The sequence below is a fragment of the Anser anser genome (assembly GCF_964211835.1).
Source record: "Anser anser genome assembly, contig: HAP1_SCAFFOLD_120, whole genome shotgun sequence".
Classification (NCBI taxonomy): Eukaryota; Metazoa; Chordata; class Aves; order Anseriformes; family Anatidae; genus Anser; species Anser anser.
Window position 1 is genome coordinate 88,020 of NW_028153976.1, and position 72,089 is coordinate 160,108.

Genomic DNA, 72,089 nt, shown 5'->3' on the forward strand with positions numbered 1-72,089 from the left:
TAAACATAACCCTAACCGGAACAAGAAGCTGAACCCGAGTTAGACCCGGAAAAACACGTACGGTGCCACTTTCTGCCATCAAAAAGTGCTCTCAGCGGAAGCCTTCGGGTACACCTGAATTCCCTGGGGGAGCCTTTACGCAACCCCACACTCAACAGGACTCTGCGTCTTCACTCTTTCCTAACAACCCTAAAAATAACCCTAACCGCAACAAGAAGCTGAACCCGAGTTAGACCCGAAAAAACACGTACGGTGCCACTTTCTGCCATCAAAAAGTGCTCTCAGCGGAAGCCTTTGGGTACACCTGAACTCCCTGGGGGAGCCTTTACGCAACCCCACACTCAACAGGACTCTGCGTCTTCACTCTTTCCTAACAACCCTAAAGATAACCCTAACCGCAACAAGAAGCTGAACCCGAGTTAGACCTGAAAAAACACGCACGGTGCCACTTTATGCCATCAAAAAGTGCTCTCAGCGGAAGCCTTTGGGGACACCTGAGCTCCCTGGGGGAGCCTTTACGCAACCCCACACTCAACAGGACTCTGCGTCTTCACTCTTTCCTAACAACCCTAAACATAACCCTCACCGGAACAGGAAAATGAACCTGAGTTAGACCCGAAAAAACACGTACGGTGCCACTTTCTGCCATCAAAAAGTGCTCTCAGCGGAAGCCTTCGGGTACACCTGAACTCCCTGGGGGAGCCTTTACGCAACCCCACACTCAACAGGACTCTGCGTCTTCACTCTTTCCTAACAACCCTAAACATAACCCTAACCGGAACAAGAAGCTGAACCCGAGTTAGACCCGAAAAAACACGTACGGTGCCACTTTCTGCCATCAAAAAGTGCTCTCAGCGGAAGCCTTTGGGTACACCTGAACTCCCTGGGGGAGCCTTTACGCAACCCCACACTCAACAGGACTCTGCGTCTTCACTCTTTCCTAACAACCCTAAACATAACCCTAACCGGAACAAGAAGCTGAACCCGAGTTAGACCCGAAAAAACATGTACGGTGCCACTTTCTGCCATCAAAAAGTGCTCTCAGCGGAAGCCTTTGGGTACTCCTGAACTCCCTGGGGGAGCCTTTACGCAACCCCACACTCAACAGGACTCTGCGTCTTCACTCTTTCCTAACTACCCTAAACATAACCCTAACCGGAACAAGAAGCTGAACCCGAGTTAGACCCGAAAAATCACGTACGGTGCCACTTTCTGCCATCAAAAAGTGCTCTCAGCGGAAGCCTTTGGGTACACCTGAACTCCCTGGGGGAGCCTGTACGCAACCCAACACTCAACAGGACTCTGCGTCTTCACTCTTTCCTAACAACCCTAAACATAACCCTAACCGGAACAAGAAGCTGAACCCGAGTTAGACCCGAAAAAACACGCACGGTGCCACTTTCTGCCATCAAAAAGTGCTCTCAGCGGAAGCCTTTCGGTACACCTGAACTCCCTGGGGGAGCCTTTACGCAACCCCACACTCAACAGGACTCTGCCTCTTCACTCTTTCCTAACAACCCTAAACATAACCCTAACCGGAACAAGAAGCTGAACCCGAGTTAGACCCGAAAAAACACGTACGGTGCCACTTTCTGCCATCAAAAAGTGCTCTCAGCGGAAGCCTTTGGGTACACCTGAACTCCCTGGGGGAGCCTTTACGCAACCCCACACTCAACAGGACTCTGCGTCTTCACTCTTTCCTAACAACCCTAAACATAACCCTAACCGCAACAAGAAGCTGAACCCGAGTTAGACCCGAAAAATCACGTACGGTGCCACTTTCTGCCATCAAAAAGTGCTCTCAGTGGAAGCCTTTGGGTACACATGAACTCCCTGGGGGAGCCTTTACGCAACCCCACACTCAACAGGACTCTGCGTCTTCACTCTTTCCTAACAACCCTAAACATAACCCTAACCGGAACAAGAAGCTGAACCCGAGTTAGACCCGAAAAAACATGTACGGTGCCACTTTCTGCCATCAAAAAGTGCTCTCAGCGGAAGCCTTTGGGTACACCTGAACTCCCTGGGGGAGCCTTTACGCAACCCCACACTCAACAGGACTCTGTCTCTTCACTCTTTCCTAACAACCCTAAACATAACCCTAACCGGAACAGGAAGCTGAACGCGAGTTAGACCCGAAAAATCATGTACGGTGCCACTTTCTGCCATCAAAAAGTGCTCTCAGCGGAAGCCTTTGGGTACACCTGAACTCCCTGGGGGAGCCTTTACGCAACCCCACACTCAACAGGACTCTGCGTCTTCACTCTTTCCTAACAACCCTAAACATAACCCTAACCGGAACAAGAAGCTGAACCCGAGTTAGACCCGAAAAATCACGTACGGTGCCACTTTCTGCCATCAAAAAGTGCTCTCAGCGGAAGCCTTTGGGTACACCTGAACTCCCTGGGGGAGCCTGTACGCAACCCAACACTCAACAGGACTCTGCGTCTTCACTCTTTCCTAACAACCCTAAACATAACCCTAACCGCAACAAGAAGCTGAACCCGAGTTAGACCCGAAAAAACACGTACGGTGCCACTTTCTGCCATCAAAAAGTGCTCTCAGCGGAAGCCTTTGGGTACACCTGAACTCCCTAGGGGAGCCTTTACGCAACCCCACACTCAACAGGACTCTGCGTCTTCACTCTTTCCTAACAACCCTAAACATAACCCTCATCGGAACAAGAAGCTGAACCCGAGTTAGACCCGGAAAAACACGTACGGTGCCACTTTCTGCCATCAAAAAGTGCTCTCAGTGGAAGCCTTTGGGTACACATGAACTCCCTGGGGGAGCCTTTACGCAACCCCACACTCAACAGGACTCTGCGTCTTCACTCTTTCCTAACAACCCTAAACATAACCCTAACCGGAACAAGAAGCTGAACCCGAGTTAGACCCGAAAAAACATGTACGGTGCCACTTTCTGCCATCAAAAAGTGCAATCAGCGGAAGCCTTTGGGTACACCTGAACTCCCTGGGGGAGCCTTTACGCAACCCCACACTCAACAGGACTCTGCGTCTTCACTCTTTCCTAACAACCCTAAACATAACCCTAACCGGAACAGGAAGCTGAACGCGAGTTAGACCCGAAAAATCATGTACGGTGCCACTTTCTGCCATCAAAAAGTGCTCTCAGCGGAAGCCTTTGGGTACTCCTGAACTCCCTGGGGGAGCCTTTACGCAACCCCACACTCAACAGGACTCTGCGTCTTCACTCTTTCCTAACAACCCTAAACATAACCCTAACCGGAACAAGAAGCTGAACCCGAGTTAGACCCGAAAAAACACGCACGGTGCCACTTTCTGCCATCAAAAAGTGCTCTCAGCGGAAGCCTTTCGGTACACCTGAACTCCCTGGGGGAGCCTTTACGCAACCCCACACTCAACAGGACTCTGCCTCTTCACTCTTTCCTAACAACCCTAAACATAACCCTAACCGGAACAAGAAGCTGAACCCGAGTTAGACCCGAAAAAACACGTACGGTGCCACTTTCTGCCATCAAAAAGTGCTCTCAGCGGAAGCCTTTGGGTACACCTGAACTCCCTGGGGGAGCCTTTACGCAACCCCACACTCAACAGGACTCTGCGTCTTCACTCTTTCCTAACAACCCTAAACATAACCCTAACCGCAACAAGAAGCTGAACCCGAGTTAGACCCGAAAAATCACGTACGGTGCCACTTTCTGCCATCAAAAAGTGCTCTCAGTGGAAGCCTTTGGGTACACATGAACTCCCTGGGGGAGCCTTTACGCAACCCCACACTCAACAGGACTCTGCGTCTTCACTCTTTCCTAACAACCCTAAACATAACCCTAACCGCAACAAGAAGCTGAACCCGAGTTAGACCCGAAAAAACATGTACGGTGCCACTTTCTGCCATCAAAAAGTGCTCTCAGCGGAAGCCTTTGGGTACACCTGAACTCCCTGGGGGAGCCTTTACGCAACCCAACACTCAACAGGACTCTGCGTCTTCACTCTTTCCTAACAACCCTAAACATAACCCTAACCGGAACAGGAAGCTGAACGCGAGTTAGACCCGAAAAATCATGTACGGTGCCACTTTCTGCCATCAAAAAGTGCTCTCAGCGGAAGCCTTTGGGTACTCCTGAACTCCCTGGGGGAGCCTTTACGCAACCCCACACTCAACAGGACTCTGCGTCTTCACTCTTTCCTAACAACCCTAAACATAACCCTAACCGCAACAAGAAGCTGAACCCGAGTTAGACCCGAAAAATCACGTACGGTGCCACTTTCTGCCATCAAAAAGTGCTCTCAGCGGAAGCCTTTGGGTACACCTGAACTCCCTGGGGGAGCCTGTACGCAACCCAACACTCAACAGGACTCTGCGTCTTCACTCTTTCCTAACAACCCTAAACATAACCCTAACCGCAACAAGAAGCTGAACCCGAGTTAGACCCGAAAAAACACGTACGGTGCCACTTTCTGCCATCAAAAAGTGCTCTCAGCGGAAGCCTTTCGGTACACCTGAACTCCCTGGGGGAGCCTTTACGCAACCCCACACTCAACAGGACTCTGCCTCTTCACTCTTTCCTAACAACCCTAAACATAACCCTAACCGGAACAAGAAGCTGAACCCGAGTTAGACCCGAAAAAACACGTACGGTGCCACTTTCTGCCATCAAAAAGTGCTCTCAGCGGAAGCCTTTGGGTACACCTGAACTCCCTGGGGGAGCCTTTACGCAACCCCACACTCAACAGGACTCTGCGTCTTCACTCTTTCCTAACAACCCTAAAGATAACCCTAACCGGAACAAGAAGCTCAACCCGAGTTAGACCCGAAAAAACACGTACGGTGCCACTTTCTGCCATCAAAAAGTGCTCTCAGCGGAAGCCTTTGGGTACACCTGAACTCCCTAGGGGAGCCTTTACGCAACCCCACACTCAACAGGACTCTGCGTCTTCACTCTTTCCTAACAACCCTAAACATAACCCTCACCGGAACAAGAAGCTGAACCCGAGTTAGACCCGGAAAAACACGTACGGTGCCACTTTCTGCCATCAAAAAGTGCTCTCAGCGGAAGCCTTTGGGTACACCTGAACTCCCTGGGGGAGCCTTTACGCAACCCCACACTCAACAGGACTCTGCGTCTTCACTCTTTCCTAACAACCCTAAAGATAACCCTAACCGGAACAAGAAGCTGGACCCGAGTTAGACCCGAAAAAACACGCACGGTGCCACTTTCTGCCATCAAAAAGTGCTCTCAGCGGAAGCCTTTGGGTACACCTGAACTCCCTGGGAGAGCCTTTACGCAACCCCACACTCAACAGGACACTGCCTCTTCACTCTTTCCTAACAACCCTAAACATAACCCTAACCAGAACAAGAAGCTGAACCCGAGTTAGACCCGAAAAAACACGTACGGTGCCACTTTCTGCCATCAAAAAGTGCTCTCAGCGGAAGCCTTTGGGTACACCTGAGCTCCCTGGGGGAGCCTTTACGCAACCCCACACTCAACAGGACTCTGCGTCTTCACTCTTTCCTAACAACCCTAAACATAACCCTAACCGGAACAGGAAAATGAACCTGAGTTAGACCCGAAAAAACACGTACGGTGCCACTTTCTGCCATCAAAAAGTGCTCTCAGCGGAAGCCTTCGGGTACACCTGAACTCCCTGGGGGAGCCTTTACGCAACCCCACACTCAACAGGACTCTGCGTCTTCACTCTTTCCTAACAACCCTAAACATAACCCTAACCGCAACAAGAAGCTCAACCCGAGTTAGACCCGAAAAAACACGTACGGTGCCACTTTCTGCCATCAAAAAGTGCTCTCAGCGGAAGCCTTTGGGTACACCTGAACTCCCTGGGGGAGCCTTTACGCAACCCCACACTCAACAGGACTCTGCGTCTTCACTCTTTCCTAACAACCCTAAACATAACCCTAACCGCAACAAGAAGCTGAACCCGAGGTAGACCCGAAAAAACACGTACGGTGCCACTTTCTGCCATCAAAAAGTGCTCTCAGCGGAAGCCTTTGGGTACACCTGAACTCCCTAGGGGAGCCTTTACGCAACCCCACACTCAACAGGACTCTGCGTCTTCACTCTTTCCTAACAACCCTAAACATAACCCTCACCGGAACAAGAAGCTGAACCCGAGTTAGACCCGGAAAAACACGTACGGTGCCACTTTCTGCCATCAAAAAGTGCTCTCAGCGGAAGCCTTCGGGTACACCTGAATTCCCTGGGGGAGCCTTTACACAACCCCACACTCAACAGGACTCTGCGTCTTCACTCTTTCCTAACAACCCTAAACATAACCCTCACCGCAACAAGAAGCTGAACCCGAGTTAGACCCGAAAAAACACGTACGGTGCCACTTTCTGCCATCAAAAAGTGCTCTCAGCGGAAGCCTTTGGGTACACCTGAACTCCCTGGGGGAGCCTTTACGCAACCCCACACTCAACAGGACTCTGCGTCTTCACTCTTTCCTAACAACCCTAAACATAACCCTAACCGGAACAAGAAGCTGAACCTGAGTTAGACCCGAAAAAACACGTACGGTGCCACTTTCTGCCATCAAAAAGTGCTCTCAGCGGAAGCCTTCGGGTACACCTGAACTCCCTGGGGGAGCCTTTACGCAACCCCACACTCAACAGGACTCTGCGTCTTCACTCTTTCCTAACAACCCTAAACATAACCCTAACCGCAACAAGAAGCTCAACCCGAGTTAGACCCGAAAAAACACGTACGGTGCCACTTTCTGCCATCAAAAAGTGCTCTCAGCAGAAGCCTTTGGGTACACCTGAACTCCCTGGGGGAGCCTTTACGCAACCCCACACTCAACAGGACTCTGTCTCTTCACTCTTTCCTAACAACCCTAAACATAACCCTAACCGGAACAGGAAGCTGAACCCGAGTTAGACCCGAAAAAACACGTACGGTGCCACTTTCTGCCATCAAAAAGTGCTCTCAGCGGAAGCCTTTGGGTACTCCTGAACTCCCTGGGGGAGCCTTTACGCAACCCCACACTCAACAGGACTCTGCGTCTTCACTCTTTCCTAACAACCCTAAAGATAACCCTAACCGCAACAAGAAGCTGAACCCGAGTTAGACCTGAAAAAACACGCACCGTGCCACTTTATGCCATCAAAAAGTGCTCTCAGCGGAAGCCTTTGGGGACACCTGAGCTCCCTGGGGGAGCCTTTACGCAACCCCACACTCAACAGGACTCTGCGTCTTCACTCTTTCCTAACAACCCTAAACATAACCCTCACCGGAACAGGAAAATGAACCTGAGTTAGACCCGAAAAAACACGTACGGTGCCACTTTCTGCCATCAAAAAGTGCTCTCAGCGGAAGCCTTCGGGTACACCTGAACTCCCTGGGGGAGCCTTTACGCAACCCCACACTCAACAGGACTCTGCGTCTTCACTCTTTCCTAACAACCCTAAACATAACCCTAACCGGAACAAGAAGCTGAACCCGAGTTAGACCCGAAAAAACACGTACGGTGCCACTTTCTGCCATCAAAAAGTGCTCTCAGCGGAAGCCTTTGGGTACACCTGAACTCCCTGGGGGAGCCTTTACGCAACCCCACACTCAACAGGACTCTGCGTCTTCACTCTTTCCTAACAACCCTAAACATAACCCTAACCGGAACAAGAAGCTGAACCCGAGTTAGACCCGAAAAAACATGTACGGTGCCACTTTCTGCCATCAAAAAGTGCAATCAGCGGAAGCCTTTGGGTACACCTGAACTCCCTGGGGGAGCCTTTACGCAACCCCACACTCAACAGGACTCTGTCTCTTCACTCTTTCCTAACAACCCTAAACATAACCCTAACCGGAACAGGAAGCTGAACGCGAGTTAGACCCGAAAAAACATGTACGGTGCCACTTTCTGCCATCAAAAAGTGCTCTCAGCGGAAGCCTTTGGGTACTCCTGAACTCCCTGGGGGAGCCTTTACGCAACCCCACACTCAACAGGACTCTGCGTCTTCACTCTTTCCTAACAACCCTAAACATAACCCTAACCGGAACAAGAAGCTGAACCCGAGTTAGACCCGAAAAATCACGTACGGTGCCACTTTCTGCCATCAAAAAGTGCTCTCAGCGGAAGCCTTTGGGTACACCTGAACTCCCTGGGGGAGCCTGTACGCAACCCAACACTCAACAGGACTCTGCGTCTTCACTCTTTCCTAACAACCCTAAACATAACCCTAACCGGAACAAGAAGCTGAACCCGAGTTAGACCCGAAAAAACACGCACGGTGCCACTTTCTGCCATCAAAAAGTGCTCTCAGCGGAAGCCTTTGGGTACACCTGAACTCCCTGGGGGAGCCTTTACGCAACCCCACACTCAACAGGACTCTGCGTCTTCACTCTTTCCTAACAACCCTAAACATAACCCTAACCGGAACAAGAAGCTGAACCCGAGTTAGACCCGAAAAAACACGTACGGTGCCACTTTCTGCCATCAAAAAGTGCTCTCAGCGGAAGCCTTTGGGTACACCTGAACTCCCTGGGGGAGCCTTTACGCAACCCCACACTCAACAGGACTCTGTCTCTTCACTCTTTCCTAACAACCCTAAACATAACCCTAACCGGAACAGGAAGCTGAACGCGAGTTAGACCCGAAAAATCATGTACGGTGCCACTTTCTGCCATCAAAAAGTGCTCTCAGCGGAAGCCTTTGGGTACACCTGAACTCCCTGGGGGAGCCTTTACGCAACCCCACACTCAACAGGACTCTGCGTCTTCACTCTTTCCTAACAACCCTAAACATAACCCTAACCGGAACAAGAAGCTGAACCCGAGTTAGACCCGAAAAATCACGTACGGTGCCACTTTCTGCCATCAAAAAGTGCTCTCAGCGGAAGCCTTTGGGTACACCTGAACTCCCTGGGGGAGCCTGTACGCAACCCAACACTCAACAGGACTCTGCGTCTTCACTCTTTCCTAACAACCCTAAACATAACCCTAACCGCAACAAGAAGCTGAACCCGAGTTAGACCCGAAAAAACACGTACGGTGCCACTTTCTGCCATCAAAAAGTGCTCTCAGCGGAAGCCTTTGGGTACACCTGAACTCCCTAGGGGAGCCTTTACGCAACCCCACACTCAACAGGACTCTGCGTCTTCACTCTTTCCTAACAACCCTAAACATAACCCTCATCGGAACAAGAAGCTGAACCCGAGTTAGACCCGGAAAAACACGTACGGTGCCACTTTCTGCCATCAAAAAGTGCTCTCAGCGGAAGCCTTTGGGTACACCTGAACTCCCTGGGGGAGCCTTTACGCAACCCCACACTCAACAGGACTCTGTCTCTTCACTCTTTCCTAACAACCCTAAACATAACCCTAACCGGAACAAGAAGCTGAACCCGAGTTAGACCCGAAAAAACACGTACGGTGCCACTTTCTGCCATCAAAAAGTGCTCTCAGTGGAAGCCTTTGGGTACACATGAACTCCCTGGGGGAGCCTTTACGCAACCCCACACTCAACAGGACTCTGCGTCTTCACTCTTTCCTAACAACCCTAAACATAACCCTAACCGGAACAAGAAGCTGAACCCGAGTTAGACCCGAAAAAACATGTACGGTGCCACTTTCTGCCATCAAAAAGTGCAATCAGCGGAAGCCTTTGGGTACACCTGAACTCCCTGGGGGAGCCTTTACGCAACCCCACACTCAACAGGACTCTGTCTCTTCACTCTTTCCTAACAACCCTAAACATAACCCTAACCGGAACAGGAAGCTGAACGCGAGTTAGACCCGAAAAATCATGTACGGTGCCACTTTCTGCCATCAAAAAGTGCTCTCAGCGGAAGCCTTTGGGTACTCCTGAACTCCCTGGGGGAGCCTTTACGCAACCCCACACTCAACAGGACTCTGCGTCTTCACTCTTTCCTAACAACCCTAAACATAACCCTAACCGGAACAAGAAGCTGAACCCGAGTTAGACCCGAAAAAACACGCACGGTGCCACTTTCTGCCATCAAAAAGTGCTCTCAGCGGAAGCCTTTCGGTACACCTGAACTCCCTGGGGGAGCCTTTACGCAACCCCACACTCAACAGGACTCTGCCTCTTCACTCTTTCCTAACAACCCTAAACATAACCCTAACCGGAACAAGAAGCTGAACCCGAGTTAGACCCGAAAAAACACGTACGGTGCCACTTTCTGCCATCAAAAAGTGCTCTCAGCGGAAGCCTTTGGGTACACCTGAACTCCCTGGGGGAGCCTTTACGCAACCCCACACTCAACAGGACTCTGCGTCTTCACTCTTTCCTAACAACCCTAAACATAACCCTAACCGCAACAAGAAGCTGAACCCGAGTTAGACCCGAAAAATCACGTACGGTGCCACTTTCTGCCATCAAAAAGTGCTCTCAGTGGAAGCCTTTGGGTACACATGAACTCCCTGGGGGAGCCTTTACGCAACCCCACACTCAACAGGACTCTGCGTCTTCACTCTTTCCTAACAACCCTAAACATAACCCTAACCGCAACAAGAAGCTGAACCCGAGTTAGACCCGAAAAAACATGTACGGTGCCACTTTCTGCCATCAAAAAGTGCTCTCAGCGGAAGCCTTTGGGTACACCTGAACTCCCTGGGGGAGCCTTTACGCAACCCCACACTCAACAGGACTCTGTCTCTTCACTCTTTCCTAACAACCCTAAACATAACCCTAACCGGAACAGGAAGCTGAACGCGAGTTAGACCCGAAAAATCATGTACGGTGCCACTTTCTGCCATCAAAAAGTGCTCTCAGCGGAAGCCTTTGGGTACTCCTGAACTCCCTGGGGGAGCCTTTACGCAACCCCACACTCAACAGGACTCTGCGTCTTCACTCTTTCCTAACAACCCTAAACATAACCCTAACCGCAACAAGAAGCTGAACCCGAGTTAGACCCGAAAAATCACGTACGGTGCCACTTTCTGCCATCAAAAAGTGCTCTCAGCGGAAGCCTTTGGGTACACCTGAACTCCCTGGGGGAGCCTGTACGCAACCCAACACTCAACAGGACTCTGCGTCTTCACTCTTTCCTAACAACCCTAAACATAACCCTAACCGCAACAAGAAGCTGAACCCGAGTTAGACCCGAAAAAACACGTACGGTGCCACTTTCTGCCATCAAAAAGTGCTCTCAGCGGAAGCCTTTCGGTACACCTGAACTCCCTGGGGGAGCCTTTACGCAACCCCACACTCAACAGGACTCTGCCTCTTCACTCTTTCCTAACAACCCTAAACATATCCCTAACCGGAACAAGAAGCTGAACCCGAGTTAGACCCGAAAAAACACGTACGGTGCCACTTTCTGCCATCAAAAAGTGCTCTCAGCGGAAGCCTTTGGGTACACCTGAACTCCCTGGGGGAGCCTTTACGCAACCCCACACTCAACAGGACTCTGCGTCTTCACTCTTTCCTAACAACCCTAAAGATAACCCTAACCGGAACAAGAAGCTGAACCCGAGTTAGACCCGAAAAAACACGTACGGTGCCACTTTCTGCCATCAAAAAGTGCTCTCAGCGGAAGCCTTTGGGTACACCTGAACTCCCTAGGGGAGCCTTTACGCAACCCCACACTCAACAGGACTCTGCGTCTTCACTCTTTCCTAACAACCCTAAACATAACCCTCACCGGAACAAGAAGCTGAACCCGAGTTAGACCCGGAAAAACACGTACGGTGCCACTTTCTGCCATCAAAAAGTGCTCTCAGCGGAAGCCTTCGGGTACACCTGAATTCCCTGGGGGAGCCTTTACACAACCCCACACTCAACAGGACTCTGCGTCTTCACTCTTTCCTAACAACCCTAAACATAACCCTAACCGGAACAAGAAGCTGAACCCGAGTTAGACCCGAAAAATCACGTACGGTGCCACTTTCTGCCATCAAAAAGTGCTCTCAAGTGAAGCCTTTGGGTACACCTCAACTCCCTGGGGGAGCCTTTACACATCCCCACACTCAACAGGACTCTGCGTCTTCACTCTTTCCTAACAACCCTAAAGATAACCCTAACCGGAACAAGAAGCTGAACCCGAGTTAGACCCGAAAAAACACGTACGGTGCCACTTTCTGCCATCAAAAAGTGCTCTCAGCGGAAGCCTTTGGGTACACCTGAACTCCCTGGGGGAGCCTTTACGCAACCCCACACTCAACAGGACTCTGCGTCTTCACTCTTTCCTAACAACCCTAAAGATAACCCTAACCGGAACAAGAAGCTGGACCCGAGTTAGACCCGAAAAAACACGCACGGTGCCACTTTCTGCCATCAAAAAGTGCTCTCAGCGGAAGCCTTTGGGTACACCTGAACTCCCTGGGAGAGCCTTTACGCAACCCCACACTCAACAGGACACTGCCTCTTCACTCTTTCCTAACAACCCTAAACATAACCCTAACCAGAACAAGAAGCTGAACCCGAGTTAGACCCGAAAAAACACGTACGGTGCCACTTTCTGCCATCAAAAAGTGCTCTCAGCGGAAGCCTTTGGGTACACCTGAGCTCCCTGGGGGAGCCTTTACGCAACCCCACACTCAACAGGACTCTGCGTCTTCACTCTTTCCTAACAACCCTAAACATAACCCTAACCGGAACAGGAAAATGAACCCGAGTTAGACCCGAAAAAACACGTACTGTGCCACTTTCTGCCATCAAAAAGTGCTCTCAGCGGAAGCCTTCGGGTACACCTGAACTCCCTGGGGGAGCCTTTACGCAACCCCACACTCAACAGGACTCTGCGTCTTCACTCTTTCCTAACAACCCTAAACATAACCCTAACCGCAACAAGAAGCTCAACCCGAGTTAGACCCGAAAAAACACGTACGGTGCCACTTTCTGCCATCAAAAAGTGCTCTCAGCGGAAGCCTTTGGGTACACCTGAACTCCCTGGGGGAGCCTTTACGCAACCCCACACTCAACAGGACTCTGCGTCTTCACTCTTTCCTAACAACCCTAAAGATAACCCTAACCGGAACAAGAAGCTGAACCCGAGTTAGACCCGAAAAAACACGTACGGTGCCACTTTCTGCCATCAAAAAGTGCTCTCAGCGGAAGCCTTTGGGTACACCTGAACTCCCTAGGGGAGCCTTTACGCAACCCCACACTCAACAGGACTCTGCGTCTTCACTCTTTCCTAACAACCCTAAACATAACCCTCACCGGAACAAGAAGCTGAACCCGAGTTAGACCCGGAAAAACACGTACGGTGCCACTTTCTGCCATCAAAAAGTGCTCTCAGCGGAAGCCTTCGGGTACACCTGAATTCCCTGGGGGAGCCTTTACACAACCCCACACTCAACAGGACTCTGCGTCTTCACTCTTTCCTAACAACCCTAAACATAACCCTCACCGCAACAAGAAGCTGAACCCGAGTTAGACCCGAAAAAACACGTACGGTGCCACTTTCTGCCATCAAAAAGTGCTCTCAGCGGAAGCCTTTGGGTACACCTGAACTCCCTGGGGGAGCCTTTACGCAACCCCACACTCAACAGGACTCTGCGTCTTCACTCTTTCCTAACAACCCTAAACATAACCCTAACCGGAACAAGAAGCTGAACCTGAGTTAGACCCGAAAAAACACGTACGGTGCCACTTTCTGCCATCAAAAAGTGCTCTCAGCGGAAGCCTTCGGGTACACCTGAACTCCCTGGGGGAGCCTTTACGCAACCCCACACTCAACAGGACTCTGCGTCTTCACTCTTTCCTAACAACCCTAAACATAACCCTAACCGCAACAAGAAGCTCAACCCGAGTTAGACCCGAAAAAACACGTACGGTGCCACTTTCTGCCATCAAAAAGTGCTCTCAGCAGAAGCCTTTGGGTACACCTGAACTCCCTGGGGGAGCCTTTACGCAACCCCACACTCAACAGGACTCTGTCTCTTCACTCTTTCCTAACAACCCTAAACATAACCCTAACCGGAACAGGAAGCTGAACCCGAGTTAGACCCGAAAAAACACGTACGGTGCCACTTTCTGCCATCAAAAAGTGCTCTCAGCGGAAGCCTTTGGGTACTCCTGAACTCCCTGGGGGAGCCTTTACGCAACCCCACACTCAACAGGACTCTGCGTCTTCACTCTTTCCTAACAACCCTAAACATAACCCTAACCGCAACAAGAAGCTCAACCCGAGTTAGACCCGAAAAAACACGTACGGTGCCACTTTCTGCCATCAAAAAGTGCTCTCAGCAGAAGCCTTTGGGTACACCTGAACTCCCTGGGGGAGCCTTTACGCAACCCCACACTCAACAGGACTCTGTCTCTTCACTCTTTCCTAACAACCCTAAACATAACCCTAACCGGAACAGGAAGCTGAACCCGAGTTAGACCCGAAAAAACACGCACGGTGCCACTTTCTGCCATCAAAAAGTGCTCTCAGCGGAAGCCTTTGGGTACTCCTGAACTCCCTGGGGGAGCCTTTACGCAACCCCACACTCAACAGGACTCTGCGTCTTCACTCTTTCCTAACAACCCTAAACATAACCCTAACCGCAACAAGAAGCTGAACCCGAGTTAGACCCGAAAAAACACGTACGGTGCCACTTTCTGCCATCAAAAAGTGCTCTCAGCGGAAGCCTTTGGGTACACCTGAACTCCCTGGGGGAGCCTTTACGCAACCCCACACTCAACAGGACTCTGCGTCTTCACTCTTTCCTAACAACCCGAAACATATCCCTAACCGGAACAAGAAGCTGATCCCGAGTTAGACCCGAAAAATCACGTACGGTGCCACTTTCTGCCATCAAAAAGTGCTCTCAGCGGAAGCCTTTGGGTACACCTGAACACCCTGGGGGAGCCTTTACGCATCCCCACACTCAACAGGACTCTGCGTCTTCACTCTTTCCTAACAACCCTAAACATAACCCTAACCGCAACAAGAAGCTGAACCCGAGTTAGACCCGAAAAAACACGTACGGTGCCACTTTCTGCCATCAAAAAGTGCTCTCAGCGGAAGCCTTTGGGTACACCTGAACTCCCTGGGGGAGCCTTTACGCAACCCCACACTCAACAGGACTCTGCGTCTTCACTCTTTCCTAACAACCCTAAACATAACCCTAACCGGAACAAGAAGCTGAACCCGAGTTAGACCCGAAAAAACACGTACGGTGCCACTTTCTGCCATCAAAAAGTGCTCTCAGCGGAAGCCTTTGGGTACACCTGAACTCCCTGGGGGAGCCTTTACGCAACCCCACACTCAACAGGACTCTGCGTCTTCACTCTTTCCTAACAACCCTAAACATAACCCTAACCGGAACAAGAAGCTGAACCCGAGTTAGACCCGAAAAAACACGCACGGTGCCACTTTCTGCCATCAAAAAGTGCTCTCAGCGGAAGCCTTTGGGTACACCTCAGCTCCCTGGGGGAGCCTTTACGCAACCCCACACTCAACAGGACTCTGCGTCTTCACTCTTTCCTAACAACCCTAAACATAACCCTAACCGGAACAGGAAAATGAACCTGAGTTAGACCCGAAAAAACACGTACGGTGCCACTTTCTGCCATCAAAAAGTGCTCTCAGCGGAAGCCTTCGGGTACACCTGAACTCCCTGGGGGAGCCTTTACGCAACCCCACACTCAACAGGACTCTGCGTCTTCACTCTTTCCTAACAACCCTAAACATAACCCTAACCGGAACAAGAAGCTGAACCCGAGTTAGACCCGAAAAAACACGCACGGTGCCACTTTCTGCCATCAAAAAGTGCTCTCAGCGGAAGCCTTTGGGTACACCTGAACTCCCTGGGGGAGCCTTTACGCAACCCCACACTCAACAGGACTCTGCGTCTTCACTCTTTCCTAACAACCCTAAACATAACCCTAACCGGAACAAGAAGCTGAACCCGAGTCAGACCCGGAAAAACACGCACGGTGCCACTTTATGCCATCAAAAAGTGCTCTCAGCGGAAGCCTTTGGGTACACCTGAACTCCCTGGGAGAGCCTTTACGCAACCCCACACTCAACAGGACTCTGCGTCTTCACTCTTTCCTAACAACCCTAAACATAACCCTAACCGGAACAAGAAGCTGAACCCGAGTTAGACCCGAAAAAACACGTACGGTGCCACTTTCTGCCATCAAAAAGTGCTCTCAGCGGAAGCCTTTGGGTACACCTGAGCTCCCTGGGGGAGCCTTTACGCAACCCCACACTCAACAGGACTCTGCGTCTTCACTCTTTCCTAACAACCCTAAACATAACCCTAACCGGAACAGGAAAATGAACCTGAGTTAGACCCGAAAAAACACGTACGGTGCCACTTTCTGCCGTCAAAAAGTGCTCTCAGCGGAAGCCTTTGGATACGCCTGAACTCCCTGGGGGAGCCTTTACGCAACCCCACACTCAACAGGACTCTGCGTCTTCACTCTTTCCTAACAACCCTAAACATAACCCTAACCGCAACAAGAAGCTGAACCCGAGTTAGACCCGAAGAAACACGTACGGTGCCACTTTCTGCCATCAAAAAGTGCTCTCAGCGGAAGCCTTTGGGTACACCTGAACTCCCTGGGGGAGCCTTTACGCAACCCCACACTCAACAGGACTCTGCGTCTTCACTCTTTCCTAACAACCCTAAACATAACCCTAACCGGAACAAGAAGCTGAACCCGAGTTAGACCCGAAAAAACACGTACGGTGCCACTTTCTGCCATCAAAAAGTGCTCTCAGCGGAAGCCTTTGGGTACACCTGAACTCCCTGGGGGAGCCTTTACGCAACCCCACACTCAACAGGACTCTGCGTCTTCACTCTTTCCTAACAACCCTAAACATAACCCTAACCGCAACAAGAAGCTGAACCCGAGTTAGACCCGAAAAAACACGTACGGTGCCACTTTCTGCCATCAAAAAGTGCTCTCAGCGGAAGCCTTTGGGTACACCTGAACTCCCTGGGGGAGCCTTTACGCAACCCCACACTCAACAGGACTCTGCGTCTTCACTCTTTCCTAACAACCCTAAACATAACCCTAACCGGAACAAGAAGCTGAACCCGAGTTAGACCCGAAAAAACACGCACGGTGCCACTTTATGCCATCAAAAAGTGCTCTCAGCGGAAGCCTTTGGGTACACCTGAGCTCCCTGGGGGAGCCTTTACGCAACCCCACACTCAACAGGACTCTGCGTCTTCACTCTTTCCTAACAACCCTAAACATAACCCTAACCGGAACAGGAAAATGAACCCGAGTTAGACCCGAAGAAACACGTACGGTGCCACTTTCTGCCATCAAAAAGTGCTCTCAGCGGAAGCCTTCGGGTACACCTGAACTCCCTGGGGGAGCCTTTACGCAACCCCACACTCAACAGGACTCTGCGTCTTCACTCTTTCCTAACAACCCTAAACATAACCCTAACCGGAACAAGAAGCTGAACCCGAGTTAGACCCGAAAAAACACGTACGGTGCCACTTTCTGCCATCAAAAAGTGCTCTCAGCGGAAGCCTTTGGGTACACCTGAACTCCCTGGGGGAGCCTTTACGCAACCCCACACTCAACAGGACTCTGCGTCTTCACTCTTTCCTAACAACCCTAAACATAACCCTAACCGCAACAAGAAGCTGAACCCGAGTTAGACCCGAAAAAACACGTACGGTGCCACTTTCTGCCATCAAAAAGTGCTCTCAGCGGAAGCCTTTGGGTACACCTGAACTCCCTGGGGGAGCCTTTACGCAACCCCACACTCAACAGGACTCTGCGTCTTCACTCTTTCCTAACAACCCTAAACATAACCCTAACCGGAACAAGAAGCTGAACCCGAGTTAGACCCGAAAAAACACGCACGGTGCCACTTTATGCCATCAAAAAGTGCTCTCAGCGGAAGCCTTTGGGTACACCTGAGCTCCCTGGGGGAGCCTTTACGCAACCCCACACTCAACAGGACTCTGCGTCTTCACTCTTTCCTAACAACCCTAAACATAACCCTAACCGGAACAGGAAAATGAACCTGAGTTAGACCCGAAAAAACACGTACGGTGCCACTTTCTGCCATCAAAAAGTGCTCTCAGCGGAAGCCTTCGGGTACACCTGAACTCCCTGGGGGAGCCTTTACGCAACCCCACACTCAACAGGACTCTGCGTCTTCACTCTTTCCTAACAACCCTAAACATAACCCTAACCGGAACAAGAAGCTGAACCCGAGTTAGACCCGAAAAAACACGTACGGTGCCACTTTCTGCCATCAAAAAGTGCTCTCAGCGGAAGCCTTTGGGTACACCTGAACTCCCTGGGGGAGCCTTTACGCAACCCCACACTCAACAGGACTCTGCGTCTTCACTCTTTCCTAACAACCCTAAACATAACCCTAACCGGAACAAGAAGCTGAACCCGAGTTAGACCCGAAAAAACACGCACGGTGCCACTTTCTGCCATCAAAAAGTGCTCTCAGCGGAAGCCTTCGGGTACACCTGAACTCCCTGGGGGAGCCTTTACGCATCCCCACACTCAACAGGACTCTGCGTCTTCACTCTTTCCTAACAACCCTAAACATAACCCTAACCGGAACAAGAAGCTGAACCCGAGTTAGACCCGAAAAAACACGTACGGTGCCACTTTCTGCCATCAAAAAGTACTCTCAGCGGAAGCCTTCGGGTACACCTGAACTCCCTGGGGGAGCCTTTAGGCAACCCCACACTCAACAGGACTCTGCCTCTTCACTCTTTCCTAACAACCCTAAACATAACCCTAACCTCAACAAGAAGCTGAACCCGAGTCAGACCCGAAAAAACACGCACGGTGCCACTTTATGCCATCAAAAAGTGCTCTCAGCGGAAGCCTTTGGGTACACCTGAACTCCCTGGGGGAGCCTTTACGCAACCCCACACTCAACAGGACTCTGCGTCTTCACTCTTTCCTAACAACCCTAAACATAACCCTAACCGGAACAAGAAGCTGAACCCGAGTTAGACCCGAAAAAACACGTACGGTGCCACTTTCTGCCATCCAAAAGTGCTCTCAGCGGAAGCCTTTGGGTACACCTGAGCTCCCTGGGGGAGCCTTTACGCAACCCCACACTCAACAGGACTCTGCGTCTTCACTCTTTCCTAACAACCCTAAACATAACCCTAACCGGAACAGGAAAATGAACCTGAGTTAGACCCGAAAAAACACGTACGGTGCCACTTTCTGCCGTCAAAAAGTGCTCTCAGCGGAAGCCTTTGGATACGCCTGAACTCCCTGGGGGAGCCTTTACGCAACCCCACACTCAACAGGACTCTGCGTCTTCACTCTTTCCTAACAACCCTAAACATAACCCTAACCGGAACAAGAAGCTGAACCCGAGTTAGACCCGAAAAAACACGTACGGTGCCACTTTCTGCCATCAAAAAGTGCTCTCAGCGGAAGCCTTTGGGTACACCTGAACTCCCTGGGGGAGCCTTTACGCAACCCCACACTCAACAGGACTCTGCGTCTTCACTCTTTCCTAACAACCCTAAACATAACCCTAACCGCAACAAGAAGCTGAACCCGAGTTAGACCCGAAAAAACACGTACGGTGCCACTTTCTGCCATCAAAAAGTGCTCTCAGCGGAAGCCTTTGGGTACACCTGAACTCCCTGGGGGAGCCTTTACGCAACCCCACACTCAACAGGACTCTGCGTCTTCACTCTTTCCTAACAACCCTAAACATAACCCTAACCGCAACAAGAAGCTGAACCCGAGTTAGACCCGAAAAAACACGTACGGTGCCACTTTCTGCCATCAAAAAGTGCTCTCAGCGGAAGCCTTTGGGTACACCTGAACGCCCTGGGGGAGCCTTTACGCAACCCCACACTCAACAGGACTCTGCGTCTTCACTCTTTCCTAACAACCCTAAACATAACCCTAACCGGAACAGGAAAATGAACCTGAGTTAGACCCGAAAAAACACGTACGGTGCCGCTTTCTGCCATCAAAAAGTGCTCTCAGCGGAAGCCTTCGGGTACACCTGAACTCCCTGGGGGAGCCTTTACGCAACCCCACACTCAACAGGACTCTGCGTCTTCACTCTTTCCTAACAACCCTAAACATAACCCTAACCGGAACAAGAAGCTGAACCCGAGTTAGACCCGAAAAAACACGTACGGTGCCACTTTCTGCCATCAAAAAGTGCTCTCAGCGGAAGCCTTTGGGTACACCTGAACTCCCTGGGGGAGCCTTTACGCAACCCCACACTCAACAGGACTCTGCGTCTTCACTCTTTCCTAACAACCCTAAACATAACCCTAACCGGAACAAGAAGCTGAACCCGAGTTAGACCCGAAAAAACACGTACGGTGCCACTTTCTGCCATCAAAAAGTGCTCTCAGCGGAAGCCTTTGGGTACACCTGAACTCCCTGGGGGAGCCTTTACGCATCCCCACACTCAACAGGACTCTGCGTCTTCACTATTTCCTAACAACCCTAAACATAACCCTAACCGGAACAAGAAGCTGAACCCGAGTTAGACCCGAAAAAACACGTACGGTGCCACTTTCTGCCATCAAAAAGTGCTCTCAGCGGAAGCCTTTGGGTACACCTGAACTCCCTGGGGGAGCCTTTACGCAACCCCACACTCAACAGGACTCTGCGTCTTCACTCTTTCCTAACAACCCTAAACATAACCCTAACCGGAACAAGAAGCTGAACCCGAGTCAGACCCGAAAAAACACGCACGGTGCCACTTTATGCCATCAAAAAGTGCTCTCAGCGGAAGCCTTTGGGTACACCTGAACTCCCTGGGAGAGCCTTTACGCAACCCCACACTCAACAGGACTCTGCGTCTTCACTCTTTCCTAACAACCCTAAACATAACCCTAACCGGAACAAGAAGCTGAACCCGAGTTAGACCCGAAAAAACACGTACGGTGCCACTTTCTGCCATCAAAAAGTGCTCTCAGCGGAAGCCTTTGGGTACACCTGAGCTCCCTGGGGGAGCCTTTACGCAACCCCACACTCAACAGGACTCTGCGTCTTCACTCTTTCCTAACAACCCTAAACATAACCCTAACCGGAACAGGAAAATGAACCTGAGTTAGACCCGAAAAAACACGTACGGTGCCACTTTCTGCCGTCAAAAAGTGCTCTCAGCGGAAGCCTTTGGATACGCCTGAACTCCCTGGGGGAGCCTTTACGCAACCCCACACTCAACAGGACTCTGCGTCTTCACTCTTTCCTAACAACCCTAAACATAACCCTAACCTCAACAAGAAGCTGAACCCGAGTTAGACCCGAAAAAACACGTACGGTGCCACTTTCTGCCATCAAAAAGTGCTCTCAGCGGAAGCCTTTGGGTACACCTGAACTCCCTGGGGGAGCCTTTACGCAACCCCACACTCAACAGGACTCTGCGTCTTCACTCTTTCCTAACAACCCTAAACATAACCCTAACCGGAACAAGAAGCTGAACCCGAGTTAGACCCGAAAAAACACGTACGGTGCCACTTTCTGCCATCAAAAAGTGCTCTCAGCGGAAGCCTTTGGGTACACCTGAACTCCCTGGGGGAGCCTTTACGCAACCCCACACTCAACAGGACTCTGCGTCTTCACTCTTTCCTAACAACCCTAAACATAACCCTAACCGCAACAAGAAGCTGAACCCGAGTTAGACCCGAAAAAACACGTACGGTGCCACTTTCTGCCATCAAAAAGTGCTCTCAGCGGAAGCCTTTGGGTACACCTGAACTCCCTGGGGGAGCCTTTACGCAACCCCACACTCAACAGGACTCTGCGTCTTCACTCTTTCCTAACAACCCTAAACATAACCCTAACCGGAACAAGAAGCTGAACCCGAGTTAGACCCGAAAAAACACGCACGGTGCCACTTTATGCCATCAAAAAGTGCTCTCAGCGGAAGCCTTTGGGTACACCTGAGCTCCCTGGGGGAGCCTTTACGCAACCCCACACTCAACAGGACTCTGCGTCTTCACTCTTTCCTAACAACCCTAAACATAACCCTAACCGCAACAAGAAGCTGAACCCGAGTTAGACCCGAAAAAACACGTACGGTGCCACTTTCTGCCATCAAAAAGTGCTCTCAGCGGAAGCCTTCGGGTACACCTGAACTCCCTGGGGGAGCCTTTACGCAACCCCACACTCAACAGGACTCTGCGTCTTCACTCTTTCCTAACAACCCTAAACATAACCCTAACCGGAACAAGAAGCTGAACCCGAGTTAGACCCGAAAAAACACGTACGGTGCCACTTTCTGCCATCAAAAAGTGCTCTCAGCGGAAGCCTTTGGGTACACCTGAACTCCCTGGGGGAGCCTTTACGCAACCCCACACTCAACAGGACTCTGCGTCTTCACTCTTTCCTAACAACCCTAAACATAACCCTAACCTCAACAAGAAGCTGAACCCGAGTTAGACCCGAAAAAACACGCACGGTGCCACTTTCTGCCATCAAAAAGTGCTCTCAGCGGAAGCCTTCGGGTACACCTGAACTCCCTGGGGGAGCCTTTACGCATCCCCACACTCAACAGGACTCTGCGTCTTCACTCTTTCCTAACAACCCTAAACATAACCCTAACCGGAACAAGAAGCTGAACCCGAGTTAGACCCGAAAAAACACGTACGGTGCCACTTTCTGCCATCAAAAAGTACTCTCAGCGGAAGCCTTCGGGTACACCTGAACTCCCTGGGGGAGCCTTTACGCAACCCCACACTCAACAGGACTCTGCCTCTTCACTCTTTCCTAACAACCCTAAACATAACCCTAACCGGAACAAGAAGCTGAACCCGAGTTAGACCCGGTAAAACACGTACGGTGCCACTTTCTGCCATCAAAAAGTGCTCTCAGCGGAAGCCTTCGGGTACACCTGAATTCCCTGGGTGAGCCTTTACGCAACCCCACACTCAACAGGACTCTGCGTCTTCACTCTTTCCTAACAACCCTAAACATAACCCTAACCGCAACAAGAAGCTGAACCCGAGTTAGACCCGAAAAATCACGTACGGTGCCACTTTCTGCCATCCAAAAGTGCTCTCAGCGGAAGCCTTTGGGTACACCTGAACGCCCTGGGGGAGCCTTTACGCAACCCCACACTCAACAGGACTCTGCGTCTTCACTCTTTCCTAACAACCCTAAACATAACCCTCACCGCAACAAGAAGCTGAACCCGAGTTAGACCCGAAAAAACACGTACGGTGCCACTTTCTGCCATCAAAAAGTGCTCTCAGCGGAAGCCTTTGGGTACACCTGAACTCCCTGGGGGAGCCTTTACGCAACCCCACACTCAACAGGACTCTGCGTCTTCACTCTTTCCTAACAACCCTAAACATAACCCTAACCGGAACAAGAAGCTGAACCCGAGTTAGACCCGAAAAAACACGTACGGTGCCACTTTCTGCCATCAAAAAGTGCTCTCAGCGGAAGCCTTTGGGTACACCTGAACTCCCTGGGGGAGCCTTTACGCAACCCCACACTCAACAGGACTCTGCGTCTTCACTCTTTCCTAACAACCCTAAACATAACCCTAACCTCAACAAGAAGCTGAACCCGAGTTAGACCCGAAAAAACACGCACGGTGCCACTTTCTGCCATCAAAAAGTGCTCTCAGCGGAAGCCTTCGGGTACACCTGAACTCCCTGGGGGAGCCTTTACGCATCCCCACACTCAACAGGACTCTGCGTCTTCACTCTTTCCTAACAACCCTAAACATAACCCTAACCGGAACAAGAAGCTGAACCCGAGTTAGACCCGAAAAAACACGTACGGTGCCACTTTCTGCCATCAAAAAGTACTCTCAGCGGAAGCCTTCGGGTACACCTGAACTCCCTGGGGGAGCCTTTACGCAACCCCACACTCAACAGGACTCTGCCTCTTCACTCTTTCCTAACAACCCTAAACATAACCCTAACCGGAACAAGAAGCTGAACCCGAGTTAGACCCGGAAAAACACGTACGGTGCCACTTTCTGCCATCAAAAAGTGCTCTCAGCGGAAGCCTTCGGGTACACCTGAATTCCCTGGGTGAGCCTTTACGCAACCCCACACTCAACAGGACTCTGCGTCTTCACTCTTTCCTAACAACCCTAAACATAACCCTAACCGCAACAAGAAGCTGAACCCGAGTTAGACCCGAAAAAACACGTACGGTGCCACTTTCTGCCATCAAAAAGTGCTCTCAGCGGAAGCCTTTGGGTACACCTGAACGCCCTGGGGGAGCCTTTACGCAACCCCACACTCAACAGGACTCTGCGTCTTCACTCTTTCCTAACAACCCTAAACATAACCCTAACCGGAACAAGAAGCTGAACCCGAGTTAGACCCGAAAAATCACGTACGGTGCCACTTTCTGCCATCCAAAAGTGCTCTCAGCGGAAGCCTTTGGGTACACCTGAACTCCCTGGGGGAGCCTTTACGCAACCCCACACTCAACAGGACTCTGCGTCTTCACTCTTTCCTAACAACCCTAAACATAACCCTCACCGCAACAAGAAGCTGAACCCGAGTTAGACCCGAAAAAACACGTACGGTGCCACTTTCTGCCATCAAAAAGTGCTCTCAGCGGAAGCCTTTGGGTACACCTGAACTCCCTGGGGGAGCCTTTACGCAACCCCACACTCAACAGGACTCTGCGTCTTCACTCTTTCCTAACAACCCTAAACATAACCCTAACCGGAACAAGAAGCTGAACCCGAGTTAGACCCGAAAAAACACGTACGGTGCCACTTTCTGCCATCAAAAAGTGCTCTCAGCGGAAGCCTTTGGGTACACCTGAACTCCCTGGGGGAGCCTTTACGCATCCCCACACTCAACAGGACTCTGCGTCTTCACTCTTTCCTAACAACCCTAAAGATAACCCTAACCGGAACAAGAAGCTGAACCCGAGTTAGACCCGAAAAATCACGTACAGTGCCACTTTCTGCCATCAAAAAGTGCTCTCAGCGGAAGCCTTTGGGTACACCTGAGCTCCCTGGGGGAGCCTTTACGCAACCCCACACTCAACAGGACTCTGCGTCTTCACTCTTTCCTAACAACCCTAAACATAACCCTAACCGGAACAGGAAAATGAACCTGAGTTAGACCCGAAAAAACACGTACGGTGCCACTCTTTGCCATCAAAAAGTGCTCTCAGCGGAAGCCTTCGGGTACACCTGAACTCCCTGGGGGAGCCTTTACGCAACCCCACACTCAACAGGACTCTGCGTCTTCACTCTTTCCTAACAACCCTAAACATAACCCTCACCGCAACAAGAAGCTGAACCCGAGTTAGACCCGAAAAATCACGTACAGTGCCACTTTCTGCCATCAAAAAGTGCTCTCAGCGGAAGCCTTTGGGTACACCTGAACTCCCTGGGGGAGCCTTTACGCATCCCCACACTCAACAGGACTCTGCGTCTTCACTCTTTCCTAACAACCCTAAACATAACCCTCACTGCAGCAAGAAGCTGAACCCGAGTTAGACCCGAAAAAACACGTACGGTGCCACTTTCTGCCATCAAAAAGTACTCTCAGCGGAAGCCTATGGGTACACCTGAACTCCCTGGGGGAGCCTTTACGCAACCCAACACTCAACAGGACTCTGCCTCTTCACTCTTTCCTAACAACCCTAAACATAACCCTAACCGGAACAAGAAGCTGAACCCGAGTTAGACCCGAAAAAACACGTACGGTGCCACTTTCTGCCATCAAAAAGTGCTCTCAGCGGAAGCCTTTGGGTACACCTGAACTCCCTGGGGGAGCCTTTACGCAACCCCACACTCAACAGGACTCTGCGTCTTCACTCTTTCCTAGCAACCCTAAACATAACCCTAACCGGAACAAGAAGCTGAACCCGAGTTAGACCCGAAAAAACACGTACGGTGCCACTTTCTGCCATCAAAAAGTGCTCTCAGCGGAAGCCTTTGGGTACTCCTGAACTCCCTGGGGGAGCCTTTACGCAACCCCACACTCAACAGGACTCTGCCTCTTCACTCTTTCCTAACAACCCTAAACATAACCCTAACCGGAACAAGAAGCTGAACCCGAGTTAGACCCGAAAAATCACGTACGGTGCCACTTTCTGCCATCAAAAAGTGCTCTCAGCGGAAGCCTTTGGGTACACCTGAACTCCCTGGGGGAGCCTTTACGCAACCCCACACTCAACAGGACTCTGTCTCTTCACTCTTTCCTAACAACCCTAAACATAACCCTAACCGGAACAGGAAGCTGAACCCGAGTTAGACCCGAAAAAACACGTACGGTGCCACGTTCTGCCATCAAAAAGTGCTCTCAGCGGAAGCCTTTGGGTACACCTGAACTCCCTGGGGCAGCCTTTACGCAACCCCACACTCAACAGGACTCTGCCTCTTCACTCTTTCCTAACAACCCTAAACATAACCCTAACCGCAACAAGAAGCTGAACCCGAGTTAGACCCGAAAAATCACGTACGGTGCCACTTTCTGCCATCAAAAAGTGCTCTCAGCAGAAGCCTTTGGGTACACCTGAACTCCCTGGGGGAGCCTTTACGCATCCCCACACTCAACAGGACTCTGCGTCTTCACTCTTTCCTAACAACCCTAAACATAACCCTAACCGCAACAAGAACCTCAACCCGAGTTAGACCCGAAAAAACACGTACGGTGCCACTTTCTGCCATCAAAAAGTGCTCTCAGCGGAAGCCTTTGGGTACACCTGAACTCCCTGGGGGAGCCTTTACGCAACCCCACACTCAACAGGACTCTGCGTCTTCACTCTTTCCTAACAACCCTAAACATAACCCTAACCGGAACAAGAAGCTGGACCCGAGTTAGACCCGAAAAAACACGTACAGTGCCACTTTCTGCCATCAAAAAGTGCTCTCAGCGGAAGCCTTTGGGTACACCTGAACTCCCTGGGGGAGCCTTTACGCAACCCCACACTCAACAGGACTCTGCGTCTTCACTCTTTCCTAACAACCCTAAAGATAACCCTAACCGGAACAAGAAGCTGAACCCGAGTTAGACCCGAAAAAACACGCACGGTGCCACTTTATGCCATCAAAAAGTGCTCTCAGCGGAAGCCTTTGGGTACACCTGAACTCCCTGGGGGAGCCTTTACGCAACCCCACACTCAACAGGACTCTGCGTCTTCACTCTTTCCTAACAACCCTAAACATAACCCTAACCGGAACAGGAAAATGAACCTGAGTTAGACCCTAAAAACACGTACGGTGCCACTTTCTGCCATCAAAAAGTGCTCTCAGCGGAAGCCTTTGGGTACACCTGAACTCCCTGGGGGAGCCTTTACGCAACCCCACACTCAACAGGACTCTGCGTCTTCACTCTTTCCTAACAACCCGAAACATAACCCTAACCGCAACAAGAAGCTGAACCCGAGTTAGACCCGAAAAAACACGTACGGTGCCACTTTCTGCCATCAAAAAGTGCTCTCAGCGGAAGCCTTTGGGTACACCTGAACTCCCTGGGGGAGCCTTTACGCAACCCCACACTCAACAGGACTCTGCGTCTTCACTCTTTCCTAACAACCCTAAACATAACCCTAACCAGAACAAGAAGCTGAACCCGAGTTAGACCCGTAAAATCACGTACGGTGCCACTTTCTGCCATCAAAAAGTGCTCTCAGCGGAAGCCTTTGGGTACACCTGAACTCCCTGGGGGAGCCTTTACGCAACCCCACACTCAACAGGACTCTGCGTCTTCACTCTTTCCTAACAACCCTAAACATAACCCTAACCAGAACAAGAAGCTGAACCCGAGTTAGACCCGTAAAATCACGTACGGTGCCACTTTCTGCCATCAAAAAGTGCTCTCAGCGGAAGCCTTTGGGTACACCTGAACTCCCTGGGGGAGCCTTTACGCAACCCCACACTCAACAGGACTCTGCGTCTTCACTCTTTCCTAACAACCCTAAACATAACCCTAACCGGAACAAGAAGCTGAACCCGAGTTAGACCCGAAAAAACACGCACGGTGCCACTTTCTGCCATCAAAAAGTGCTCTCAGCGGAAGCCTTTGGGTACACCTGAACTCCCTGGGAGAGCCTTTACGCAACCCCACACTCAACAGGACTCTGCGTCTTCACTCTTTCCTAACAACCCTAAACATAACCCTAACCGGAACAGGAAAATGAACCAGAGTTAGACCCGAAAAAACACGTACGGTGCCACTTTCTGCCATCAAAAAGTGCTCTCAGCGGAAGCCTTTGGGTACACCTGAACTCCCTGGGGGAGCCTTTACGCAACCCCACACTCAACAGGACTCTGCGTCTTCACTCTTTCCTAACAACCCTAAACATAACCCTAACCGCAACAAGAAGCTGAACCCGAGTTAGACCCGAAAAAACACGTACGGTGCCACTTTCTGCCATCAAAAAGTGCTCTCAGCGGAAGCCTTTGGGTACACCTGAACTCCCTGGGGGAGCCTTTACGCAACCCCACACTCAACAGGACTCTGCGTCTTCACTCTTTCCTAACAACCCTAAACATAACCCTAACCAGAACAAAAAGCTGAACCCGAGTTAGACCCGAAAAATCACGTACGGTGCCACTTTCTGCCATCAAAAAGTGCTCTCAGCGGAAGCCTTTGGGTACACCTGAACTCCCTGGGGGAGCCTTTACGCATCCCCACACTCAACAGGACTCTGCGTCTTCACTCTTTCCTAACAACCCTAAACATAACCCTAACCGGAACAAGAAGCTGAACCCGAGTTAGACCCGAAAAAACACGCACGGTGCCACTTTCTGCCATCAAAAAGTGCTCTCAGCGGAAGCCTTTGGGTACACCTGAACTCCCTGGGAGAGCCTTTACGCAACCCCACACTCAACAGGACTCTGCGTCTTCACTCTTTCCTAACAACCCTAAACATAACCCTAACCGCAACAAGAAGCTGAACCCGAGTTAGACCCGAAAAAACACGTACGGTGCCACTTTCTGCCATCAAAAAGTGCTCTCAGCGGAAGCCTTTGGGTACACCTGAGCTCCCTGGGGGAGTCTTTACGCAACCCCACACTCAACAGGATTCTGCGTCTTCACTCTTTCCTAACAACCCTAAACATAACCCTAACCGGAACAAGAAGCTAAATCCGAGTTAGACCCGAAAAAACACGTACGGTGCCACTTTCTGCCATCAAAAAGTGCTCTCAGCAGAAGCCTTTGGGTACACCTGAACTCCCTGGGGGAGCCTTTACGCAACCACACACTCAACAGGACTCTGCGTCTTCACTCTTTCCTAACAACCCTAAACATAACCCTAACCGCAACAAGAAGCTGAACCCGAGTTAGACCCGAAAAAACACGTACGGTGCCACTTTCTGCCATCAAAAAGTGCTCTCAGCGGAAGCCTTTGGGTACACCTGAACTCCCTGGGGGAGCCTTTACGCAACCCCACACTCAACAGGACTCTGCGTCTTCACTCTTTCCTAACAACCCTAAACATAACCCTCACCGCAACAAGAAGCTGAACCCGAGTTAGACCCGAAGAAACACGTACGGTGCCACTTTCTGCCATCAAAAAGTGCTCTCAGCGGAAGCCTTTGGGTACACCTGAACTCCCTGGGGGAGCCTTTACGCAACCCCACACTCAACAGGACTCTGCGTCTTCACTCTATCCTAACAACCCTAAACATAACCCTAACCGGAACAAGAAGCTGAACCCGAGTTAGACCCGAAAAAACACGTACGGTGCCACTTTCTGCCATCAAAAAGTGCTCTCAGCAGAAGCCTTTGGGTACACCTGAACTCCCTGGGGGAGCCTTTACGCAACCCCACACTCAACAGGACTCTGCGTCTTCACTCTTTCCTAACAACCCTAAACATAACCCTAACCGGAACAAGAAGCTGAACCCGAGTTAGACCCGAAAAACACGCACGGTGCCACTTTCTGCCATCAAAAAGTGCTCTCAGCGGAAGCCTTTGGGTACACCTGAACTCCCTGGGAGAGCCTTTACGCAACCCCACACTCAACAGGACTCTGCGTCTTCACTCTTTCCTAACAACCCTAAACATAACCCTAACCGGAACAAGAAGCTGAACCCGAGTTAGACCCGAAAAAACACGTACGGTGCCACTTTCTGCCATCAAAAAGTGCTCTCAGCGGAAGCCTTTGGGTACACCTGAATTCCCTGGGGGAGCCTTTACGCAACCCCACACTCAACAGGACTCTGCGTCTTCACTCTTTCCTAACAACCCTAAACATAACCCTAACCGGAACAAGAAGCTGAACCCGAGTTAGACCCGAAAAAACACGTACGGTGCCACTTTCTGCCATCAAAAAGTGCTCTCAGCGGAAGCCTTTGGGTACACCTGAACTCCCTGGGGGAGCCTTTACGCATCCCCACACTCAACAGGACTCTGCGTCTTCACTATTTCCTAACAACCCTAAACATAACCCTAACCGGAACAAGAAGCTAAACCCGAGTTAGACCCGAAAAAACACGTACGGTGCCACTTTCTGCCATCAAAAAGTGCTCTCAGCGGAAGCCTTTGGGTACACCTGAACTCCCTGGGGGAGCCTTTACGCAACCCCACACTCAACAGGACTCTGCGTCTTCACTCTTTCCTAACAACCCTAAACATAACCCTAACCGCAACAAGAAGCTGAACCCGAGTTAGACCCGAAAAAACACGTACGGTGCCACTTTCTGCCATCAAAAAGTGCTCTCAGCGGAAGCCTTTGGGTACACCTGAACTCCCTGGGGGAGCCTTTATGCAACCCCAAACTCAACAGGACTCTGCCTCTTCACTCTTTCCTAACAACCCTAAACATAACCCTAACCGGAACAAGAAGCTGAACCCGAGTTAGACCCGAAAAAACACGTACGGTGCCACTTTCTGCCATCAAAAAGTGCTCTCAGCAGAAGCCTTTGGGTACACCTGAACTCCCTGGGGGAGCCTTTACGCAACCCCACACTCAACAGGACTCTGCGTCTTCACTCTTTCCTAACAACCCTAAACATAACCCTAACCGGAACAAGAAGCTGAACCCGAGTTAGACCCGAAAAAACACGTACGGTGCCACTTTCTGCCATCAAAAAGTGCTCTCAGCGGAAGCCTTTGGGTACACCTGAACTCCCTGGGGGAGCCTTTACGCAACCCCACACTCAACAGGACTCTGCGTCTTCACTCTTTCCTAACAACCCTAAACATAACCCTCACCGCAACAAGAAGCTGAACCCGAGTTAGACCCGAAAAAACACGTACGGTGCCACTTTCTGCCATCAAAAAGTGCTCTCAGCGGAAGCCTTTGGGTACACCTGAGCTCCCTGGGGGAGCCTTTACGCAACCCCACACTCAACAGGACTCTGCGTCTTCACTCTTTCCTAACAACCCTAAACATAACCCTAACCGGAACAAGAAGCTGAACCCGAGTTAGACCCGGAAAAACACGTACGGTGCCAATTTCTGCCATCAAAAAGTGTTCTCAGCGGAAGCCTTCGGGTACACCTGAACTCCCTGGGGGAGCCTTTACGCAACCCCACACTCAACAGGACTCTGCGTCTTCACTCTTTCCTAACAACCCTAAACATAACCCTAACCGGAACAAGAAGCTGAACCCGAGTTAGACCCGAAAAAACACGTACGGTGCCACTTTCTGCCATCAAAAAGTGCTCTCAGCGGAAGCCTTTGGGTACACCTGAACTCCCTGGGGGAGCCTTTACGCAACCCCACACTCAACAGGACTCTGCGTCTTCACTCTTTCCTAACAACCCTAAACATAACCCTAACCGGAACAAGAAGCTGAACCCGAGTAAGACCCGGAAAAACACGTACGGTGCCAATTTCTGCCATCAAAAAGTGTTCTCAGCGGAAGCCTTCTGGTACACCTGAACTCCCTGGGGGAGCCTTTACGCAACCCCACACTCAACAGGACTCTGCGTCTTCACTCTTTCCTAACAACCCTAAACATAACCCTAACCGGAACAAGAAGCTGAACCCGAGTTAGACCCGAAAAAACACGTACGGTGCCACTTTCTGCCATCAAAAAGTGCTCTCAGCGGAAGCCTTTGGGTACACCTGAACTCCCTGGGGGAGCCTTTACGCAACCCCACACTCAACAGGACTCTGCGTCTTCACTCTTTCCTAACAACCCTAAACATAACCCTAACCGGAATAAGAAGCTGAACCCGAGTTAGACCCGAAAAAACACGTACAGTGCCACTTTCTGCCATCAAAAAGTGCTCTCAGCGGAAGCCTTTGGGTACACCTGAACTCCCTGGGGGAGCCTTTACGCAACCCCACACTCAACAGGACTCTGCGTCTTCACTCTTTCCTAACAACCCTAAACATAAGCCTAACCGGAACAAGAAGCTGAACCCGAGGTAGACCCGAAAAAACACGTACGGTGCCACTTTCTGCCATCAAAAAGTGCTCTCAGCGGAAGCCTTTGGGTACACATGAACTCCCTGGGGGAGCCTTTACTCAACCCCACACTCAACAGGACTCTGCGTCTTCACTCTTTCCTAACAACCCTAAACATAACCCTAACCGCAACAAGAAGCTGAACCCGAGTTAGACCCGAAAAAACACGTACGGTGCCACTTTCTGCCATCAAAAAGTGCTCTCAGTGGAAGCCTTTGGGTACACCTGAGCTCCCTGGGGGAGCCTTTACGCAACCCCACACTCAACAGGACTCTGCGTCTTCACTCTATCCTAACAACCCTAAACATAACCCTAACCGGAACAGGAAAATGAACCCGAGTTAGACCCGAAAAAACACGTACGGTGCCACTTTCTGCCATCAAAAAGTGCTCTCAGCGGAAGCCTTTGGGTACGCCTGAACTCCCTGGGGGAGCCTTTACTCAACCCCACACTCAACAGGACTCTGCGTCTTCACTCTTTCCTAACAACCTTAAACATAACCCTAACCGGAACAAGAAGTTGAACCCGAGTTAGACCCGAAAAAACACGTACGGTGCCACTTTCTGCCATCAAAAAGTGCTCTCAGCGGAAGCCTTTGGGGACATCTGAACTCCCTGGGGGAGCCTTTACGCAACCCCACACTCAACAGGACTCTGCGTCTTCACTCTTTCCTAACAACCCTAAACGTAACCCTAACCGGAACAAGAAGCTGAACCCGAGTTAGACCCGAAAAAACACATACGGTGCCACTTTCTGCCATCAAAAAGTGCTCTCAGCGGAAGCCTTTGGGTACACCTGAGCTCCCTGGGGGAGCCTTTACGCAACCCCACACTCAACAGGACTCTGCGTCTTCACTCTTTCCTAACAACCCTAAACATAACCCTAACCGGAACAGGAAAATGAACCCGAGTTAGACCCGAAAAAACACATTCGGTGCCACTTTCTGCCATCAAAAAGTGCTCTCAGTGGAAGCCTTTGGGTACACCTGAACTCCCTGGGGGAGCCTTTACGCAACCCCACACTCAACAGGACTCTGCGTCTTCACTCTTTCCTAACAACCCTAAACATAACCCTAACCGGAACAAGAAGCTGAACCCGAGTTAGACCCGAAAAAACACGTACGGTGCCACATTCTGCCATCAAAAAGTGCTCTCAGCGGAAGCCTTTGGGTACACCTGAACTCCCTGGGGGAGCCTTTACGCAACCCCACACTCAACAGGACTCTGCGTCTTCACTCTTTCCTAACAACCCTAAACATAACCCTAACCGCAACAAGAAGCTGAACCCGAGTTAGACCCGAAAAAACACGTACGGTGCCACTTTCTGCCATCAAAAAGTGCTCTCAGGGGAAGCCTTTGGGTACACCTGAACTCCCTGGGGGAGCCTTTACGCAACCCCACACTCAACAGGACTCTGTGTCTTCACTCTTTCCTAACAACCCTAAACATAACCCTAACCGCAACAAGAAGCTGAACCCGAGTTAGACCCGAAAAAACACTCACGGTGCCACTTTCTGCCATCAAAAAGTGCTCTCAGCGGAAGCCTTTGGGTACACCTGAGCTCCCTGGGGGAGCCTTTACGCAACCCCACACTCAACAGGACTCTGCGTCTTCACTCTTTCCTAACAACCCTAAACATAACCCTAACCGGAACAAGAAGCTGAACCCGAGTTAGACCCGAAAAAACACGTACGGTGCCACTTTCTGCCATCAAAAAGTGCTCTCAGCGGAAGCCTTTGGGTACACCTGAACTCCCTGGGGGAGCCTTTACGCAACCCCACACTCAACAGGACTCTGCGTCTTCACTCTTTCCTAACAACCCTAAACATAACCCTCACCGCAACAAGAAGCTGAACCCGAGTTAGACCCGAAAAAACACGTACGGTGCCACTTTCTGCCATCAAAAAGTGCTCTCAGCGGAAGCCTTTGGGTACACCTGAGCTCCCTGGGGGAGCCTTTACGCAACCCCACACTCAACAGGACTCTGCGTCTTCACTCTTTCCTAACAACCCTAAACATAACCCTAACCGGAACAAGAAGCTGAACCCGAGTTAGACCCGGAAAAACACGTACGGTGCCAATTTCTGCCATCAAAAAGTGTTCTCAGCGGAAGCCTTCGGGTACACCTGAACTCCCTGGGGGAGCCTTTACGCAACCCCACACTCAACAGGACTCTGCGTCTTCACTCTTTCCTAACAACCCTAAACATAACCCTAACCGGAACAAGAAGCTGAACCCGAGTTAGACCCGAAAAAACACGTACGGTGCCACTTTCTGCCATCAAAAAGTGCTCTCAGCGGAAGCCTTTGGGTACACCTGAACTCCCTGGGGGAGCCTTTACGCAACCCCACACTCAACAGGACTCTGCGTCTTCACTCTTTCCTAACAACCCTAAACATAACCCTAACCGGAACAAGAAGCTGAACCCGAGTAAGACCCGGAAAAACACGTACGGTGCCAATTTCTGCCATCAAAAAGTGCTCTCAGCGGAAGCCTTTGGGTACACCTGAACTCCCTGGGGGAGCCTTTACGCAACCCCACACTCAACAGGACTCTGCGTCTTCACTCTTTCCTAACAACCCTAAACATAACCCTAACCGGAATAAGAAGCTGAACCCGAGTTAGACCCGAAAAAACACGTACAGTGCCACTTTCTGCCATCAAAAAGTGCTCTCAGCGGAAGCCTTTGGGTACACCTGAACTCCCTGGGGGAGCCTTTACGCAACCCCACACTCAACAGGACTCTGCGTCTTCACTCTTTCCTAACAACCCTAAACATAAGCCTAACCGGAACAAGAAGCTGAACCCGAGGTAGACCCGAAAAAACACGTACGGTGCCACTTTCTGCCATCAAAAAGTGCTCTCAGCGGAAGCCTTTGGGTACACATGAACTCCCTGGGGGAGCCTTTACTCAACCCCACACTCAACAGGACTCTGCGTCTTCACTCTTTCCTAACAACCCTAAACATAACCCTAACCGCAACAAGAAGCTGAACCCGAGTTAGACCCGAAAAAACACGTACGGTGCCACTTTCTGCCATCAAAAAGTGCTCTCAGTGGAAGCCTTTGGGTACACCTGAGCTCCCTGGGGGAGCCTTTACGCAACCCCACACTCAACAGGACTCTGCGTCTTCACTCTATCCTAACAACCCTAAACATAACCCTAACCGGAACAGGAAAATGAACCCGAGTTAGACCCGAAAAAACACGTACGGTGCCACTTTCTGCCATCAAAAAGTGCTCTCAGCGGAAGCCTTTGGGTACGCCTGAACTCCCTGGGGGAGCCTTTACTCAACCCCACACTCAACAGGACTCTGCGTCTTCACTCTTTCCTAACAACCTTAAACATAACCCTAACCGGAACAAGAAGTAGAACCCGAGTTAGACCCGAAAAAACACGTACGGTGCCACTTTCTGCCATCAAAAAGTGCTCTCAGCGGAAGCCTTTGGGGACATCTGAACTCCCTGGGGGAGCCTTTACGCAACCCCACACTCAACAGGACTCTGCGTCTTCACTCTTTCCTAACAACCCTAAACGTAACCCTAACCGGAACAAGAAGCTGAACCCGAGTTAGACCCGAAAAAACACATACGGTGCCACTTTCTGCCATCAAAAAGTGCTCTCAGCGGAAGCCTTTGGGTACACCTGAGCTCCCTGGGGGAGCCTTTACGCAACCCCACACTCAACAGGACTCTGCGTCTTCACTCTTTCCTAACAACCCTAAACATAACCCTAACCGGAACAGGAAAATGAACCCGAGTTAGACCCGAAAAAACACATTCGGTGCCACTTTCTGCCATCAAAAAGTGCTCTCAGTGGAAGCCTTTGGGTACACCTGAACTCCCTGGGGGAGCCTTTACGCAACCCCACACTCAACAGGACTCTGCGTCTTCACTCTTTCCTAACAACCCTAAACATAACCCTAACCGGAACAAGAAGCTGAACCCGAGTTAGACCCGAAAAAACACGTACGGTGCCACATTCTGCCATCAAAAAGTGCTCTCAGCGGAAGCCTTTGGGTACACCTGAACTCCCTGGGGGAGCCTTTACGCAACCCCACACTCAACAGGACTCTGCGTCTTCACTCTTTCCTAACAACCCTAAACATAACCCTAACCGCAACAAGAAGCTGAACCCGAGTTAGACCCGAAAAAACACGTACGGTGCCACTTTCTGCCATCAAAAAGTGCTCTCAGGGGAAGCCTTTGGGTACACCTGAACTCCCTGGGGGAGCCTTTACGCAACCCCACACTCAACAGGACTCTGTGTCTTCACTCTTTCCTAACAACCCTAAACATAACCCTAACCGCAACAAGAAGCTGAACCCGAGTTAGACCCGAAAAAACACTCACGGTGCCACTTTCTGCCATCAAAAAGTGCTCTCAGCGGAAGCCTTTGGGTACACCTGAGCTCCCTGGGGGAGCCTTTACGCAACCCCACACTCAACAGGACTCTGCGTCTTCACTCTTTCCTAACAACCCTAAACAGAACCCTAACCGGAACAGGAAGCTGAACCCGAGTTAGACCCGAAAAAACACGTACGGTGCCACTTTCTGCCATCAAAAAGTGCTCTCAGCGGAAGCCTTTGGGTACACCTGAACTCCCTGGGGGAGCCTTTACGCAACCCCACACTCAACAGGACTCTGCGTCTTCACTCTTTCCTAGCAACCCTAAACATAACCCTAACCGGAACAAGAAGCTGAACCCGAGTTAGACCCGAAAAAACACGTACGGTGCCACTTTCTGCCATCAAAAAGTGCTCTCAGCGGAAGCCTTTGGGTACTCCTGAACTCCCTGGGGGAGCCTTTACGCAACCCCACACTCAACAGGACTCTGCGTCTTCACTCTTTCCTAACAACCCTAAACATAACCCTAACCGGAACAAGAAGCTGAACCCGAGTTAGACCCGAAAAATCACGTACGGTGCCACTTTCTGCCATCAAAAAGTGCTCTCAGCAGAAGCCTTTGGGTACACCTGAACTCCCTGGGGGAGCCTTTACGCAACCCCAAACTCAACAGGACTCTGCGTCTTCACTCTTTCCTAACAACCCTAAACATAACCCTAACCGCAACAAGAAGCTGAACCCGAGTTAGACCCGAAAAAACACGTACGGTGCCACTTTCTGCCATCAAAAAGTGCTCTCAGCGGAAGCCTTTGGGTACACCTGAACTCCCTGGGGGAGCCTTTACGCAACCCCACACTCAACAGGACTCTGCGTCTTCACTCTTTCCTAACAACCCTAAACATAACCCTAACCGCAACAAGAAGCTGAACCCGAGTTAGACCCGAAAAATCACGTACGGTGCCACATTCTGCCATCAAAAAGTGCTCTCAGCGGAAGCCTTTGGGTACACCTGAACTCCCTGGGGGAGCCTTTACGCAACCCCACACTCAACAGGACTCTGTGTCTTCACTCTTTCCTAACAACCCTAAACATAACCCTAACCGCAACAAGAAGCTGAACCCGAGGTAGACCCGAAAAAACACTCACGGTGCCACTTTCTGCCATCAAAAAGTGCTCTCAGCGGAAGCCTTTGGGTACACCTGAGCTCCCTGGGGGAGCCTTTACGCAACCCCACACTCAACAGGACTCTGCATCTTCACTCTTTCCTAACAACCCTAAACAGAACCCTAACCGGAACAGGAAGCTGAACCCGAGTTAGACCCGAAAAAACACGTACGGTGCCACTTTCTGCCATCAAAAAGTGCTCTCAGCGGAAGCCTTTGGGTACACCTGAACTCCCTGGGGGAGCCTTTACGCAACCCCACACTCAACAGGACTCTGCGTCTTCACTCTTTCCTAACAACCCTAAACATAAGCCTAACCGGAACAAGAAGCTGAACCCGAGGTAGACCCGAAAAAACACGTACGGTGCCACTTTCTGCCATCAAAAAGTGCTCTCAGCGGAAGCCTTTGGGTACACATGAACTCCCTGGGGGAGCCTTTACTCAACCCCACACTCAACAGGACTCTGCGTCTTCACTCTTTCCTAACAACCCTAAACATAACCCTAACCGCAACAAGAAGCTGAACCCGAGTTAGACCCGAAAAAACACGTACGGTGCCACTTTCTGCCATCAAAAAGTGCTCTCAGTGGAAGCCTTTGGGTACACCTGAGCTCCCTGGGGGAGCCTTTACGCAACCCCACACTCAACAGGACTCTGCGTCTTCACTCTATCCTAACAACCCTAAACATAACCCTAACCGGAACAGGAAAATGAACCCGAGTTAGACCCGAAAAAACACGTACGGTGCCACTTTCTGCCATCAAAAAGTGCTCTCAGCGGAAGCCTTTGGGTACGCCTGAACTCCCTGGGGGAGCCTTTACTCAACCCCACACTCAACAGGACTCTGCGTCTTCACTCTTTCCTAACAACCTTAAACATAACCCTAACCGGAACAAGAAGTAGAACCCGAGTTAGACCCGAAAAAACACGTACGGTGCCACTTTCTGCCATCAAAAAGTGCTCTCAGCGGAAGCCTTTGGGGACATCTGAACTCCCTGGGGGAGCCTTTACGCAACCCCACACTCAACAGGACTCTGCGTCTTCACTCTTTCCTAACAACCCTAAACGTAACCCTAACCGGAACAAGAAGCTGAACCCGAGTTAGACCCGAAAAAACACATACGGTGCCACTTTCTGCCATCAAAAAGTGCTCTCAGCGGAAGCCTTTGGGTACACCTGAGCTCCCTGGGGGAGCCTTTACGCAACCCCACACTCAACAGGACTCTGCGTCTTCACTCTTTCCTAACAACCCTAAACATAACCCTAACCGGAACAGGAAAATGAACCCGAGTTAGACCCGAAAAAACACATTCGGTGCCACTTTCTGCCATCAAAAAGTGCTCTCAGTGGAAGCCTTTGGGTACACCTGAACTCCCTGGGGGAGCCTTTACGCAACCCCACACTCAACAGGACTCTGCGTCTTCACTCTTTCCTAACAACCCTAAACATAACCCTAACCGGAACAAGAAGCTGAACCCGAGTTAGACCCGAAAAAACACGTACGGTGCCACATTCTGCCATCAAAAAGTGCTCTCAGCGGAAGCCTTTGGGTACACCTGAACTCCCTGGGGGAGCCTTTACGCAACCCCACACTCAACAGGACTCTGCGTCTTCACTCTTTCCTAACAACCCTAAACATAACCCTAACCGCAACAAGAAGCTGAACCCGAGTTAGACCCGAAAAAACACGTACGGTGCCACTTTCTGCCATCAAAAAGTGCTCTCAGGGGAAGCCTTTGGGTACACCTGAACTCCCTGGGGGAGCCTTTACGCAACCCCACACTCAACAGGACTCTGTGTCTTCACTCTTTCCTAACAACCCTAAACATAACCCTAACCGCAACAAGAAGCTGAACCCGAGTTAGACCCGAAAAAACACTCACGGTGCCACTTTCTGCCATCAAAAAGTGCTCTCAGCGGAAGCCTTTGGGTACACCTGAGCTCCCTGGGGGAGCCTTTACGCAACCCCACACTCAACAGGACTCTGCGTCTTCACTCTTTCCTAACAACCCTAAACAGAACCCTAACCGGAACAGGAAGCTGAACCCGAGTTAGACCCGAAAAAACACGTACGGTGCCACTTTCTGCCATCAAAAAGCGCTCTCAGCGGAAGCCTTTGGGTACACCTGAACTCCCTGGGGGAGCCTTTACGCAACCCCACACTCAACAGGACTCTGCGTCTTCACTCTTTCCTAGCAACCCTAAACATAACCCTAACCGGAACAAGAAGCTGAACCCGAGTTAGACCCGAAAAAACACGTACGGTGCCACTTTCTGCCATCAAAAAGTGCTCTCAGCGGAAGCCTTTGGGTACTCCTGAACTCCCTGGGGGAGCCTTTACGCAACCCCACACTCAACAGGACTCTGCGTCTTCACTCTTTCCTAACAACCCTAAACATAACCCTAACCGGAACAAGAAGCTGAACCCGAGTTAGACCCGAAAAATCACGTACGGTGCCACTTTCTGCCATCAAAAAGTGCTCTCAGCAGAAGCCTTTGGGTACACCTGAACTCCCTGGGGGAGCCTTTACGCAACCCCAAACTCAACAGGACTCTGCGTCTTCACTCTTTCCTAACAACCCTAAACATAACCCTAACCGCAACAAGAAGCTGAACCCGAGTTAGACCCGAAAAAACACGTACGGTGCCACTTTCTGCCATCAAAAAGTGCTCTCAGCGGAAGCCTTTGGGTACACCTGAACTCCCTGGGGGAGCCTTTACGCAACCCCACACTCAACAGGACTCTGCGTCTTCACTCTTTCCTAACAACCCTAAACATAACCCTAACCGCAACAAGAAGCTGAACCCGAGTTAGACCCGAAAAATCACGTACGGTGCCACATTCTGCCATCAAAAAGTGCTCTCAGCGGAAGCCTTTGGGTACACCTGAACTCCCTGGGGGAGCCTTTACGCAACCCCACACTCAACAGGACTCTGTGTCTTCACTCTTTCCTAACAACCCTAAACATAACCCTAACCGCAACAAGAAGCTGAACCCGAGGTAGACCCGAAAAAACACTCACGGTGCCACTTTCTGCCATCAAAAAGTGCTCTCAGCGGAAGCCTTTGGGTACACCTGAGCTCCCTGGGGGAGCCTTTACGCAACCCCACACTCAACAGGACTCTGCATCTTCACTCTTTCCTAACAACCCTAAACAGAACCCTAACCGGAACAGGAAGCTGAACCCGAGTTAGACCCGAAAAAACACGTACGGTGCCACTTTCTGCCATCAAAAAGTGCTCTCAGCGGAAGCCTTTGGGTACACCTGAACTCCCTGGGGGAGCCTTTACGCAACCCCACACTCAACAGGACTCTGCGTCTTCACTCTTTCCTAACAACCCTAAACATAAGCCTAACCGGAACAAGAAGCTGAACCCGAGGTAGACCCGAAAAAACACGTACGGTGCCACTTTCTGCCATCAAAAAGTGCTCTCAGCGGAAGCCTTTGGGTACACATGAACTCCCTGGGGGAGCCTTTACGCAACCCCACACTCAACAGGACTCTGCGTCTTCACTCTTTCCTAACAACCCTAAACATAACCCTAACCGCAACAAGAAGCTGAACCCGAGGTAGACCCGAAAAAACACGTACGGTGCCACTTTCTGCCATCAAAAAGTGCTCTCAGCGGAAGCCTTTGGGTACACCTGAACTCCCTGGGGGAGCCTTTACGCAACCCCACACTCAACAGGACTCTGCGTCTTCACTCTTTCCTAACAACCCTAAACATAACCCTAACCGGAACAAGAAGCTGAACCCGAGTTAGACCCGAAAAATCACGTACGGTGCCACTTTCTGCCATCAAAAAGTGCTCTCAGCAGAAGCCTTTGGGTACACCTGAACTCCCTGGGGGAGCCTTTACGCAACCCCAAACTCAACAGGACTCTGCGTCTTCACTCTTTCCTAACAACCCTAAACATAACCCTAACCGCAACAAGAAGCTGAACCCGAGTTAGACCCGAAAAAACACGTACGGTGCCACTTTCTGCCATCAAAAAGTGCTCTCAGCGGAAGCCTTTGGGTACACCTGAACTCCCTGGGGGAGCCTTTACGCAACCCCACACTCAACAGGACTCTGCGTCTTCACTCTTTCCTAACAACCCTAAACATAACCCTAACCGCAACAAGAAGCTGAACCCGAGTTAGACCCGAAAAATCACGTACGGTGCCACATTCTGCCATCAAAAAGTGCTCTCAGCGGAAGCCTTTGGGTACACCTGAACTCCCTGGGGGAGCCTTTACGCAACCCCACACTCAACAGGACTCTGCGTCTTCACTCTTTCCTAACAACCCTAAACATAACCCTAACCGCAACAAGAAGCTGAACCCGAGTTAGACCCGAAAAAACACGTACGGTGCCACTTTCTGCCATCAAAAAGTGCTCTCAGCGGAAGCCTTTGGGTACACCTGAACTCCCTGGGGGAGCCTTTACGCAACCCCACACTCAACAGGACTCTGTGTCTTCACTCTTTCCTAACAACCCTAAACATAACCCTAACCGGAACAAGAAGCTGAACCCGAGTTAGACCCGAAAAAACACTCACGGTGCCACTTTCTGCCATCAAAAAGTGCTCTCAGCGGAAGCCTTTGGGTACACCTGAGCTCCCTGGGGGAGCCTTTACGCAACCCCACACTCAACAGGACTCTGCGTCTTCACTCTTTCCTAACAACCCTAAACAGAACCCTAACCGGAACAGGAAGCTGAACCCGAGTTAGACCCGAAAAAACACGTACGGTGCCACTTTCTGCCATCAAAAAGTGCTCTCAGCGGAAGCCTTTGGGTACACCTGAACTCCCTGGGGGAGCCTTTACGCAACCCCACACTCAACAGGACTCTGCCTCTTCACTCTTTCCTAACAACCCTAAACATAAGCCTAACCGGAACAAGAAGCTGAACCCGAGGTAGACCCGAAAAAACACGTACGGTGCCACTTTCTGCCATCAAAAAGTGCTCTCAGCGGAAGCCTTTGGGTACACATGAACTCCCTGGGGGAGCCTTTACGCAACCCCACACTCAACAGGACTCTGCGTCTTCACTCTTTCCTAACAACCCTAAACATAACCCTAACCGCAACAAGAAGCTGAACCCGAGGTAGACCCGAAAAAACACGTACGGTGCCACTTTCTGCCATCAAAAAGTGCTCTCAGCGGAAGCCTTTGGGTACACCTGAACTCCCTGGGGGAGCCTTTACGCAACCCCACACTCAACAGGACTCTGCGTCTTCACTCTTTCCTAACAACCCTAAACATAAGCCTAACCGGAACAAGAAGCTGAACCCGAGGTAGACCCGAAAAAACACGTACGGTGCCACTTTCTGCCATCAAAAAGTGCTCTCAGCGGAAGCCTTTGGGTACACATGAACTCCCTGGGGGAGCCTTTACGCAACCCCACACTCAACAGGACTCTGCGTCTTCACTCTTTCCTAACAACCCTAAACATAACCCTAACCGCAACAAGAAGCTGAACCCGAGTTAGACCCGAAAAAACACGTACGGTGCCACTTTCTGCCATCAAAAAGTGCTCTCAGTGGAAGCCTTTGGGTACACCTGAGCTCCCTGGGGGAGCCTTTACGCAACCCCACACTCAACAGGACTCTGCGTCTTCACTCTATCCTAACAACCCTAAACATAACCCTAACCGGAACAGGAAAATGAACCCGAGTTAGACCCGAAAAAACACGTACGGTGCCACTTTCTGCCATCAAAAAGTGCTCTCAGCGGAAGCCTTTGGGTACGCCTGAACTCCCTGGGGGAGCCTTTACTCAACCCCACACTCAACAGGACTCTGCGTCTTCACTCTTTCCTAACAACCTTAAACATAACCCTAACCGGAACAAGAAGTTGAACCCGAGTTAGACCCGAAAAAACACGTACGGTGCCACTTTCTGCCATCAAAAAGTGCTCTCAGCGGAAGCCTTTGGGGACACCTGAACTCCCTGGGGGAGCCTTTACGCAACCCCACACTCAACAGGACTCTGCGTCTTCACTCTTTCCTAACAACCCTAAACGTAACCCTAACCGGAACAAGAAGCTGAACCCGAGTTAGACCCGAAAAAACACATACGGTGCCACTTTCTGCCATCAAAAAGTGCTCTCAGCGGAAGCCTTTGGGTACACCTGAGCTCCCTGGGGGAGCCTTTACGCAACCCCACACTCAACAGGACTCTGCGTCTTCACTCTTTCCTAACAACCCTAAACATAACCCTAACCGGAACAGGAAAATGAACCCGAGTTAGACCCGAAAAAACACATTCGGTGCCACTTTCTGCCATCAAAAAGTGCTCTCAGTGGAAGCCTTTGGGTACACCTGAACTCCCTGGGGGAGCCTTTACGCAACCCCACACTCAACAGGACTCTGCGTCTTCACTCTTTCCTAACAACCCTAAACATAACCCTAACCGGAACAAGAAGCTGAACCCGAGTTAGACCCGAAAAAACACGTACGGTGCCACATTCTGCCATCAAAAAGTGCTCTCAGCGGAAGCCTTTGGGTACACCTGAACTCCCTGGGGGAGCCTTTACGCAACCCCACACTCAACAGGACTCTGCGTCTTCACTCTTTCCTAACAACCCTAAACATAACCCTAACCGCAACAAGAAGCTGAACCCGAGTTAGACCCGAAAAAACACGTACGGTGCCACTTTCTGCCATCAAAAAGTGCTCTCAGGGGAAGCCTTTGGGTACACCTGAACTCCCTGGGGGAGCCTTTACGCAACCCCACACTCAACAGGACTCTGTGTCTTCACTCTTTCCTAACAACCCTAAACATAACCCTAACCGGAACAAGAAGCTGAACCCGAGTTAGACCCGAAAAAACACTCACGGTGCCACTTTCTGCCATCAAAAAGTGCTCTCAGCGGAAGCCTTTGGGTACACCTGAGCTCCCTGGGGGAGCCTTTACGCAACCCCACACTCAACAGGACTCTGCGTCTTCACTCTTTCCTAACAACCCTAAACAGAACCCTAACCGGAACAAGAAGCTGAACCCGAGTTAGACCCGAAAAAACACGTACGGTGCCACTTTCTGCCATCAAAAAGTGCTCTCAGCGGAAGCCTTTGGGTACACCTGAACTCCCTGGGGGAGCCTTTACGCAACCCCACACTCAACAGGACTCTGCGTCTTCACTCTTTCCTAGCAACCCTAAACATAACCCTAACCGGAACAAGAAGCTGAACCCGAGTTAGACCCGAAAAAACACGTACGGTGCCACTTTCTGCCATCAAAAAGTGCTCTCAGCGGAAGCCTTTGGGTACTCCTGAACTCCCTGGGGGAGCCTTTACGCAACCCCACACTCAACAGGACTCTGCGTCTTCACTCTTTCCTAACAACCCTAAACATAACCCTAACCGCAACAAGAAGCTGAACCCGAGTTAGACCCGAAAAATCACGTACGGTGCCACTTTCTGCCATCAAAAAGTGCTCTCAGCAGAAGCCTTTGGGTACACCTGAACTCCCTGGGGGAGCCTTTACGCAACCCCAAACTCAACAGGACTCTGCGTCTTCACTCTTTCCTAACAACCCTAAACATAACCCTAACCGCAACAAGAAGCTGAACCCGAGTTAGACCCGAAAAAACACGTACGGTGCCACTTTCTGCCATCAAAAAGTGCTCTCAGCGGAAGCCTTTGGGTACACCTGAACTCCCTGGGGGAGCCTTTACGCAACCCCACACTCAACAGGACTCTGCGTCTTCACTCTTTCCTAACAACCCTAAACATAACCCTAACCGCAACAAGAAGCTGAACCCGAGTTAGACCCGAAAAAACACGTACGGTGCCACATTCTGCCATCAAAAAGTGCTCTCAGCGGAAGCCTTTGGGTACACCTGAACTCCCTGGGGGAGCCTTTACGCAACCCCACACTCAACAGGACTCTGCGTCTTCACTCTTTCCTAACAACCCTAAACATAACCCTAACCGCAACAAGAAGCTGAACCCGAGTTAGACCCGAAAAAACACGTACGGTGCCACTTTCTGCCATCAAAAAGTGCTCTCAGCGGAAGCCTTTGGGTACACCTGAACTCCCTGGGGGAGCCTTTACGCAACCCCACACTCAACAGGACTCTGTGTCTTCACTCTTTCCTAACAACCCTAAACATAACCCTAACCGGAACAAGAAGCTGAACCCGAGTTAGACCCGAAAAAACACTCACGGTGCCACTTTCTGCCATCAAAAAGTGCTCTCAGCGGAAGCCTTTGGGTACACCTGAGCTCCCTGGGGGAGCCTTTACGCAACCCCACACTCAACAGGACTCTGCGTCTTCACTCTTTCCTAACAACCCTAAACAGAACCCTAACCGGAACAGGAAGCTGAACCCGAGTTAGACCCGAAAAAACACGTACGGTGCCACTTTCTGCCATCAAAAAGTGCTCTCAGCGGAAGCCTTTGGGTACACCTGAACTCCCTGGGGGAGCCTTTACGCAACCCCACACTCAACAGGACTCTGCGTCTTCACTCTTTCCTAGCAACCCTAAACATAACCCTAACCGGAACAAGAAGCTGAACCCGAGTTAGACCCGAAAAAACACGTACGGTGCCACTTTCTGCCATCAAAAAGTGCTCTCAGCGGAAGCCTTTGGGTACTCCTGAACTCCCTGGGGGAGCCTTTACGCAACCCCACACTCAACAGGACTCTGCGTCTTCACTCTTTCCTAACAACCCTAAACATAACCCTAACCGCAACAAGAAGCTGAACCCGAGTTAGACCCGAAAAATCACGTACGGTGCCACTTTCTGCCATCAAAAAGTGCTCTCAGCAGAAGCCTTTGGGTACACCTGAACTCCCTGGGGGAGCCTTTACGCAACCCCACACTCAACAGGACTCTGCGTCTTCACTCTTTCCTAACAACCCTAAACATAACCCTAACCGGAACAGGAAAATGAACCTGAGTTAGACCCGAAAAAACACGTACGGTGCCACTTTCTGCCATCAAAAAGTGCTCTCAGCGGAAGCCTTTGGGTACACCTGAACTCCCTGGGGGAGCCTTTACGCAACCCCACACTCAACAGGACTCTGCGTCTTCACTCTTTCCTAACAACCCTAAACATAACCCTAACCGCAACAAGAAGCTGAACCCGAGTTAGACCCGAAAAAACACGTACGGTGCCACTTTCTGCCATCAAAAAGTGCTCTCAGCGGAAGCCTTTGGGTACACCTGAACTCCCTGGGGGAGCCTTTACGCAACCCCACACTCAACAGGACTCTGCGTCTTCACTCTTTCCTAACAACCCTAAACATAACCCTAACCGGAACAGGAAAATGAACCTGAGTTAGACCCGAAAAAACACGTACGGTGCCACTTTCTGCCATCAAAAAGTGCTCTCAGCGGAAGCCTTTGGGTACTCCTGAACTCCCTGGGGGAGCCTTTACGCAACCCCACACTCAACAGGACTCTGCGTCTTCACTCTTTCCTAACAACCCTAAACATAACCCTAACCGGAACAAGAAGCTGAACCCGAGTTAGACCCGAAAAAACACGTACGGTGCCACTTTCTGCCATCAAAAAGTGCTCTCAGCGGAAGCCTTTGGGTACACCTGAACTCCCTGGGGGAGCCTTTACGCAACCCCACACTCAACAGGACTCTGCGTCTTCACTCTTTCCTAACAACCCTAAACATAACCCTCACCGCAACAAGAAGCTGAACCCGAGTTAGACCCGAAAAAACACGTACGGTGCCACTTTCTGCCATCAAAAAGTGCTCTCAGCGGAAGCCTTTGGGTACACCTGAACTCCCTGGGGGAGCCTTTACGCAACCCCACACTCAACAGGACTCTGCGTCTTCACTCTTTCCTAACAACCCTAAACATAACCCTAACCGGAACAAGAAGCTGAACCCGAGTTAGACCCGAAAAAACACGTACGGTGCCAATTTCTGCCATCAAAAAGTGTTCTCAGCGGAAGCCTTCGGGTACACCTGAACTCCCTGGGGGAGCCTTTACGCAACCCCACACTCAACAGGACTCTGCGTCTTCACTCTTTCCTAACAACCCTAAACATAACCCTAACCGGAACAAGAAGCTGAACCCGAGTTAGACCCGAAAAAACACGTACGGTGCCACTTTCTGCCATCAAAAAGTGCTCTCAGCGGAAGCCTTTGGGTACACCTGAACTCCCTGGGGGAGCCTTTACGCAACCCCACACTCAACAGGACTCTGCGTCTTCACTCTTTCCTAACAACCCTAAACATAACCCTAACCGGAACAAGAAGCTGAACCCGAGTAAGACCCGGAAAAACACGTACGGTGCCACTTTCTGCCATCAAAAAGTGTTCTCAGCGGAAGCCTTCGGGTACACCTGAACTCCCTGGGGGAGCCTTTACGCAACCCCACACTCAACAGGACTCTGCGTCTTCACTCTTTCCTAACAACCCTAAACATAACCCTAACCGCAACAAGAAGCTGAACCCGAGTTAGACCCGAAAAAACACGTACGGTGCCACTTTCTGCCATCAAAAAGTGCTCTCAGCGGAAGCCTTTGGGTACACCTGAACTCCCTGGGGGAGCCTTTACGCAACCCCACACTCAACAGGACTCTGCGTCTTCACTCTTTCCTAACAACCCTAAACATAACCCTAACCGGAATAAGAAGCTGAACCCGAGTTAGACCCGAAAAAACACGTACAGTGCCACTTTCTGCCATCAAAAAGTGCTCTCAGCGGAAGCCTTTGGGTACACCTGAACTCCCTGGGGGAGCCTTTACGCAACCCCACACTCAACAGGACTCTGCGTCTTCACTCTTTCCTAACAACCCTAAACATAACCCTAACCGGAACAAGAAGCTGAACCCGAGGTAGACCCGAAAAAACACGTACGGTGCCACTTTCTGCCATCAAAAAGTGCTCTCAGCGGAAGCCTTTGGGTACACCTGAACTCCCTGGGGGAGCCTTTACGCAACCCCACACTCAACAGGACTCTGCGTCTTCACTCTTTCCTAACAACCCTAAACATAACCCTAACCGCAACAAGAAGCTGAACCCGAGTTAGACCCGAAAAAACACGTACGGTGCCACTTTCTGCCATCAAAAAGTGCTCTCAGCGGAAGCCTTTGGGTACACCTGAGCTCCCTGGGGGAGCCTTTACGCAACCCCACACTCAACAGGACTCTGCGTCTTCACTCTATCCTAACAACCCTAAACATAACCCTAACCGGAACAGGAAAATGAACCCGAGTTAGACCCGAAAAAACACGTACGGTGCCACTTTCTGCCATCAAAAAGTGCTCTCAGCGGAAGCCTTTGGGTACACCTGAACTCCCTGGGGGAGCCTTTACGCAACCCCACACTCAACAGGACTCTGCGTCTTCACTCTTTCCTAACAACCTTAAACATAACCCTAACCGGAACAAGAAGTTGAACCCGAGTTAGACCCGAAAAAACACGTACAGTGCCACTTTCTGCCATCAAAAAGTGCTCTCAGCGGAAGCCTTTGGGGACACCTGAACTCCCTGGGGGAGCCTTTACGCAACCCCACACTCAACAGGACTCTGCGTCTTCACTCTTTCCTAACAACCCTAAACGTAACCCTAACCGGAACAAGAAGCTGAACCCGAGTTAGACCCGAAAAAACACATACGGTGCCACTTTCTGCCATCAAAAAGTGCTCTCAGCGGAAGCCTTTGGGTACACCTGAGCTCCCTGGGGGAGCCTTTACGCAACCCCACACTCAACAGGACTCTGCGTCTTCACTCTTTCCTAACAACCCTAAACATAACCCTAACCGGAACAGGAAAATGAACCCGAGTTAGACCCGAAAAAACACATACGGTGCCACTTTCTGCCATCAAAAAGTGCTCTCAGTGGAAGCCTTTGGGTACACCTGAACTCCCTGGGGGAGCCTTTACGCAACCCCACACTCAACAGGACTCTGCGTCTTCACTCTTTCCTAACAACCCTAAACATAACCCTAACCGCAACAAGAAGCTGAACCCGAGTTAGACCCGAAAAAACACGTACGGTGCCACATTCTGCCATCAAAAAGTGCTCTCAGCGGAAGCCTTTGGGTACACCTGAACTCCCTGGGGGAGCCTTTACGCAACCCCACACTCAACAGGACTCTGCGTCTTCACTCTTTCCTAACAACCCTAAACATAACCCTAACCGCAACAAGAAGCTGAACCCGAGTTAGACCCGAAAAAACACGTACGGTGCCACTTTCTGCCATCAAAAAGTGCTCTCAGGGGAAGCCTTTGGGTACACCTGAACTCCCTGGGGGAGCCTTTACGCAACCCCACACTCAACAGGACTCTGTGTCTTCACTCTTTCCTAACAACCCTAAACATAACCCTAACCGCAACAAGAAGCTGAACCCGAGTTAGACCCGAAAAAACACTCACGGTGCCACTTTCTGCCATCAAAAAGTGCTCTCAGCGGAAGCCTTTGGGTACACCTGAGCTCCCTGGGGGAGCCTTTACGCAACCCCACACTCAACAGGACTCTGCGTCTTCACTCTTTCCTAACAACCCTAAACAGAACCCTAACCGGAACAGGAAGCTGAACCCGAGTTAGACCCGAAAAAACACGTACGGTGCCACTTTCTGCCATCAAAAAGTGCTCTCAGCGGAAGCCTTTGGGTACACCTGAACTCCCTGGGGGAGCCTTTACGCAACCCCACACTCAACAGGACTCTGCGTCTTCACTCTTTCCTAGCAACCCTAAACATAACCCTAACCGGAACAAGAAGCTGAACCCGAGTTAGACCCGAAAAAACACGTACGGTGCCACTTTCTGCCATCAAAAAGTGCTCTCAGCGGAAGCCTTTGGGTACTCCTGAACTCCCTGGGGGAGCCTTTACGCAACCCCACACTCAACAGGACTCTGCGTCTTCACTCTTTCCTAACAACCCTAAACATAACCCTAACCGGAACAAGAAGCTGAACCCGAGTTAGACCCGAAAAATCACGTACGGTGCCACTTTCTGCCATCAAAAAGTGCTCTCAGCAGAAGCCTTTGGGTACACCTGAACTCCCTGGGGGAGCCTTTACGCAACCCCAAACTCAACAGGACTCTGCGTCTTCACTCTTTCCTAACAACCCTAAACATAACCCTAACCGCAACAAGAAGCTGAACCCGAGTTAGACCCGAAAAAACACGTACGGTGCCACTTTCTGCCATCAAAAAGTGCTCTCAGCGGAAGCCTTTGGGTACACCTGAACTCCCTGGGGGAGCCTTTACGCAACCCCACACTCAACAGGACTCTGCGTCTTCACTCTTTCCTAACAACCCTAAAGATAACCCTAACCGGAACAAGAAGCTGAACCCGAGTTAGACCCGAAAAAACACGCACGGTGCCACTTTCTGCCATCAAAAATGCTCTCAGCGGAAGCCTTTGGGTACACCTGAACTCCCTGGGGGAGCCTTTACGCAACCCCACACTCAACAGGACTCTGCGTCTTCACTCTTTCCTAACAACCCTAAACATAACCCTAACCGGAACAGGAAAATGAACCGGAGTTAGACCCGAAAAAACACGCACGGTGCCACTTTCTGCCATCAAAAAGTGCTCTCAGCGGAAGCCTTTGGGTACACCTGAACTCCCTGGGGGAGCCTTTACGCAAACCCACACTCAACAGGACTCTGCGTCTTCACTCTTTCCTAACAACCCTAAACATAACTCTAACCGGAACAAGAAGCTGAACCCGAGTTAGACCCGAAAAAACACGTACGGTGCCACTTTCTGCCATCAAAAAGTGCTCTCAGCGGAAGCCTTCGGGTACACCTGAACTCCCTGGGGGAGCCTTTATGCAATCCCACACTCAACAGGACTCTGCGTCTTCACTCTTTCCTAACAACCCTAAACATAACCCTAACCGGAACAAGAAGCTGAACCCGAGTTAGACCCGAAAAAACACGTACGGTGCCACTTTCTGCCATCAAAAAGTGCTCTCAGCGGAAGCCTTTGGGTACACCTGAACTCCCTGGGGGAGCCTTTACGCAACCCCACACTCAACAGGACTCTGCGTCTTCACTCTTTCCTAACAACCCTAAACATAACCCTAACCGGAACAGGAAAATGAACCTGAGTTAGACCCGAAAAAACACGTACGGTGCCACTTTCTGCCATCAAAAAGTGCTCTCAGCGGAAGCCTTTGGGTACACCTGAACTCCCTGGGGGAGCCTTTACGCAACCCCACACTCAACAGGACTCTGCGTCTTCACTCTTTCCTAACAACCCTAAACATAACCCTAACCGGAACAAGAAGCTGAACCCGAGTTAGACCCGAAAAAACACGTACGGTGCCACTTTCTGCCATCAAAAAGTGCTCTCAGCGGAAGCCTTCGGGTACACCTGAACTCCCTGGGGGAGCCTTTACGCAACCCCACACTCAACAGGACTCTGCGTCTTCACTCTTTCCTAACAACCCTAAACATAACCCTAACCGCAACAAGAAGCTGAACCCGAGTTAGACCCGGAAAAACACGTACGGTGCCAATTTCTGCCATCAAAAAGTGTTCTCAGCGGAAGCCTTCGGGTACACCTGAACTCCCTGGGGGAGCCTTTACGCAACCCCACACTCAACAGGACTCTGCGTCTTCACTCTTTCCTAACAACCCTAAACATAACCCTAACCGGAACAAGAAGCTGAACCCGAGTTAGACCCGAAAAAACACGTACGGTGCCACTTTCTGCCATCAAAAAGTGCTCTCAGCGGAAGCCTTTGGGTACACCTGAACTCCCTGGGGGAGCCTTTACGCAACCCCACACTCAACAGGACTCTGCGTCTTCACTCTTTCCTAACAACCCTAAACATAACCCTAACCGGAATAAGAAGCTGAACCCGAGTTAGACCCGAAAAAACACGTACAGTGCCACTTTCTGCCATCAAAAAGTGCTCTCAGCGGAAGCCTTTGGGTACACCTGAACTCCCTGGGGGAGCCTTTACGCAACCCCACACTCAACAGGACTCTGCGTCTTCACTCTTTCCTAACAACCCTAAACATAAGCCTAACCGGAACAAGAAGCTGAACCCGAGGTAGACCCGAAAAAACACGTACGGTGCCACTTTCTGCCATCAAAAAGTGCTCTCAGCGGAAGCCTTTGGGTACACATGAACTCCCTGGGGGAGCCTTTACGCAACCCCACACTCAACAGGACTCTGCGTCTTCACTCTTTCCTAACAACCCTAAACATAACCCTAACCGCAACAAGAAGCTGAACCCGAGTTAGACCCGAAAAAACACGTACGGTGCCACTTTCTGCCATCAAAAAGTGCTCTCAGCGGAAGCCTTTGGGTACACCTGAGCTCCCTGGGGGAGCCTTTACGCAACCCCACACTCAACAGGACTCTGCGTCTTCACTCTTTCCGAACAACCCTAAACGTAACCCTAACCGGAACAAGAAGCTGAACCCGAGTTAGACCCGAAAAAACACATACGGTGCCACTTTCTGCCATCAAAAAGTGCTCTCAGCGGAAGCCTTTGGGTACACCTGAGCTCCCTGGGGGAGCCTTTACGCAACCCCACACTCAACAGGACTCTGCGTCTTCACTCTTTCCTAACAACCCTAAACATAACCCTAACCGGAACAGGAAAATGAACCCGAGTTAGACCCGAAAAAACACATACGGTGCCACTTTCTGCCATCGAAAAGTGCTCTCAGTGGAAGCCTTTGGGTACACCTGAACTCCCTGGGGGAGCCTTTACGCAACCCCACACTCAACAGGACTCTGCGTCTTCACTCTTTCCTAACAACCCTAAACATAACCCTAACCGGAACAAGAAGCTGAACCCGAGTTAGACCCGAAAAAACACGTACGGTGCCACATTCTGCCATCAAAAAGTGCTCTCAGCGGAAGCCTTTGGGTACACCTGAACTCCCTGGGGGAGCCTTTACGCAACCCCACACTCAACAGGACTCTGCGTCTTCACTCTTTCCTAACAACCCTAAACATAACCCTAACCGGAACAAGAAGCTGAACCCGAGTTAGACCCGAAAAAACACTCACGGTGCCACTTTCTGCCATCAAAAAGTGCTCTCAGCGGAAGCCTTTGGGTACACCTGAGCTCCCTGGGGGAGCCTTTACGCAACCCCACACTCAACAGGACTCTGCGTCTTCACTCTTTCCTAACAACCCTAAACAGAACCCTAACCGGAACAGGAAGCTGAACCCGAGTTAGACCCGAAAAAACACGTACGGTGCCACTTTCTGCCATCAAAAAGTGCTCTCAGCGGAAGCCTTTGGGTACACCTGAACTCCCTGGGGGAGCCTTTACGCAACCCCACACTCAACAGGACTCTGCGTCTTCACTCTTTCCTAGCAACCCTAAACATAACCCTAACCGGAACAAGAAGCTGAACCCGAGTTAGACCCGAAAAAACACGTACAGTGCCACTTTCTGCCATCAAAAAGTGCTCTCAGCGGAAGCCTTTGGGTACTCCTGAACTCCCTGGGGGAGCCTTTACGCAACCCCACACTCAACAGGACTCTGCGTCTTCACTCTTTCCTAACAACCCTAAACATAACCCTAACCGGAACAAGAAGCTGAACCCGAGTTAGACCCGAAAAATCACGTACGGTGCCACTTTCTGCCATCAAAAAGTGCTCTCAGCAGAAGCCTTTGGGTACACCTGAACTCCCTGGGGGAGCCTTTACGCAACCCCAAACTCAACAGGACTCTGCGTCTTCACTCTTTCCTAACAACCCTAAACATAACCCTAACCGCAACAAGAAGCTGAACCCGAGTTAGACCCGAAAAAACACGTACGGTGCCACTTTCTGCCATCAAAAAGTGCTCTCAGCGGAAGTCTTTGGGTACACCTGAACTCCCTGGGGGAGCCTTTACGCATCCCCACACTCAACAGGACTCTGCGTCTTCACTCTTTCCTAACAACCCTAAACATAACCCTCACCGCAACAAGAAGCTGAACCCGAGTTAGACCCGAAGAAACACGTACGGTGCCACTTTCTGCCATCAAAAAGTGCTCTCAGCGGAAGCCTTTGGGTACACCTGAACTCCCTGGGGGAGCCTTTACGCAACCCCAAACTCAACAGGACTCTGCGTCTTCACTCTTTCCTAACAACCCTAAACATAACCCTAACCGGAACAAGAAGCTGAACCCGAGTTAGACCCGAAAAAACACGTACGGTGCCACTTTCTGCCATCAAAAAGTGCTCTCAGGGGAAGCCTTTGGGTACACCTGAACTCCCTGGGGGAGCCTTTACGCAACCCCACACTCAACAGGAGTCTGCGTCTTCACTCTTTCCTAACAACCCTAAAGATAACCCTAACCGGAACAAGAAGCTGAACCCGAGTTAGACCCGAAAAAACACGCACGGTGCCACTTTCTGCCATCAAAAATGCTCTCAGCGGAAGCCTTTGGGTACACCTGAACTCCCTGGGGGAGCCTTTACGCAACCCCACACTCAACAGGACTCTGCGTCTTCACTCTATCCTAACAACCCTAAACATAACCCTAACCGGAACAAGAAGCTGAACCCGAGTTAGACCCGAAAAAACACTCACGGTGCCACTTTCTGCCATCAAAAAGTGCTCTCAGCGGAAGCCTTTGGGTACACCTGAGCTCCCTGGGGGAGCCTTTACGCAACCCCACACTCAACAGGACTCTGCGTCTTCACTCTATCCTAACAACCCTAAACAGAACCCTAACCGGAACAGGAAGCTGAACCCGAGTTAGACCCGAAAAACACGTACGGTGCCACTTTCTGCCATCAAAAAGTGCTCTCAGCGGAAGCCTTTGGGTACTCCTGAACTCCCTGGGGGAGCCTTTACGCAACCCCACACTCAACAGGACTCTGCGTCTTCACTCTTTCCTAACAACCCTAAACATAAGCCTAACCGGAACAAGAAGCTGAACCCGAGTTAGACCCGAAAAATCACGTACGGTGCCACTTTCTGCCATCAAAAAGTGCTCTCAGCAGAAGCCTTTGGGTACACCTGAACTCCCTGGGGGAGCCTTTACGCAACCCCAAACTCAACAGGACTCTGCGTCTTCACTCTTTCCTAACAACCCTAAACATAACCCTAACCGCAACAAGAAGCTGAACCCGAGTTAGACCCGAAAAAACACGTACGGTGCCACTTTCTGCCATCAAAAAGTGCTCTCAGCGGAAGCCTTTGGGTACACCTGAACTCCCTGGGGGAGCCTTTACGCATCCCCACACTCAACAGGACTCTGCGTCTTCACTCTTTCCTAACAACCCTAAACATAACCCTCACCGCAACAAGAAGCTGAACCCGAGTTAGACCCGAAAAAACACGTACGGTGCCACTTTCTGCCATCAAAAAGTGCTCTCAGCGGAAGCCTTTGGGTACACCTGAACTCCCTGGGGGAGCCTTTACGCAACCCCAAACTCAACAGAACTCTGCGTCTTCACTCTTTCCTAACAACCCTAAACATAACCCTAACCGGAACAAGAAGCTGAACCCGAGTTAGACCCGAAAAAACACGTACGGTGCCACTTTCTGCCATCAAAAAGTGCTCTCAGGGGAAGCCTTTGGGTACACCTGAACTCCCTGGGGGAGCCTTTACGCAACCCCACACTCAACAGGACTCTGCCTCTTCACTCTTTCCTAACAACCCTAAACATAACCCTAACCGGAACAAGAAGCTGAACCCGAGTTAGACCCGAAAAAACACGCACGGTGCCACTTTCTGCCATCAAAAATGCTCTCAGCAGAAGCCTTTGGGTACACCTGAACTCCCTGGGGGAGCCTTTACGCAACCCCACACTCAACAGGACTCTGCGTCTTCACTCTATCCTAACAACCCTAAACATAACCCTAACCGGAACAGGAAAATGAACCGGAGTTAGACCCGAAAAAACACGCACGGTGCCACTTTCTGCCATCAAAAAGTGCTCTCAGCGGAAGCCTTTGGGTACACCTGAACTCCCTGGGGGAGCCTTTACGCAACCCCACACTCAACAGGACTCTGCGTCTTCACTCTTTCCTAACAACCCTAAACATAACTCTAACCGGAACAAGAAGCTGAACCCGAGTTAGACCCGAAAAAACACGTACGGTGCCACTTTCTGCCATCAAAAAGTGCTCTCAGCGGAAGCCTTCGGGTACACCTGAACTCCCTGGGGGAGCCTTTATGCAATCCCACACTCAACAGGACTCTGCGTCTTCACTCTTTCCTAACAACCCTAAACATAACCCTAACCGGAACAAGAAGCTGAACCCGAGTTAGACCCGAAAAAACACGTACGGTGCCACTTTCTGCCATCAAAAAGTGCTCTCAGCGGAAGCCTTTGGGTACACCTGAACTCCCTGGGGGAGCCTTTACGCAACCCCACACTCAACAGGACTCTGCGTCTTCACTCTTTCCTAACAACCCTAAACATAACCCTAACCGGAACAAGAAGCTGAACCCGAGTTAGACCCGGAAAAACACGTACGGTGCCAATTTCTGCCATCAAAAAGTGTTCTCAGCGGAAGCCTTCGGGTACACCTGAACTCCCTGGGGGAGCCTTTACGCAACCCCACACTCAACAGGACTCTGCGTCTTCACTCTTTCCTAACAACCCTAAACATAACCCTAACCGGAACAAGAAGCTGAACCCGAGTTAGACCCGAAAAAACACGTACGGTGCCACTTTCTGCCATCAAAAAGTGCTCTCAGCGGAAGCCTTTGGGTACACCTGAACTCCCTGGGGGAGCCTTTACGCAACCCCACACTCAACAGGACTCTGCGTCTTCACTCTTTCCTAACAACCCTAAACATAACCCTAACCGGAATAAGAAGCTGAACCCGAGTTAGACCCGAAAAAACACGTACAGTGCCACTTTCTGCCATCAAAAAGTGCTCTCAGCGGAAGCCTTCGGGTAAACCTGAACTCCCTGGGGGAGCCTTTACGCAACCCCACACTCAACAGGACTCTGCGTCTTCACTCTTTCCTAACAACCCTAAACATAAGCCTAACCGGAACAAGAAGCTGAACCCGAGGTAGACCCGAAAAAACACGTACGGTGCCACTTTCTGCCATCAAAAAGTGCTCTCAGCGGAAGCCTTTGGGTACACCTGAACTCCCTGGGGGAGCCTTTACGCAACCCCACACTCAACAGGACTCTGCGTCTTCACTCTTTCCTAACAACCCTAAACATAACCCTAACCGCAACAAGAAGCTGAACCCGAGTTAGACCCGAAAAAACACGTACGGTGCCACTTTCTGCCATCAAAAAGTGCTCTCAGCGGAAGCCTTTGGGTACACCTGAGCTCCCTGGGGGAGCCTTTACGCAACCCCACACTCAACAGGACTCTGCGTCTTCACTCTATCCTAACAACCCTAAACATAACCCTAACCGGAACAGGAAAATGAACCCGAGTTAGACCCGAAAAAACACGTACGGTGCCACTTTCTGCCATCAAAAAGTGCTCTCAGCGGAAGCCTTTGGGTACGCCTGAACTCCCTGGGGGAGCCTTTACGCAACCCCACACTCAACAGGACTCTGCGTCTTCACTCTTTCCTAACAACCTTAAACATAACCCTAACCGGAACAAGAAGTTGAACGCGAGTTAGACCCGAAAACACACGTACGGTGCCACTTTCTGCCATCAAAAAGTGCTCTCAGCGGAAGCCTTTGGGGACACCTGAACTCCCTGGGGGAGCCTTTACGCAACCCCACACTCAACAAGACTCTGCGTCTTCACTCTTTCCTAACAACCCTAAACGTAACCCTAACCGGAACAAGAAGCTGAACCCGAGTTAGACCCGAAAAAACACATACGGTGCCACTTTCTGCCATCAAAAAGTGCTCTCAGCGGAAGCCTTTGGGTACACCTGAGCTCCCTGGGGGAGCCTTTACGCAACCCCACACTCAACAGGACTCTGCGTCTTCACTCTTTCCTAACAACCCTAAACATAACCCTAACCGGAACAGGAAAATGAACCCGAGTTAGACCCGAAAAAACACATACGGTGCCACTTTCTGCCATCAAAAAGTGCTCTCAGTGGAAGCCTTTGGGTACACCTGAACTCCCTGGGGGAGCCTTTACGCAACCCCACACTCAACAGGACTCTGCGTCTTCACTCTTTCCTAACAACCCTAAACATAACCCTAACCGGAACAAGAAGCTGAACCCGAGTTAGACCCGAAAAAACACGTACGGTGCCACATTCTGCCATCAAAAAGTGCTCTCAGCGGAAGCCTTTGGGTACACCTGAACTCCCTGGGGGAGCCTTTACGCAACCCCACACTCAACAGGACTCTGCGTCTTCACTCTTTCCTAACAACCCTAAACATAACCCTAACCGCAACAAGAAGCTGAACCCGAGTTAGACCCGAAGAAACACGTACGGTGCCACTTTCTGCCATCAAAAAGTGCTCTCAGCGGAAGCCTTTGGGTACACCTGAACTCCCTGGGGGAGCCTTTACGCAACCCCACACTCAACAGGACTCTGCGTCTTCACTCTTTCCTAACAACCCTAAACATAACCCTAACCGGAACAAGAAGCTGAACCCGAGTTAGACCCGAAAAAACACGTACGGTGCCACTTTCTGCCATCAAAAAGTGCTCTCAGGGGAAGCCTTTGGGTACACCTGAACTCCCTGGGGGAGCCTTTACGCAACCCCACACTCAACAGGAGTCTGCGTCTTCACTCTTTCCTAACAACCCTAAAGATAACCCTAACCGGAACAAGAAGCTGAACCCGAGTTAGACCCGAAAAAACACGCACGGTGCCACTTTCTGCCATCAAAAATGCTCTCAGCGGAAGCCTTTGGGTACACCTGAACTCCCTGGGGGAGCCTTTACGCAACCCCACACTCAACAGGACTCTGCGTCTTCACTCTATCCTAACAACCCTAAACATAACCCTAACCGGAACAAGAAGCTGAACCCGAGTTAGACCCGAAAAAACACTCACGGTGCCACTTTCTGCCATCAAAAAGTGCTCTCAGCGGAAGCCTTTGGGTACACCTGAGCTCCCTGGGGGAGCCTTTACGCAACCCCACACTCAACAGGACTCTGCGTCTTCACTCTATCCTAACAACCCTAAACAGAACCCTAACCGGAACAGGAAGCTGAACCCGAGTTAGACCCGAAAAACACGTACGGTGCCACTTTCTGCCATCAAAAAGTGCTCTCAGCGGAAGCCTTTGGGTACTCCTGAACTCCCTGGGGGAGCCTTTACGCAACCCCACACTCAACAGGACTCTGCGTCTTCACTCTTTCCTAACAACCCTAAACATAAGCCTAACCGGAACAAGAAGCTGAACCCGAGTTAGACCCGAAAAATCACGTACGGTGCCACTTTCTGCCATCAAAAAGTGCTCTCAGCAGAAGCCTTTGGGTACACCTGAACTCCCTGGGGGAGCCTTTACGCAACCCCAAACTCAACAGGACTCTGCGTCTTCACTCTTTCCTAACAACCCTAAACATAACCCTAACCGCAACAAGAAGCTGAACCCGAGTTAGACCCGAAAAAACACGTACGGTGCCACTTTCTGCCATCAAAAAGTGCTCTCAGCGGAAGCCTTTGGGTACACCTGAACTCCCTGGGGGAGCCTTTACGCATCCCCACACTCAACAGGACTCTGCGTCTTCACTCTTTCCTAACAACCCTAAACATAACCCTCACCGCAACAAGAAGCTGAACCCGAGTTAGACCCGAAAAAACACGTACGGTGCCACTTTCTGCCATCAAAAAGTGCTCTCAGCGGAAGCCTTTGGGTACACCTGAACTCCCTGGGGGAGCCTTTACGCAACCCCAAACTCAACAGAACTCTGCGTCTTCACTCTTTCCTAACAACCCTAAACATAACCCTAACCGGAACAAGAAGCTGAACCCGAGTTAGACCCGAAAAAACACGTACGGTGCCACTTTCTGCCATCAAAAAGTGCTCTCAGGGGAAGCCTTTGGGTACACCTGAACTCCCTGGGGGAGCCTTTACGCAACCCCACACTCAACAGGACTCTGCCTCTTCACTCTTTCCTAACAACCCTAAACATAACCCTAACCGGAACAGGAAAATGAACCGGAGTTAGACCCGAAAAAACACGCACGGTGCCACTTTCTGCCATCAAAAAGTGCTCTCAGCGGAAGCCTTTGGGTACACCTGAACTCCCTGGGGGAGCCTTTACGCAACCCCACACTCAACAGGACTCTGCGTCTTCACTCTTTCCTAACAACCCTAAACATAACTCTAACCGGAACAAGAAGCTGAACCCGAGTTAGACCCGAAAAAACACATACGGTGCCACTTTCTGCCATCAAAAAGTGCTCTCAGCGGAAGCCTTCGGGTACACCTGAACTCCCTGGGGGAGCCTTTATGCAATCCCACACTCAACAGGACTCTGCGTCTTCACTCTTTCCTAACAACCCTAAACATAACCCTAACCGGAACAAGAAGCTGAACCCGAGTTAGACCCGAAAAAACACGTACGGTGCCACTTTCTGCCATCAAAAAGTGCTCTCAGCGGAAGCCTTTGGGTACACCTGAACTCCCTGGGGGAGCCTTTACGCAACCCCACACTCAACAGGACTCTGCGTCTTCACTCTTTCCTAACAACCCTAAACATAACCCTAACCGGAACAAGAAGCTGAACCCGAGTTAGACCCGGAAAAACACGTACGGTGCCAATTTCTGCCATCAAAAAGTGTTCTCAGCGGAAGCCTTCGGGTACACCTGAACTCCCTGGGGGAGCCTTTACGCAACCCCACACTCAACAGGACTCTGCGTCTTCACTCTTTCCTAACAACCCTAAACATAACCCTAACCGGAACAAGAAGCTGAACCCGAGTTAGACCCGAAAAAACACGTACGGTGCCACTTTCTGCCATCAAAAAGTGCTCTCAGCGGAAGCCTTTGGGTACACCTGAACTCCCTGGGGGAGCCTTTACGCAACCCCACACTCAACAGGACTCTGCGTCTTCACTCTTTCCTAACAACCCTAAACATAACCCTAACCGGAATAAGAAGCTGAACCCGAGTTAGACCCGAAAAAACACGTACAGTGCCACTTTCTGCCATCAAAAAGTGCTCTCAGCGGAAGCCTTCGGGTAAACCTGAACTCCCTGGGGGAGCCTTTACGCAACCCCACACTCAACAGGACTCTGCGTCTTCACTCTTTCCTAACAACCCTAAACATAAGCCTAACCGGAACAAGAAGCTGAACCCGAGGTAGACCCGAAAAAACACGTACGGTGCCACTTTCTGCCATCAAAAAGTGCTCTCAGCGGAAGCCTTTGGGTACACCTGAACTCCCTGGGGGAGCCTTTACGCAACCCCACACTCAACAGGACTCTGCGTCTTCACTCTTTCCTAACAACCCTAAACATAACCCTAACCGCAACAAGAAGCTGAACCCGAGTTAGACCCGAAAAAACACGTACGGTGCCACTTTCTGCCATCAAAAAGTGCTCTCAGCGGAAGCCTTTGGGTACACCTGAGCTCCCTGGGGGAGCCTTTACGCAACCCCACACTCAACAGGACTCTGCGTCTTCACTCTATCCTAACAACCCTAAACATAACCCTAACCGGAACAGGAAAATGAACCCGAGTTAGACCCGAAAAAACACGTACGGTGCCACTTTCTGCCATCAAAAAGTGCTCTCAGCGGAAGCCTTTGGGTACGCCTGAACTCCCTGGGGGAGCCTTTACGCAACCCCACACTCAACAGGACTCTGCGTCTTCACTCTTTCCTAACAACCTTAAACATAACCCTAACCGGAACAAGAAGTTGAACGCGAGTTAGACCCGAAAACACACGTACGGTGCCACTTTCTGCCATCAAAAAGTGCTCTCAGCGGAAGCCTTTGGGGACACCTGAACTCCCTGGGGGAGCCTTTACGCAACCCCACACTCAACAAGACTCAGCGTCTTCACTCTTTCCTAACAACCCTAAACGTAACCCTAACCGGAACAAGAAGCTGAACCCGAGTTAGACCCGAAAAAACACATACGGTGCCACTTTCTGCCATCAAAAAGTGCTCTCAGCGGAAGCCTTTGGGTACACCTGAGCTCCCTGGGGGAGCCTTTACGCAACCCCACACTCAACAGGACTCTGCGTCTTCACTCTTTCCTAACAACCCTAAACATAACCCTAACCGGAACAGGAAAATGAACCCGAGTTAGACCCGAAAAAACACATACGGTGCCACTTTCTGCCATCAAAAAGTGCTCTCAGTGGAAGCCTTTGGGTACACCTGAACTCCCTGGGGGAGCCTTTACGCAACCCCACACTCAACAGGACTCTGCGTCTTCACTCTTTCCTAACAACCCTAAACATAACCCTAACCGGAACAAGAAGCTGAACCCGAGTTAGACCCGAAAAAACACGTACGGTGCCACATTCTGCCATCAAAAAGTGCTCTCAGCGGAAGCCTTTGGGTACACCTGAACTCCCTGGGGGAGCCTTTACGCAACCCCACACTCAACAGGACTCTGCGTCTTCACTCTTTCCTAACAACCCTAAACATAACCCTAACCGCAACAAGAAGCTGAACCCGAGTTAGACCCGAAAAAACACGTACGGTGCCACTTTCTGCCATCAAAAAGTGCTCTCAGCGGAAGCCTTTGGGTACACCTGAACTCCCTGGGGGAGCCTTTACGCAACCCCACACTCAACAGGACTCTGTGTCTTCACTCTTTCCTAACAACCCTAAACATAACCCTAACCGCAACAAGAAGCTGAACCCGAGTTAGACCCGAAAAAACACTCACGGTGCCACTTTCTGCCATCAAAAAGTGCTCTCAGCGGAAGCCTTTGGGTACACCTGAGCTCCCTGGGGGAGCCTTTACGCAACCCCACACTCAACAGGACTCTGCGTCTTCACTCTTTCCTAACAACCCTAAACAGAACCCTAACCGGAACAGGAAGCTGAACCCGAGTTAGACCCGGAAAAACACGTACGGTGCCACTTTCTGCCATCAAAAAGTGCTCTCAGCGGAAGCCTTTGGGTACACCTGAACTCCCTGGGGGAGCCTTTACGCAACCCCACACTCAACAGGACTCTGCGTCTTTACTCTTTCCTAGCAACCCTAAACATAACCCTAACCGGAACAAGAAGCTGAACCCGAGTTAGACCCGAAAAAACACGTACGGTGCCACTTTCTGCCATCAAAAAGTGCTCTCAGTGGAAGCCTTTGGGTACTCCTGAACTCCCTGGGGGAGCCTTTACGCAACCCCACACTCAACAGGACTCTGCGTCTTCACTCTTTCCTAACAACCCTAAACATAACCCTAACCGGAACAAGAAGCTGAACCCGAGTTAGACCCGAAAAATCACGTACGGTGCCACTTTCTGCCATCAAAAAGTGCTCTCAGCAGAAGCCTTTGGGTACACCTGAACTCCCTGGGGGAGCCTTTACGCAACCCCACACTCAACAGGACTCTGCCTCTTCACTCTTTCCTAACAACCCTAAACATAACCCTAACCGCAACAAGAAGCTGAACCCGAGTTAGACCCGAAAAAATACGCACGGTGCCACTTTCTGCCATCAAAAAGTGCTCTCAGCGGAAGCCTTTGGGTACACATGAACTCCCTGGGGGAGCCTTTACGCAACCCCACACTCAACAGGACTCTGCGTCTTCACGCTTTCCTAACAACCCTAAACATAACCCTAACCGGAACAAGAAGCTGAACCCGAGTTAGACCCGAAAAAACACATACGGTGCCACTTTCTGCCATCAAAAAGTGCTCTCAGTGGAAGCCTTTGGGTACACCTGAGCTCCCTGGGGGAGCCTTTACGCAACCCCACACTCAACAGGACTCTGCGTCTTCACTCTTTCCTAACAACCCTAAACATAACCCTAACCGGAACAGGAAAATGAACCTGAGTTAGACCCGAAAAAACACGTACGGTGCCACTTTCTGCCATCAAAAAGTGCTCTCAGCGGAAGCCTTTGGGTACACCTGAACTCCCTGGGGGAGCCTTTACGCAACCCCACACTCAACAGGACTCTGCGTCTTCACTCTTTCCTAACAACCCTAAACATAACCCTAACCGGAACAAGAAGCTGAACCCGAGTTAGACCCGAAAAATCACGTACGGTGCCACTTTCTGCCATCAAAAAGTGCTCTCAGCAGAAGCCTTTGGGTACACCTGAACTCCCTGGGGGAGCCTTTACGCAACCCCACACTCAACAGGACTCTGCCTCTTCACTCTTTCCTAACAACCCTAAACATAACCCTAACCGCAACAAGAAGCTGAACCCGAGTTAGACCCGAAAAAATACGCACGGTGCCACTTTCTGCCATCAAAAAGTGCTCTCAGCGGAAGCCTTTGGGTACACATGAACTCCCTGGGGGAGCCTTTACGCAACCCCACACTCAACAGGACTCTGCGTCTTCACGCTTTCCTAACAACCCTAAACATAACCCTAACCGGAACAAGAAGCTGAACCCGAGTTAGACCCGAAAAAACACATACGGTGCCACTTTCTGCCATCAAAAAGTGCTCTCAGTGGAAGCCTTTGGGTACACCTGAGCTCCCTGGGGGAGCCTTTACGCAACCCCACACTCAACAGGACTCTGCGTCTTCACTCTTTCCTAACAACCCTAAACATAACCCTAACCGGAACAGGAAAATGAACCTGAGTTAGACCCGAAAAAACACGTACGGTGCCACTTTCTGCCATCAAAAAGTGCTCTCAGCGGAAGCCTTTGGGTACACCTGAACTCCCTGGGGGAGCCTTTACGCAACCCCACACTCAACAGGACTCTGCGTCTTCACTCTTTCCTAACAACCCTAAACATAACCCTAACCGGAACAAGAAGCTGAACCCGAGTTAGACCCGAAAAAACACGTACGGTGCCACTTTCTGCCATCAAAAAGTGCTCTCAGCGGAAGCCTTTGGGTACACCTGAACTCCCTGGGGGAGCCTTTACGCAACCCCACACTCAACAGGACTCTGCGTCTTCACTCTTTCCTAACAACCCTAAACATAACCCTCACCGCAACAAGAAGCTGAACCCGAGTTAGACCCGAAAAAACACGTACGGTGCCACTTTCTGCCATCAAAAAGTGCTCTCAGCGGAAGCCTTTGGGTACACCTGAGCTCCCTGGGGGAGCCTTTACGCAACCCCACACTCAACAGGACTCTGCGTCTTCACTCTTTCCTAACAACCCTAAACATAACCCTAACCGGAACAAGAAGCTGAACCCGAGTTAGACCCGGAAAAACACGTACGGTGCCAATTTCTGCCATCAAAAAGTGCTCTCAGCGGAAGCCTTTGGGTACACCTGAACTCCCTGGGGGAGCCTTTACGCAACCCCACACTCAACAGGACTCTGCGTCTTCACTCTTTCCTAACAACCCTAAACATAACCCTAACCGGAACAAGAAGCTGAACCCGAGTTAGACCCGGAAAAACACGTACGGTGCCAATTTCTGCCATCAAAAAGTGTTCTCAGCGGAAGCCTTTGGGTACACCTGAACTCCCTGGGGGAGCCTTTACGCAACCCCACACTCAACAGGACTCTGCGTCTTCACTCTTTCCTAACAACCCTAAACATAACCCTAACCGGAACAAGAAGCTGAACCCGAGTTAGACCCGAAAAAACACGTACGGTGCCACTTTCTGCCATCAAAAAGTGCTCTCAGCGGAAGCCTTTGGGTACACCTGAACTCCCTGGGGGAGCCTTTACGCAACCCCACACTCAACAGGACTCTGCGTCTTCACTCTTTCCTAACAACCCTAAACATAACCCTAACCGGAACAAGAAGTTGAACCCGAGTTAGACCCGAAAAAACACGTACGGTGCCACTTTCTGCCATCAAAAAGTGCTCTCAGCGGAAGCCTTTGGGGACACCTGAACTCCCTGGGGGAGCCTTTACGCAACCCCACACTCAACAGGACTCTGCGTCTTCACTCTTTCCTAACAACCCTAAACGTAACCCTAACCGGAACAAGAAGCTGAACCCGAGTTAGACCCGAAAAAACACATACGGTGCCACTTTCTGCCATCAAAAAGTGCTCTCAGCGGAAGCCTTTGGGTACACCTGAGCTCCCTGGGGGAGCCTTTACGCAACCCCACACTCAACAGGACTCTGCGTCTTCACTCTTTCCTAACAACCCTAAACATAACCCTAACCGGAACAGGAAAATGAACCCGAGTTAGACCCGAAAAAACACATACGGTGCCACTTTCTGCCATCAAAAAGTGCTCTCAGTGGAAGCCTTTGGGTACACCTGAACTCCCTGGGGGAGCCTTTACGCAACCCCACACTCAACAGGACTCTGCGTCTTCACTCTTTCCTAACAACCCTAAACATAACCCTAACCGGAACAAGAAGCTGAACCCGAGTTAGACCCGAAAAAACACGTACGGTGCCACATTCTGCCATCAAAAAGTGCTCTCAGCGGAAGCCTTTGGGTACACCTGAACTCCCTGGGGGAGCCTTTACGCAACCCCACACTCAACAGGACTCTGCGTCTTCACTCTTTCCTAACAACCCTAAACATAACCCTAACCGCAACAAGAAGCTGAACCCGAGTTAGACCCGAAAAAACACGTACGGTGCCACTTTCTGCCATCAAAAAGTGCTCTCAGGGGAAGCCTTTGGGTACACCTGAACTCCCTGGGGGAGCCTTTACGCAACCCCACACTCAACAGGACTCTGCGTCTTCACTCTTCCCTAACAACCCTAAACATAACCCTAACCGCAACAAGAAGCTGAACCCGAGTTAGACCCGAAAAAACACTCACGGTGCCACTTTCTGCCATCAAAAAGTGCTCTCAGCGGAAGCCTTTGGGTACACCTGAGCTCCCTGGGGGAGCATTTACGCAACCCCACACTCAACAGGACTCTGCGTCTTCACTCTTTCCTAACAACCCTAAACAGAACCCTAACCGGAACAGGAAGCTGAACCCGAGTTAGACCCGAAAAAACACGTACGGTGCCACTTTCTGCCATCAAAAAGTGCTCTCAGCGGAAGCCTTTGGGTACACCTGAACTCCCTGGGGGAGCCTTTACGCAACCCCACACTCAACAGGACTCTGCGTCTTCACTCTTTCCTAGCAACCCTAAACATAACCCTAACCGGAACAAGAAGCTGAACCCGAGTTAGACCCGAAAAAACACGTACGGTGCCACTTTCTGCCATCAAAAAGTGCTCTCAGCGGAAGCCTTTGGGTACACCTGAACTCCCTGGGGGAGCCTTTACGCAACCCCACACTCAACAGGACTCTGCGTCTTCACTCTTTCCTAACAACCCTAAACATAACCCTAACCGGAACAAGAAGCTGAACCCGAGTTAGACCCGAAAAATCACGTACGGTGCCACTTTCTGCCATCAAAAAGTGCTCTCAGCAGAAGCCTTTGGGTACACCTGAACTCCCTGGGGGAGCCTTTACGCAACCCCACACTCAACAGGACTCTGCGTCTTCACTCTTTCCTAACAACCCTAAACATAACCCTAACCGCAACAAGAAGCTGAACCCGAGTTAGACCCGAAAAAATACGCACGGTGCCACTTTCTGCCATCAAAAAGTGCTCTCAGCGGAAGCCTTTGGGTACACATGAACTCCCTGGGGGAGCCTTTACGCAACCCCACACTCAACAGGACTCTGCGTCTTCACTCTTTCCTAACAACCCTAAACGTAACCCTAACCGGAACAAGAAGCTGAACCCGAGTTAGACCCGAAAAAACACGTACGGTGCCACTTTCTGCCATCAAAAAGTGCTCTCAGCGGAAGCCTTTGGGTACACCTGAGCTCCCTGGGGGAGCCTTTACGCAACCCCACACTCAACAGGACTCTGCGTCTTCACTCTTTCCTAACAACCCTAAACATAACCCTAACCGGAACAGGAAAATGAACCCGAGTTAGACCCGAAAAAACACATACGGTGCCACTTTCTGCCATCAAAAAGTGCTCTCAGTGGAAGCCTTTGGGTACACCTGAACTCCCTGGGGGAGCCTTTACGCAACCCCACACTCAACAGGACTCTGCGTCTTCACTCTTTCCTAACAACCCTAAACATAACCCTAACCGGAACAAGAAGCTGAACCCGAGTTAGACCCGAAAAAACACGTACGGTGCCACATTCTGCCATCAAAAAGTGCTCTCAGCGGAAGCCTTTGGGTACACCTGAACTCCCTGGGGGAGCCTTTACGCAACCCCACACTCAACAGGACTCTGCGTCTTCACTCTTTCCTAACAACCCTAAACATAACCCTAACCGCAACAAGAAGCTGAACCCGAGTTAGACCCGAAAAAACACGTACGGTGCCACTTTCTGCCATCAAAAAGTGCTCTCAGCGGAAGCCTTTGGGTACACCTGAACTCCCTGGGGGAGCCTTTACGCAACCCCACACTCAACAGGACTCTGTGTCTTCACTCTTCCCTAACAACCCTAAACATAACCCTAACCGCAACAAGAAGCTGAACCCGAGTTAGACCCGAAAAAACACTCACGGTGCCACTTTCTGCCATCAAAAAGTGCTCTCAGCGGAAGCCTTTGGGTACACCTGAGCTCCCTGGGGGAGCATTTACGCAACCCCACACTCAACAGGACTCTGCGTCTTCACTCTTTCCTAACAACCCTAAACAGAACCCTAACCGGAACAGGAAGCTGAACCCGAGTTAGACCCGAAAAAACACGTACGGTGCCACTTTCTGCCATCAAAAAGTGCTCTCAGCGGAAGCCTTTGGGTACACCTGAACTCCCTGGGGGAGCCTTTACGCAACCCCACACTCAACAGGACTCTGCGTCTTCACTCTTTCCTAGCAACCCTAAACATAACCCTAACCGGAACAAGAAGCTGAACCCGAGTTAGACCCGAAAAAACACGTACGGTGCCACTTTCTGCCATCAAAAAGTGCTCTCAGCGGAAGCCTTTGGGTACACCTGAACTCCCTGGGGGAGCCTTTACGCAACCCCACACTCAACAGGACTCTGCGTCTTCACTCTTTCCTAACAACCCTAAACATAACCCTAACCGGAACAAGAAGCTGAACCCGAGTTAGACCCGAAAAATCACGTACGGTGCCACTTTCTGCCATCAAAAAGTGCTCTCAGCAGAAGCCTTTGGGTACACCTGAACTCCCTGGGGGAGCCTTTACGCAACCCCACACTCAACAGGACTCTGCGTCTTCACTCTTTCCTAACAACCCTAAACATAACCCTAACCGCAACAAGAAGCTGAACCCGAGTTAGACCCGAAAAAATACGCACGGTGCCACTTTCTGCCATCAAAAAGTGCTCTCAGCGGAAGCCTTTGGGTACACATGAACTCCCTGGGGGAGCCTTTACGCAACCCCACACTCAACAGGACTCTGCGTCTTCACTCTTTCCTAACAACCCTAAACATAACCCTAACCGGAACAAGAAGCTGAACCCGAGTTAGACCCGAAAAAACACGTACGGTGCCACATTCTGCCATCAAAAAGTGCTCTCAGCGGAAGCCTTTGGGTACACCTGAACTCCCTGGGGGAGCCTTTACGCAACCCCACACTCAACAGGACTCTGCGTCTTCACTCTTTCCTAACAACCCTAAACATAACCCTAACCGCAACAAGAAGCTGAACCCGAGTTAGACCCGAAAAAACACTCACGGTGCCACTTTCTGCCATCAAAAAGTGCTCTCAGCGGAAGCCTTTGGGTACACCTGAGCTCCCTGGGGGAGCCTTTACGCAACCCCACACTCAACAGGACTCTGCGTCTTCACTCTTTCCTAACAACCCTAAACAGAACCCTAACCGCAACAAGAAGCTGAACCCGAGTTAGACCCGAAAAAACACGTACGGTGCCACTTTCTGCCATCAAAAAGTGCTCTCAGCGGAAGCCTTTGGGTACACCTGAACTCCCTGGGGGAGCCTTTACGCAACCCCACACTCAACAGGACTCTGCGTCTTCACTCTTTCCTAGCAACCCTAAACATAACCCTAACCGGAACAAGAAGCTGAACCCGAGTTAGACCCGAAAAAACACGTACGGTGCCACTTTCTGCCATCAAAAAGTGCTCTCAGCGGAAGCCTTTGGGTACTCCTGAACTCCCTGGGGGAGCCTTTACGCAACCCCACACTCAACAGGACTCTGCGTCTTCACTCTTTCCTAACAACCCTAAACATAACCCTAACCGGAACAAGAAGCTGAACCCGAGTTAGACCCGAAAAATCACGTACGGTGCCACTTTCTGCCATCAAAAAGTGCTCTCAGCAGAAGCCTTTGGGTACACCTGAACTCCCTGGGGGAGCCTTTACGCAACCCCACACTCAACAGGACTCTGCCTCTTCACTCTTTCCTAACAACCCTAAACATAACCCTAACCGCAACAAGAAGCTGAACCCGAGTTAGACCCGAAAAAATACGCACGGTGCCACATTCTGCCATCAAAAAGTGCTCTCAGTGGAAGCCTTTGGGTACACCTGAGCTCCCTGGGGGAGCCTTTACGCAACCCCACACTCAACAGGACTCTGCGTCTTCACGCTTTCCTAACAACCCTAAACATAACCCTAACCGGAACAGGAAAATGAACCTGATTTAGACCCGAAAAAACACGTACGGTGCCACTTTCTGCCATCAAAAAGTGCTCTCAGCGGAAGCCTTTGGGTACACCTGAACTCCCTGGGGGAGCCTTTACGCAACCCCACACTCAACAGGACTCTGCGTCTTCACTCTTTCCTAACAACCCTAAACATAACCCTAACCGGAACAAGAAGCTGAACCCGAGTTAGACCCGAAAAAACACGTACGGTGCCACTTTCTGCCATCAAAAAGTGCTCTCTGCGGAAGCCTTTGGTTACACCTGAACTCCCTGGGGGAGCCTTTACGCAACCCCACACTCAACAGGACTCTGCGTCTTCACTCTTTCCTAACAACCCTAAACATAACCCTCACCGCAACAAGAAGCTGAACCCGAGTTAGACCCGAAAAAACACGTACGGTGCCACTTTCTGCCATCAAAAAGTGCTCTCAGCGGAAGCCTTTGGGTACACCTGAGCTCCCTGGGGGAGCCTTTACGCAACCCCACACTCAACAGGACTCTGCGTCTTCACTCTATCCTAACAACCCTAAACATAACCCTAACCGGAACAGGAAAATGAACCTGAGTTAGACCCGAAAAAACACGTACGGTGCCACTTTCTGCCATCAAAAAGTGCTCTCAGCGGAAGCCTTTGGGTATGCCTGAACTCCCTGGGGGAGCCTTTACGCAACCCCACACTCAACAGGACTCTGCGTCTTCACTCTTTCCTAACAACCCTAAACATAACCCTAACCGGAACAAGAAGCTGAACCCGAGTTAGACCCGAAAAATCACGTACGGTGCCACTTTATGCCATCAAAAAGTGCTCTCAGCGGAAGCCTTTGGGTACACCTGAACTCCCTGGGGGAGCCTTTACGCAACCCCACACTCAACAGGACTCTGCGTCTTCACTCTTTCCTAACAACCCTAAACATAACCCTAACCGGAACAGGAAGCTGAACCCGAGTTAGACCCGAAAAAACACGCACGGTGCCACTTTCTGCCATCAAAAAGT